We start from the raw sequence: 72,089 nt of genomic DNA on the forward strand, positions 1-72,089 counted from the left end.
ATTTCTCATCTCTGCCGACTGAAACCCTAGGTGAGAAATTGAAGATATAAGTTGATGTTAGAGCAGCAATTGGAGCGGGAGATGACTCAGGAAGAGAAATAGAAGGATGGGTCGACGAGATGGAGCGAGAATTTCATCAACAGTAGGTAATTGGCAAAACCTAATTTTACTGACTTTGGGGAAAATTGGGGGAAAAGCTAATTTTGTGTAATGGGTATAAATTGGTGTTGGGGGAAGCATTAGGAAGACACTATTTACCTCTCTGGACTAGCCAGTAGAGAATTTGCTAAAATTTTATGAACTTCAAATTTCAGTGTTTTTCTCAGTTAACAGTTGCAAGTTGCTTATGTGTTGAGTTATCTGATATGTTGCTAGTTATGTATGAATTATCTATGTTAGTGTATGTATGTTGCCACTTCATGGTTAGCATGAGCTAATCAGCCTCAGGCCAAGGCTCAGTGAAGCCTTGTGCACTGTCAAGTGTGAATGAGCTAGGATAGTTACTTCCTGTTGCTATGCTTTGATTGTGCAAATGAGAGATGTCAATGTTCATAGAGCCTGTGATTGGTTGTACTGTCAAAAGACAGCCAATGCTAGGGGTAGACTTGTGAGCAAGTTGGTGTTCTTCCATTTCTAGTTGTATGCTTAGGATTGAACATAACCTAGACCATGTCACTTGATTAGGACACAAGGTGGATCATAAGCCTTGGCTTACCACCACTTCTCTTTCAGTCAATCTTAATTTCAGTCACTTTTATTTTCAAGACCTGTGTGTTTGCAATTTCAGTTATATTTTCTTGCTTTTTATTTTCTTGCACCTTGTAGCTACTGTGCACTGAAGGCAGTGCACAATCCTCTCTCTTGCCCTTGGCTGCCAAGCCTTGGTTGTTTGTTGCTTTTCTTAACTGCTTCTTTATTGCTTTACCCTGCATTTTTGGTTCTTTGCTTATCTTTCCCTGCTGTGGTTCTTAGCCTGTTTCTCTATTGCTTTACCTTGTGTTCTTGTTTGTATGCCTGAAACCTTGTTTGCCTTTAGCTCACTGCCATAGTGCATTGCCACTCTTATTAGCCTAGGAAAACTTCTTATATGCTCCTCTCCCTGTGGACAAACCCCTACTCACCCTTTTATTACAAATCTTGACCTTGTATACTTGCAAGCTTTTGTGTGTCTTTGCATTTCACACCACTTTATCAAATGCAAGGAATAACTTCGACGGTACCAAAGACCAATATCCAAGGATCAATCAATATCAATCAACAACCAAAGATTGGATTTCCAATTGATGATCTTAGCGCACAACCTGTATTATTTCAATTATATAAAAAATATTATGCGGAAAAGAAATAACACATACACCAGAAGTTTTGTTAACGAGGAAACCGCAAATGCAGAAAAACCCCGGGACCTAGTCCAGATTGAATACACACTGTATTAAGCCGCTACAGACACTAGCCTACTACAAGCTAACTTCGGACTGGACTATATTTGAACCCCAATCAGTCTCCCACTAATTCAACGTACAGTTGTACTCCTACGCCTCTGATCCCAGCAGGATACTAAGCGCTTGATTCCCTTAGTTGATCTCACCCACAACCAAGAGTTGCTGCAACCCAAAATCGTAAACTTGATAATAAACAAATCTGTCTCACAAAGAAAAGTCTATCAAAGGATAAATCTGTTTCCCACAGAAAAACCCTAGGTTTTTGTTCCGTCTTAAGATATAAAATCAAGGTGAACGGGAACCAATTGATAATCCGGTCTTATATTCCCGAAGAACATCCTAGATTAATTAATCACCTCTCAACAATTCTTATTGACTACACAAGCGGTTTGTCGAGGAATCACAAGCAGTGAGACGAAGATGTTTGTGACTTATTTATCATGCCTATCAGAGAACTCTCACGATCTCAAGCCAATCAATAGATTGTACTCGTACGATAGAAGATGCAAAATCAGATCACACAACTACGATAAAAGTAGTATCGTCCTGGCTTCACAATCCCAATGAAGTCTTTAAGTCGTTAACCTGGTTTTAGAGAAGAAAACCAAAGGTTAAAGGAGAATCAACTCTAGCGAGCGCACTGGTATCACACAGACGTGTGGGGATTAGTTTTGCACAATGCTAGATGTCTCCTTTATATAGCCTTCAAATCAGGGTTTTGCCTTAGTTACAAAGCAATCCATATTCACCGTTAGATGAAAACCTGATTTAGATTCAAGCTAATATTTCTTAACCGTTAGATCGAAAACTTAGCTTGTCACACACACTTGGGTAGACATTTACTGGGTTTGTGAAAACCGTGCCCAAACGTGTACGTGTATGTTGGTTCAACATAGTAACCCAAAAGGTTAACCATATGAGCAATTCATATTAACATAGTTCTTCTTCACCATAACTAGTTCAATTGACTCATATGAACTAGTTACAGAGTTTCTCAATTGCTATGAGATCTTATATAACTACACAAGACACAATTGAAACAAAGATGATTCGATTCGATTAAATCAGCTCATGAAATTTATAGCCACGGTTTGCATAAAGCATTCCTTAGTAATTTAAGTTTCATGTTCAGAGCACATCTTTAGATCATAACCACTTAAGCTCACAAATAAGTTCGCGGACTTAAGGCAACCGACAGAGTTTTCCAAACTCAGCAGAATATCTCAGCAAAGAGACTTCCGCCAGTTCGCTGACTAGGTTCGCGGACTTGAACTTCACGAACGAATTTGGAATCCCAGCAGAAATTTGCGGTATAAGAACTTATGAAAATTCGCGGACTGAGTTCGCAAACTGGGTTCGCGGACTTGGCAAAGACAATTCCTCCGGTTTCACTCAATCAACAAAGTTCGAAAACTTCGGATTAAGGAATACATGGTTATGTAATCTAAACTCTCATTCCAATCATTGAGACATTCTCAGAGGACGTTATATAGCCGTTATTCACATACTGTTTCACGTCAGAGTAATTCTCAAAGTAATTGAAACTTTTCATGACTTTCGTCACTAGGTGAAGATAAACTTGATCAAAGCGAAACGCTTTACCAACACACGATTTCGAGAAAACGATAAGTAGTGAATACTCAGCTCGAAATGTCAAATGTATATGATCCAGTCTATATAGCATACGACTTTTTGTCTCATAAGAAGTAGGAGATAAAATAGATAGACTTTTGAGTGATAGATAAGTTCAAGTCTCCACATACCTTTTTGTTGATGAAGTTCCACGGTTCCTTGAGTAGATCTTCGTCTTTGTATGATGAATCGCAATGAAGTCCTTGAGCTCAACTACACTTTTTTATCCTAGTCCGAGACTTAGATATAATAGACTAGAAATCAAGACTCATAGTTTTGATCACTAACATTGACAAACATGCTTGATATAGCAACGCATGCGAGGACGACCGAGCTATGCTCTAACAAAAGGGACTAAGGTGCTTAGTTGATTTTTGGTTTGCTAAACTAAAATGGAAAAATTGTTTCGGACAATTGTTTCCTTGGTAACATATCAAAATAAAACTACTTGTAGTTTCGGTTTTGATATTGGTTATCAGAACATGGTGTGTGGAACCCTCGTGCCTAACTCTACAGGTTGCAAGTCTATTTTGATATTTGTAAGATTCTTTTCGTGTTGTCCTTTATTTTTTTCGTTTCTTTGTCATTTTATGACAAAAAGAGGGAGAAATATATGGAGTAAACAAGTGATACTGGCATTGATTTTATATTGATTGGTATCGCTAAGGAAAATAACATTGGTGCTTAAACATTTTATCTAAACGAAAGAGTGAAAGCACAGACTAAGGGGGAGTAACATATAATATGAATTGGTATAACAAAGACGTGCAGTTTAAAAAATCTAATACTATTTCTCTTTGTTATAATAATGTCAGCAACGACGTTTTCAAGGATGGAATGTAAGCAGTTTACTGTGCTGTTGAATTCGGGAATCAAGCGTATGTGTAATGAATTCTTGTAATTTGTTTATCCATATGATGTAAGAGTTTTATCACTAAAATTGACAAAGGGGGAGATTGTTAGAGCATGGCTCAGTTGAACCCACCAAGCGTTGGTATGTCAAGTTTGGTTGTCATATTCTGGCAAATCAAAACTCAAGTTAAGAGTCGCTTGATTATGTACTAGAGTCAACTTCGTATATGTTAGCTTGAAAGTATTAGGATAATGATACTTTACAAGTATTGCGAAGACTTGAAGATGTGAAGAAGCAATGAGCTACAACGACAACAATCATCCTTCTACTTGAGGTTAGTGATATTTGACTTGAACTGTTTCATTCCCTAACATGTCTTTCAAGACATGCATATTGAAAACAAAACTGCGAAGCATATTTGAACTCTAGATAGACATAGTATTAAGGAATACAATATGGGGTTTATTTCTTAACCTTTAAACTTTGTAGATAAGACATCGCCATAATCATTTGAATGTTATTGTGATTATGTATGGGTATGAGGTGAGGATTTCATCCTAGGGAACAATGTTTTACATGTGTTCTAAGGAAGTAAGTTCATAAACTTGTTTGTGAATCCAAAAGGAAATCGCCAGGCGTTATTAGGATTGTTATTCATTGTATATCTTGTGAACATCCAATATGTGTGATTTAGTATAACCGTTCATAACTTGTTGTGTTTTTGGTAAAACTATTCACAAAGGCCTGACTTATGTATTGGTATGACTTTTATTAGTGAAACCGATCTTAAGTAATCACCTGAGATGGTATGATCGGGTTTGTGATTTTTTGTCTGACCAAATATGGGAAAGGTGAACCGATCCTAGTAAGAGGTGCAGTACATCACAAAGGGGAACCGATCCTTGTATGAGGTGCAACAAGGTTTATAGCAGAAAGGGGAACCGATCCTATGGACATGTGCAACATGTTTTTAGGCAAAGGGGAACCGATCCTATGGACATGTGCAACACATATAAGTTAGATACCATATATATGTGGGGAACCGATCCTAGTACCTAGTCAACCGAATTTTGGAAAGCTAGTGTGACTATGCACGATACTCACATGGATGGTAGAATTGAAACTTGTTTTGGTAGAACCGTTAAACCCATGGTTTGTGATTGAATGTTATTTGATCAATCGCATAGTCTTGAAAGTCACATGAACCAATTCTAAACTTGTTTGGAAATGTGGCAAATCGGTTTCAAGGTTGTAAGTGTGAAAGAGAACTTACAAAGTTAAGATGTCGACATACTTTGAACACGTGCTATGAATGTTTATTATTTAATTGTTCAAAGTTATTCCTTAATAGCTAAGGGAAGAGAATCCCAGGATCGAAACATAAATAAGTTAAGAATCTTTTAATTAGGGTTATAACTTTCAATTTTAGGAAAATAAGAATTAGTAATCTGCATTTACTAATTAGAGATTTTCTGAGAGATTTCGATCATTATTTTTGGACAGAGCATTTCCAGGAATTATGGAAACCGAATTTGTGATTTTATGAATATCTTGATAATATTTTTGGTTTTAGAAATTCCTTGGTGTCCAAACTTCCTTGTCTATAAATACTTGAAGTCTTCCTTTCTAGCAAACTAATCCTTCGTAACTGAAAAAACGGGGGTACAACAACCCCACCCAATATTTCGATTAGCAATCTGTATGGACTAACTCTAATATACTTTTAAGAGAATCAACTAGACAGTCAGACTCAATCTTAATAAAAAGTATATCAAGGAGTTAATATCTCTATCTCTCGATTTGATCTTTACTCAAGCAAATGGAAATTTGCGAGTCTTTATCAAATACAAGAGATATAAACTTGGATGGTATCAAAGACCAATATTCAAGGATCAATCAATTTCCAATCAACAACCAAAGGTTGGATTTCACAATTGATCGATACAACGCACAACCTGTGATATTTAATTTATATAACAAAATATAATGCGGAATAGAATTAACACAGACCCCAGAAGTTTTGTTAACGAGGAAACCGCAAATGCAGAAAAACCCCGGGACCTAGTCCAAATTGAACACCACACTGTATTAAGCCGCTACAGACACTAGCCTACTACAAACTAACTTCGATCTGGACTGTAGTTGAACTGTAATCAATCTCACACTGATTCAAGGTACAGTTGCGCTCCTTACGTCTCTGATCCCAGCAGGATACTACGCACTTGATTCCCTTAGATGATCTCACCCACAACTAAGAGTTGCTACGACCCAAAGTCGAAGACTTCAATAAACAAATTTGTATCACACAGAAAAGTCTACGGTGATAGATAAATCTGTCTCCCACAGATAAACCTATGAGTTTTTGTTCCGTCTTTTGATAAATCAAGGTGAATAGGAACTAATTGATAACCCAGACTTATATTCCCGAAGAACAGCCTTGTATTATCAATCACCTCACAATAATCTAAATCGTATGGTAGCGAAACTAGATATTGCGGAATCACAAACGATGAGACGAAGATGTTTGTGATTTATTTTTATCTTGCCCTATCGGAGATATAATCTCAAGTCAATTTTTAAATTGAACTCGTACGATAGAAAATGGCAAGATCAGATCACTCAACTACAAGATAAATAGTTTTGTCTGGCTTGACAATCCCAATGAAGTCTTTCAGTCGTTAACCTACAGGGTCTCGAGAAGAAACCTAAGGTTAAAGAAGAATCGACTCTAGCAAAACTAACTAGTATCACACAGGAGGTGTGGGGATTAGTTTTTCCAGTTGCTAGAGTTCCCCTTATTATCTTTCAACAGTTAAATCGAAACTTAGCTTGTCACACACAAATGAAATGTATTCATTTAGGTTTGAGTAACCGTACCTAAACGTGTACACTTAGTTGGTTCACAAATAGTTAACCAATGGTTAGCCATATGAGCACTTTCATATTAACCGTATTCATTTTTCTCAAAACTAGTTCAAATGACTCATAAGAACTAGTTGAAGAGTTGTTCAATTGCTTAGGTCTTTATTCATAGACACAATTGAAACAAAATCGGTTTGATCCACTTGAATCAATTCATGAACAATATAGCCACAGTTTGCAAAGATTGTATTCCCTGTAAATTATTGTTTTAAGCTCATGAACTACCAATTTGAGAAATAACCAGCTTGGGTACGTATGGGTATGCGTACCTTAGCTACCGGATTTGAGTTTACAAACTCAGCAGAAATTTTCGGTTCGAAAACTTCCATGGGTACGCGTACGGGTATGCGTACCTAAGGTGACTGACTGGTTTACTAGTTTGCAAACTACAAACTCAGCAGAAATTTTTGGTATGAAAACTTTTGTGGGTACGCGTACTCAACCTATCTCCTTCACCAATACCGCATGCACACATATGCACGAACTTGGTTTCTGGCACATGGATTTATACACTAATGTGCGAACACACTATATATGCTTACATCTATAGTTGGTAATCTCAACTCTACATTTCAATCATTGAAACATTCTTCTATAATGTTATAACAATCGTTATTCATGACTATCGTCATCAAAGCTATTTTCAAGATTGAAACGTCATCATGACTTTCGTCACGGGTAAAAATGAAAATGATTAAAGCGAAAGCTCACCAACAGATATTTCGAGAAAAAGATAGGCGAGTAAACTCGACTCAAAATAGCAAATGTGTATGTATTAAAACTATCATACTTATACGATTATTGTCTCAAGAGTAGGAGATAGAGTAGACTTTTGAGTGATAGATAAGTTCAAGTCTCCACATACCTTTTTGTCGGATGAAACTTTGTAGCTTCTCGTCCACATGCTTGATCTCCTTGGTGCTTCAACGTTACTCGAAAACTTCATCTTTTCCAAGTACTCATATGATTCTATAGATGTTCAGTTCAGCATCATAGTTGTTTAAGTTCCTTAGCCATAACAATGAGAAAACAAAAGCTCTCGATCATTGTTATACAGTGTCATAGTATTATTACACAGCATCAAAGTTCTCATATCACAACTTCGACAACAATACTATGGTGATATGTATCACTCCCCCTTAGTCAATACTTCGTCTCAACACGAAAACCACTCCCCCTTACGTAATGATCCGAAAAACATGTGTATTTGTAGTGTGAACTACATATTAGTTCTCCCCCTTTTTGTCAATAAAATTGGCAAAGGTACGAAAACGGGATCCTAATGAAATTTTCATGGAGACACTTCAAGACCAAAGAAAAGTACATATCAACACTGTTTAGATGCAATCATAAAGCCGAAGCTAAATGCATTCATCACGGAGTTTATAAACATACAAGATAACTCCTCAAATGTTCCACAACCGCACTCTCCACAGAGATATGGAAATTAAGCGCAAGTTCAAAAGAACTCTCCCCCATTTGATGTCATTCCCGAAAGAACAACAAGATCGACCTTACTTTTATGAGAAAAGAAGGATTTTTTTGGACACCAAAAACCACAAAATGTATCCAAAATTCTCAATTAAACTAACCACAAGAAACCCCATGATTAATTTAATCGGAATACACAACCAAAATAATCATAAACGAATCTATGATTAGTCTAGTTGGAAATGCTCACACAAGAAGACTTATGGAGCCGCACAGTATATACATAAGATATGGATCAGGGAAGATCAATATTGCGGAATATACAAGGATTCATTCTATTTTCCATCACTATTTGCACAATGACATTTAATAGACATAACCCTCATAAACAAATTTTTTTAACCTATCTTCCATCAATAAGTGGCATAATAGACTTAACTTTTGCTTGTCAAAAGTTCATCGATCTTGTATCAATACATGCATATCGACATATAAACGAGATAACTTTTGACATCGTATGGGACAATAATAGTTCACGGACGCAAACACACATATCCCATAACATATTTCAATATATAAAACCATAAAGATTAATACTGCAAAAATCATCTTCCAAACCAACTTTTTTTGAATTTAAATAAATAAATCTAAAAACATGAAGATGAAAAACGTTGGACATAGCTATGTGTACTCACAATAATGGCTATTCCAAACCCTAGTTATCCTTCTTAAACAAAAACAAGAATAAAAATTCTCTTAAGAAGTTTTGTAGACAATAAGAATAAAACATCTATCCAAGTCGTGCTATAACATTTCGAACACAAACAAGTTCCCCATTGGCTTCCTTCAGCTTGATCCTTACGAACTCGAGATTATTTTAGCGATCACGAACTGTTCTTTTAGGACCTTAAAATCTTGAAAAAGATTTCCAACCAGTTGTTGTGACAATTGAAATGGTTGCTTGTCTACATGATCAATTACATGATAACAATTTATAAGAATAGGGTTCTCATAAAACTCAGCAAACTTGTTTCTTTCATTCTCAACTTCCTTCTTGCACCCTTCCATAGTTTGCACCATTATTTCTTAGGAGGCTATTTTTGTTACCGAACTAGTACATACCAAGAAAAGCTTCATGATATATATACATATATGTATGTATGAGATACATATAGGAAAACCCTAAGGGTTCATAAATAAAAGTCGGTAATAGGCCAGGTATGCAAACGTTCACAATTAAGAACCAGGTTCAAAAACCGTCTAAGTAAAGGGGTCTTATAAAAGACTTTGCCAAGGATCTTTATATCAAAAGAAGGAGCACTGAAAAGTCAGTGTTTCAACAAGTCATGGTTTTCTCAAGAGTTCTTATGGATCAACTATGCTTCATTATGAAGAGAAGGTTAGAGTAGAATTCTACTTGGAAAGAATTAATTTAAAGAACCAAACAAAAATACAACAACCATTTTTTTCAAGACGAGTTGCATCTTGACTTCTATGTGCATCCTCACAAGATTGGAGTGAGAATCCACAGTAAAAACTGGTCAAGTTGTAAACAGAGCATGTAGCTCATCATCGTTTTCCTTCTCTGAATCACAAAGAGAATTAGTAGAATTAATCTCAAAAGAATTATTACAAGGAGATAAGACATATCTGAAGATGATTTCTTCCTTCATTTTTTGATTTTCCGCTTGAGATTATTCACACTGGTTCTTAAATCTGAGGCATGATTGTTGATGTGAATGTGATCGATATCTGATACTTTGGTCACAACATAATCCTTGCCAACAGAAGATATTCCTTCCTTAATTGAACCATTCTTTTTCCTTTGGCGTCTTTTTCTTTTTATTGGAACATCAAATGTCTTAGTAGTCCATATGACATTCTTTCCCCTATGATCATAGAAGGAGTTGGTATCATACATATTAAAATAAGACTTATCACAGTACTCTTCTGGATTTGAGACTATGACGTTCTCAGTACGGAGAGAAACATGCTTGATTACTTCCTTTGACATCCATATGAGAATGTTATGAAGTTTTTCATTCCATTTCCGAAAACGACATTTCTGTTCAACATGACCTTTGTTTCCACAATAGTAGCAGTTGAAGGTAGTGTTTTTAATGGTTCTCCTTCGCCTTGTCTTCGAAGAATGACTATCTTTGTTTACAGGGACATCAGCTGTAATAGGTGATTTCTCATATAGCAAGTTGTTATTAGCACTGACAAAATTGATCTTCCCAGTATTTGGAGCGTCTATTCCTTTATAGCCCAGACCTCGTGTATCACGATGTTCTTTACATGCCCCTAACATGGAAGATAATTTTGTAGATCTAGTGTTGAATCTTTTCAGATTCTCTTCTAGTGATTTTACCTTGCTGACAGTTGTAGATAAATCATTTTTCAATTGTTTTTCTTTGGCAAGAAAAAGGCATTCTCTGTCGTTAAAGTATTTTTATTGAAAGTCATACATTGCCTCGGATTCAGCAAGTCTTTCTTTCATCTCACAGAAACTCAGCAATCTTTGAATGGACTTCTTCATCTCTATCTTTAAGGATTGATTGCAAGAGTTTGTAACCAATATCATATCCTTTAAAGAGTTTTTTTAGTTTCCTATTTTCACGACAGGGAGGAAACAAATATTCTGCCAGGGAGGCAATTGATCCTTTCTTTTCTATGATATCATCAAAGAGTATGATATATTGTGAGACTTCTTCATCAATACCTGGTCCCTCGTCTGAGTCACTTTCATCCGAAAGTTCATCCAGTTGTAGGTCTAGGCGATTTTCCCAGTTGACATTGGTTTCTGACAGAGGGGAAGATATGACAGAATTCTTGGAAGTCTCAGAACTCTGAGCAGTATCAAAAGGATTATGATCTGGTTTTTCGAAGTCAGAGATATTACTACTGTCCATAGACTCAGATCGCTACAAACACAGACTTGTAAGGTCTTTAAGCGTGTTTTCCTGCTCTGATACCAATTGAAAAAGCGGGGGTACAACAACCCCACCCAATATTTCTATTAACAATCTGTATGGACTAACTCTAATATACTTTTAAAAGAATAAACTAGACAGTCAGACTCAATCTTAATAAAAAGTATATCAAGGAGTTATTATCTCTATCTCTCGATTTGATCTTTACTCAAGCAAATGGAAATCTGCGAGTCTTTATCAAATACAAGAGATATAAACTTGGATGGTACCAAAGACCAATATCCAAGGATCAATCAATTTCCAATCAACAACCAAAGGTTGGATTTCACAATTGATCGACATAACGCACAACCTGTGATATTTCAATTATATAACAAAATATAATGCGGAATAGAAATAACACAGACCCCAGAAGTTTTGTTAACGAGGAAACCGAAAATGCAGAAAACCCCCAGGACCTAGTCCAGATTGAACACCACATTGTATTAAGCCGCTACAGACACTAGCCTACTACAAACTAACTTCGGTCTGGACTGTAGTTGAACCCTAATCAATCTCACACTGATTCAAGGTACAGTTGTGCTCCGTACGTCTCTGATCCCAGAAGGATACTACGCACTTGATTCCCTTAGCTGATCTCACCCACAACTAAGAGTTGCTACGACCCAAAGTCGAAGACTTCAATACACAAATCTGTATCACACAGAAAAGTTTACGGTGATAGATAAATTTGTCTCCCACAGATAAACCTATGAGTTTTTGTTCCGTCTTTTGATAAATCAAGGTGAACAGGAACTAATTGATAACCCGGACTTATATTCCCGAAGAACATCCTAGTATTATCAATCACCTCACAATAATCTAAATCGTATGGTAGCGAAACTAGATATTGCGGAATCACAAACGATGAGACGAAGATGTTTGTGATTTATTTTTATCTTGCCCTATCGGAGATATAATCTCAAGTCAATTAGTCAATTGAACTCGTACGATAGAAAATGGCAAGATCAGATCGCTCAACTACAAGAGAAGTAGTTTCGTCTGGCTTCACAATCCCAATGAAGTCTTTCAGTCGTTAACCTACAGGGTCTCGAGAAGAAACCTAAGGTTAAAGGAGAATCGACTCTAGAAAAACCAACTAGTATCACACAGGAGGTGTGGGGATTAGTTTTTCCAGTTGCTAGAGTTCCCCTTATATAGTTCTCAAATCAGGGTTTGCAATCTAAGTTACCTTGGTAATAAAGCATTCAATATTCACCGTTAGATGAAAAACCTGATTCAACCAAGGTATTATCTTTCAACCGTTAGATCGAAACTTAGCTTGCCACACACAATTTAAATGTATTCATTTAGGTTTGAGTAACCGTACCTAAACGTGTACACTTAGTTGGTTCACAAATAGTTAACCAATGGTTAGACATATGAGCACTTTCATATTAACCGTATTCATTTTTCCCAAAACTAGTTCAAATGACTCATAAGAACTAGTTGAATAGTTGTTCAATTGCTTAGGTCTTTATTCATAGACACAATTGAAACAAAATCGGTTTGATCCACTTGAATCAATTTATGAACAATATAGCCACGGTTTGCAAAGATTGCATTCCATATAAATTATTGTTTTAAGCTCATGAACTACCGATTTGAGAAATAACCAGCTTGGGTACGCGTACGGGTATGTGTACCTTAGCTACCGGATTTGAGTTTACAAACTCAGCAAAAAATTTCGGTTCAAAAACTTCCCTGGGTACGCGTACGGGTATGCGTACCTAAGGTGACTGGTTTACTAGTTTGCAAACTACAAACTCAACATAAATTTTCGGTATGAAAACTTCTGTGGGTACGCGTACTTAACCTATCTCCTTCACCAATGCCGCATGCACACATATGCACGTAATTGGTTTCCGGCACATAGATTTATACACTAATGTGCAAACACACTATATATGCTTATATCCGTAGTTGGTAATCTCAACTCTACATTTCAATCATTGAAACATTCTTCTATAATGTTATAACAATCGGTATTCACGACTATCGTCATCAAAGCTATTTTCAAGATTGAAACGTCATCATGACTTTCGTCACGGGTAAAGATGAAAATGGTTAAAGCGAAAGCTCACCAACACATATTTCGAGAAAAAGATAGGCGAGTAAACTCGGCTCGAAATAGCAAATGTGTATGTATGAAAACTATCATACTTATGCGATTATTGTCTCAAGAGTAGGAGATAAAGTAGACTTTTGAGTGATAGATAAGTTCAAGTCTCCACATACCTTTTTGTCGGATGAAGTTCCACTTGTTCCTCGAGTAGTTCTTTAAGATGATCGCCATGGAGTCTGGAGCTCAACTACACTTAACTATCCTAGACTGAGACTTAGTCATAAGTAAACTAGAAATCAAGACATATAGTTTTGATCACTAATATTGACAAACATTCTTGACATAGGAACGCATGCGAGTTTGACCGAGCAGTGCTCTAACAATAACAACAAACTACCTCTTGTTGTGTTGTTACTGGTGAAGCCGCCTATTCGGAGAGGAGAGTAACCTAATTAGGCGAAATATCTTAGGCCGCGCAGTTTAAAGTCTTCTTTGGGATTGAGAAGCTCTATTAGTACCGTTGGTGGGAAACTAGATAATTGCGGTTTATCTTTTGTTTTCATTGATTTGATTGACTAACGGTGGTTGAACTTTGATTGCACCTAGTTTGTTTATGCTTGAGAATCTTCTCTTCTGATATAAGATTCATTCAAACTAGTTTAGAGTTTTTACAGGGATTTTAGATTGTTGTTAGTTCTAAAGACGATCTTGTGATAATCCATTGTTAACAGACTCTGTTCTGTGCGTGATTGATCACAAGAGATTCAAGTGATTGTGTGTAGGTTTTTATTGAAGATCTAAGAAGATTTGAAGACAAAGAAGATATTGAAGATTACTGATTTGTGGGTTCATAATCTTTGGTGTGCACAATACTTGTTTCGGTAAAAAGAGGATCCAATTAATAATCGGTTTATCCTTGTGATAGATTGGATTGATTAATAAAGTAGATCGGCATCAACACAATTCTTTGGATTAAGAGTGTTGTTGGCTTAATCTTAAACGATTACTTCGGTAATTGAACATAAGATAGATCTAAGGACCTGACGAAGGAGTTTATGTTAAGATAAACAGAAGAGGCTTTGTCCGACTCATATCACTTAGTCGAATAGAGTTGATACCAAACAGATTTTTTGTTCCTTTACTGTTTGGAATACGAACCAAAGGAATTGTTCCAAGTACGTGACTTATTCATAGGTCGGAGGTGTGGGAATACAGACGAAACTAGGTGAACAATAGGTTTAGTTGTTTGGTCTCAACTATACGAAGTTAGGTGTAATTTTGTGTAGCAGCTTAATCCTGAGAGTATTCAATTCTGGACAAGGTCGGTTTTTCTGCATTTTCGGTTTCCTCGTTAACAAAATCTTGATGTGTCATTTACCTTATATTTCCACACTATACTTGTTTTATTATAATTAAAGTAAATCACACAAACGTTAATTCCTATTTACTTGATAAGTGAATCCTATTGTGTTTGGTTAAGTCCGAACCTTTTTATCAAGTAACATACTTCGTTGTTGTATTGTCTCGATATCGTATCCATAGATGATCACACGAAGTGTAAACCGATTAGTTGTATTGTCTCGACTCAGTCCATAGACAATCACTTTCGGAGAAAGGACTTATAGGTAGGAAATGTTTTAGCTTGAAGTATATTTGGGTACCCTCGCCTTTTCAGTTGGTGCAAAGCAAAAAGCTCACAGTTTTCAAGCTTGTGTCCAATAACACTACAGAACCCACATAAATTGTTTGGGAAGTGATGGAACTGGAAAGTTAACTGGTTTGTGAAACCCAGTTCATTTTCTGCCATGATGCTGAATCTGATTGCTTGTCTGAATCTTATATTGTCTCTTATGGTGATTGAGTAACTGATATTGGCTTTTCTAACAGGGAATGAGAAAGAGCTTATATCCCCCATGCAAGCAATGTATCTTCTCAGATTTTCACTACTCACTTGAGCATGAGTTAGGTTGTAAATTGTGATGAAAAACTTCTCTTCAGTAGGATTCCAAGCATCAAATCTTTCAGTCTTATCCCATTTCTTGATGCAAAACAGATCTCCATAGACTACTCTGGTAGCCACAACCAATACTCTATGCATTTCTTCTTCTCTTTCAAATCTAACAAGGAACACCCATTCACTTATCATATTAACTGACAAATCACCTTGAATCTTCCATTGAAACAATAGAGCATTTCTTACATTCCAGCTGTTTCTAGCAAATGGTTCTGCAAACTTGCCTAACAGACAGCTAGTCCACAAATTTTCATTGTTGAGAAACCTAGGAGGTATAACTTCATTAATATGGAACTGCCTACCACCACTCAAATTCAAAGAAACTTGCAATTGACTGGTTAACTGTGAGACATCACCATGCCACAAAGCATACATGGTGATACAAGGACTCAGCTGGGGAGCTGCAGAAAGGGGTATTGATTGTTAAAGGTAAGATTGGGTGAAAGAAAAAAACAATTTAGGGAGAAGAAGGCATAACAAGTGAGAGTACGTCATCTTCTTATGGTGAATTTATAGTAAGAAATTAGTGTTTAGACTGATTTTTAGTTTTCTAATCAAATTAAAAATTGGAATACTAACCAGAAATTAATAATCACAAATTTCAAATCCTATAACTATTGGTCGAAGAATAGGTTTGATTGAAAATCTAACAAGTGTAAGAAAAGATTATGGAGGTTTAAATAGATGTCAAAAGAAGTTAGAAAATTAGGGATTAGGGAAACCAAATCCTGCAAACCTAATCGGCGTGAAGAAAGATTCAAAGCCGTGTAGCAAAAACCCATAATCATTACCTGACATATAAGTTGATTCAGAGACTCAAGCGTGTACTGAAGATTTCTGCAGATTTTCTCGACTGCCGCCACCACTCAGTTTATTCGATTAAAAAAGAACCCCAACCCATTAAATCCATGACCCCATCTAGCAGAAATACTAAATTAATGTGTGCTTACGAACCATCGGAGCCTATGAACGGCCATTAGCCGCTCATGGCAGGGTGAAAAAACCAGGCGAAAGGGAAGAAGAAAGGAGAAGAAAGAAGAAAAGCTCGAAAAGTAACTGGTCTAACCGTGGGAAAGCGTTATCGGGTATCAATCTTTTTTCCTTTTGAATAAGACTGGTTTTTGCACACATGTGCATAGAGGTGCAAATAATATTGCTCGCTGAAGAATGGTCAAACAATATTCCGGTTTGGATAACACAATGTATCTATAGGGAAAATAATGTGGAATTTTTTCAATTCAATATATATCTTTTTCGTATTAAAAAAAACACCACTTTTAGGAACCGCCACGACTCTTATGTGGCTGGGACACATACTACAAGTATGTGGCTCCTCTTATTTTACTAGATTTTGTGTCCGTGCTACGCATCGTGCGGGCTCGAAAACAATTCACCATCATTTTTTTTTTTATCTTTTGATCATATTTTTAGTTTGGTGTGACGTGGCTTCGCCTTGTCTCGTCATGAATTTTTTATTTGGTGTCGTGGGACTTCGTCCCGTCATGAGATATTTTTGATTTGGTGTGACTCGGCTTCGCCTCGCCCCCGTCCAAATGCTTTTTTGATTTGGTGTGGCTCTGCTTCGCCTCACCCATGGCTCGGATTCTTGAGAACATTTGCATGGAATATAACGTTTCCTTTCTCCCATGTCTAATATGTAGGTCCTAATACTGGTTGTACTGATTTTCTAGACAAATTAGGGGTCTTGTAAATCCTTAATTTTTGTTCCTGCCATAACCGCATGATAGAAATAACCACACGTGACAAATCAAAGGGTTCTCCTTCACCAGATGAGAAGCCGTCCAATAAGAAATGAATAGGTAAATAAATACAATGAGATTCTCGCAATTCGAATTGTAGAGTTAGGAAATTGAGGCTTTTGTGCACGGAACCCATATTGTTAACGTAATCATACAATGAAGAAAACAAATAAATCAAAAGGGCAGAGAGAAAGGGTGAAATATTTTGGGTGGTCAAGAAGAATAATAAATAGAACCCTAATTTCCATCAGGAACACCACATCAAAAGGTAGCATCAGCAGTACGTGGAGCAGCAGCAGCAACAACAATGCCTTGCTTGCTCGGCAACAGGTACATAAGCTTGTTCGCACCAACAACAGTTTCGCAGCAGGAGCACCTTGTTCGAAGAAAAACTGGTAGTTACACGGCAGGCAAGTACTGGGGCAGTAGCACCTTGTTCGCAGCACATCAGGTGCACATGCAGGTTTATGCGTCCAGCAGCAACAACAGCACGTACGGAGCAGCTACATCAGCAGGTGCGCAGGTACAAAGCAGTGGGAGCAGTACGTATCAACAACATCATGTATGCAGAAGCAACGGGCACATCACATCAGTAGGTTGCATCAGCTCCATTCACGCAACAGCAACAACGGGTATGCTAGAACAACATTAATATTCATAGATTGATTTGCACGTCGCAGCAGCTCCACAACTTCATGTATGTAGCAACAGATATTCCTTGTGTTGGTTGGCTTCGCAATGCACAATTTTTCCTTCGGTAGATAACCAATCTAGAAAATCAAATTCACAAATTCAATGCAAAAAGGTGAGATGGACCTAAGGAAGTTACCTGCCATCTACAGGCTCAATCAGTTGTACCTGAAACAACCAAAACATGTTAGCACAAATTAAATTAAATCACTCACGGAACGATAATCTAAAATTCGATCTAATGATGACCTATGATCTAACTTTCTCTAATGGCTTGCGCGAGATTTCCAGTTTCCTCCATAAAGGCCAAGATTTCAACATCGAAACTCAACTTCAGCTCCTTCTTTCCATGTTTGTAGGCATATACAGTTAACAACGTGGCTAAAATAAGGCAAATAAAATATTGTCTAGGAAATTATCGGGAGACAATAATGAATTATTATTTCTCTGTTTATTATTTTCCAATATTCTCTTCAAAGCAGCATTATTTTAAACCCTGAAGACATTGAAAACAAATTAAACAAAATTCTTAATTCAAAGTGGAAAGAGTTTGTGTGTTGACCTATAATTAAGTCTCTTAATGTACTCCATGAGCAAGAAGAGAAAGGCCAGTACCATGTTGTATTCCAGGGAGATGGAAAGGTAAAATTTGTAGAATTAGAAAAACATGGAGAAGGAGGAATCAAAAACACACAAAACGTCTTGGTCTACCATTAATCAACTTAAAATCCAACAAAGACTTTAGAAGTTCATATCATCATACACACAAAAATGAAAAAAAATCAAAAGCAAGCAGAATAGAGAGAAATAGAATTCATACCTGATTAGGAGAAGAAAGGAGTTGGTAGTGGACATCGCTGGAGAAAATTAGGTTCGCAAAAGATGAGGGTTTATCGTCACCTAAAATAAAATAATTTAATCATTACCTTATTCCATTATAATTTCATAACATAAAACGAAAACTAACTAAGAAATCATTACCTTCTGTTGTTGAAAACAAATCCCACAGAGAATCAATCCAAATCGAATCTCACAAAACCCTAAAAAAAATAAACAGAAACTGATATTCTCTCCCAAAGAAATCTTAAATTAATCGTTTCAAAAATCAAATCAGTTCTAATCTGAAAACCCTAAAGAGATTCATAGGGAAAGAGATGGAGATTTAACCTTTTTTATGTGAAATCTCGAGACCCATTTTTCAAATTGACGGCAACAACTCAACTGACTCATGAGGAAAAACTATGGTTTGTCGGAGAAGAAAAGTATGGTATGAGTTTGTTGCAGAAGAAGAAGAAATGTATGGCAGGAGGAAACCCTAATTTCTATTTCTTCTAAATTAGCTTCCAGATTCATCACTCTCTTCTTAGATTTATCTAAATCTCAATATTTACATGAATCACTCACCAAAAAAAAGCTCGATTCATCTAGACCTTTGGAATTAAACTCTCTTCATATCGGTATCTCCGTTAGCCTTAGGTCTAGTTTGATGTAGGTACTGTCCACACCAACGACGTCAATTGACGTCCAGTTAAGATTCGGTGTAAACAAAGTGTAATGAATTATTTAGGCCCAAAGCCTGACAGAAGTATTGTGTACCCACGTTTTTTGCTGACGGCGTTATTAACGGCCAGTTAAATATAGGGCGTAAACAGAGTGTAATCTAGTTTTTAATGTATCAACCAATAGAGTTCCGCCACGTATCCTCTCCAGAATTGCCCCGTGTGAAAGCTTTTATCTAATTTAATATGAGAGGGATGTTATACTCACCGTGCGACGTGGGAGCTCATATGACTTAGTGTTTTAAAGGAGGGGAGATGACACCTATTATAACTAAAAACTGCCCCTCCAAATCTCTAAAAAAGATCCACTTTTTGATAATTATCTTGTGATATAGAATAAGAGGTGAAGAAGACACAAAATAAAGGGAGAAAAGAAGAGAGATTTCTTATTCATGTGTATAATAGACAGACATTAGAGCCTCTATTTACAGGGCTAGATACAAGGGCATCCCGGTAATAAACGGAATTTGCCCTAGATATTCTTAACATAATTACACGTTTATAACACCCCCCCTGATGACATTGTGTCTAAGCTAATTACCTCGTTAAAACCTTGTCAGGAAATTCAAAAAGGACAAAACCTGATCGGAGGGAAAAGAGTACAATTGAGAAAACTTATAAAAGATTTGGACACGCAAATGTTGCCTCATTAAAACCTTGACAAGAAATAACCCAATGGGAAAAACCTTGATGAAGGAAAAAGAGTACAACGTGATAGTCCAGTAAAATACCTTCTAATTTGATACTCCCCCTGATAAGTACTTTAGTTACATCTTGGCTTGCAAATCTTCGAGTCGATCCAATTTCGGTAAACGAATTTCTTGAATGTTGGATATAGCATTGCTTTCGTGAGAAATTTCCAAGTTGATGAAGTCTTCTTTTGTGTTAGTCTTCTAATGGTAGTGTTCTCGAGTCTTCACGCTTCTTTAAGTACATTGAGGACTTGCTTCTTGGATTCCTAGCTTCTCGGAAATGATTTGCAAAAGTAGTTGATGTAGTTTCTTCAACAAAGTGCCAATATGCAGTTATAGTACCATAGGTGAGTAAAGTTTGTGATCATACCATATATGGATCAGAATGATATCCAAATTCCTAAGGGTTCTTATGTTGATGTGGTCTAACAAAACAGAATGACCTAGTTAATGGTGGGAATCCACCAAATAACCAAAATTATACAACTCCCCCTTGGATGACCACCATGTTGAATAAACTGGCTCACTAAAACCTTGCCAATAAAACCCAGTGGGAAAAAATTTGGACGAAGGAAAAAGAGCACAAATATCAACATTTTTGAAAGAAAATCAAACGTCAACGAGATGTTGCCTCGTTAAAACCTTGTCATGAAAACCACATGTGTACAATAGACAGACATTAGAGCCTCTATTTATAGGACTAGACACAAGGGCATCCCGGTAATAAACGGGATTTGCCCTGGATATTCTTAACATAATTACACGTTTATAACAAATTAAACATTTTTGGACTTTATTTTTTTTCTACTATATAATAGGTGTCCCACAATTAAAAATGGCCACTTCGTAGCCTCTTGGGATGTAAATTTTGGTAGGGTTGGAGAGAAAACCGAACCGAACCAAACCAAACCTTTGTCGTGGTATTGCCACAGTGGAGAACAACATTTGTCCATCTAGTGGCGGCTTAATTTGGGATTTTGTCAAGTCTCATTGGACCTGCTTCAATCGTAACGTCCTGGTCCCCCACATGATCGGTTTGGACTCCGTTTCACCTGGTTAACTCACAACCCCGGGTCGAGGAGCCAACCGCGACTTGTATCTAATCTTAGAAAAATTCATGTTCATTAATGTCAAGTTAAATTCGAACTTTACTTTTTCCAGGAAGTATGCATAGATTTTCCCCCTTTTATGAATAAATCCCATTAAATTCTCAATTTCCATGAAGAAGAAGAATATCACAAAGAATGGAGAGCATACATGGGTGGCAAGTGATTTCTGTATTTGGAATTCTGTTTTGGATTTTGATTTCTTCATTCTTAAAATTGACTCAGAAGATTAGATCAATAACCCAACCATGGGTTACTCAATAAGTCATCAATGAAACTCCATTCATTCTTCAGATCCAGGTAAACCTAAACGCTTAACAGATTCTTCTCATTTTACTTCGGTTTTCCCTTCTTTTATTTTTTTTTAAATTTTGTTCGGTGATAATCCATCCTCTTAAAAATTATCTGCAGGGTGCCCAACATGGTTTCTTGGATGCTTTGTTCTCTACTCTGTCTTGTGTTATTTCTACTAGTATCACACAGGAGGTGTGGGGATTAGTTTTTCCAGTTGCTAGAGTTCCCTTATATAGTTTTCAAATCAGGGTTTGCAATCTAAGTTACCTTGGTAACAAAGCATTCAATATTCACCGTTAGATGAAAAATATGATTCAACCAAGGTATTATCTTTCAACAGTTAAATCGAAACTTAGCTTGTCACACACAAATGAAATGTATTCATTTAGGTTTGAGTAACCGTACCTAAACGTGTACACTTAGTTGGTTCACAAATAGTTAACCAATGGTTAGCCATATGAGTACTTTCATATTAACCGTATTCATTTTTCTCAAAACTAGTTCAAATGACTTATAAGAACTAGTTGAAGAGTTGTTCAATTGCTTAGGTCTTTATTCATAGACACAATTGATACAAAATCGGTTTGATCCACTTGAATCAATTCATAAACAATATAGCCACGGTTTGCAAAGATTGCATTCCATATAAATTATTGTTTTAAGCTCATGAACTACCGATTTGAGAAATAACCAGCTTGGGTACGCGTACCTTAGCTACCGGATTTGAGTTTACAAACTCTGCAGAAATTTTCGGTTCGAATACTTTTGTGGGTACGCGTACGGGTATGCGTACCTAAGGTGACTGGTGTACTAGTTTGCAAACTACAAACTCAGCAGAAATTTTAGGTATGAAAACTTCCGTGGGTACGCGTACTCAACCTGTCTCCTTCACCAATGTTGCATGCACACATATGCACGTAATTGGTTTCTGACATATAGATTTATACACTAATGTGCGAACAAACTATATATGCTTATATCCGTAGTTGGTAATCTCAACTCTACATTTAATCATTGAAACATTCTTCTATAATGTTATAACAATCGTTATTCATGACTATCGTCATCAAAGCTATTTTCAAGATTGAAACGTCATCATGACTTTCGTCACGGGTAAAAATGAAAATGATTAAAGCGAAAGCTCACCAACAGATATTTCGAGAAAAAGATAGGCGAGTAAACTCGACTCAAAAATAGCAAATGTGTATGTATGAAAACTATCATACTCATACGATTATTGTCTCAAGAGTAGGAGATAGAGTAGACTTTTGAGTGATAGATAAGTTCAAGTCTCCACATACCTTTTTGTCGGATGAAGTTCTACTTGTTCCTCGAGTAGTTCTTTAAGATGATCGCCATGGAGTCTGGAGCTCAACTACACATAACTATCCTAGACCGAGACTTAGTCATAAGTATATTAGAAATCAAGACATATAGTTTTGATCACTAATATTGACAAACATGCTTGAGATAGCAACGCATGCGAGTTCGACCGAGAAGTGCTCTAAAAATAACAACAAACTACCTCTTGTTGTGTTGTTACTGGTGAAGCCGCCTATTCAGAGAGGAGAGTAACCTAATTAGGCGAAATCTCTTACGACCGCTCAGTTTAAAGTCTTCTTTGGGATTGAGAATCTCTATTAGTACCGTTGGTGGGAAACTAGATAATTACGGTTTATCTTTTGTTTTCATTGATTTGATTGACTAACGGTGGTTGAACTTTGATTGCACCTAGTTTTTTTATGCTTGATAATCTTCTCTTCTGATATAAGATTCATTCAAACTAGTTCAGAGTTTCGACAGGGATCTTTAGACTGTTGTTAGTTCTAAAGACGATCTTGTGATAATCCATTGTTAACAGACTCCGTTCTGTGCGTGATTGAACAAAAGAGACTCAAGTGATTGTGTGTAGGTGTTTATTGAAGATCTAAAAAGATTTGAATACAAAGAAGATATTGAAGATTACTGATTTGTGGGTTCATAATCTTTGGTATACACAATACTTGTTTCGTTAAAAAGAGGATCCAATTAATAATCGGTTTATCCTTGTGATAGATTGGATTGATTAATAAAGTAGATCGGCATCAACACAATTCTTTGGATTAAGAGTGTTGTTGGCTTAATCTTAAACGATTACTTCGGTAATTGAACATAAGATAGATCTAAGGACCTGACGAAGAAGTTTATGTTAAGATAAACAGAAGAGCCTTTGTCCGACTCATATCACTTAGTCGAATAGAGTTGATACCAAAAAGATGTCAAAAAAAGATAGAAAATTAGGGATTAGGGAAACCAAATCCTACAAACCTAATCGGCGTGAAGAAAGATTCAAAGCCGTGTAGCAAAAACCCATAATCATTACCTGACATATAAGTTGACTCAGAGACTCAAGCGTGTACTGAAGATTTCTGCAGATTTTCTCGACTGCCGCCACCACTCAGTTTCTTCGATTAAAAAAGAACCCCAACCCATTAAATCCATGACCCCATCTAGCAGAAATACTAAATTAATGTGTGCTTACGAACCATCGGAGCCTATGAACGGCCATTAGCCGCTCATGGGAGGGTGAAAAAACCAGGCGAAAGGGAAGAAGAAAGGATAAGAAAGAAGAAAGGCTCGAAAAGTAACTGGTTTAACCGTGGGAAATCGTTATCGGGTTTCAATCTTTTTTCCTTTTGAATAAGACTGGTTTTTGCACACATGTGCATAGAGATGCAAATAATATTGCTCGCTGAAGAATGGTCAAACAATATTCCGGTTTAGATAACACAAATGTATCTATAGGGAAAATAATGTGGAATTTTTTCAATTCAATATATATCTTTTTCGTATTAAAAAAACACCACTTTTAGGAACCGCCACGACTCTTATCTGGCTGGGCCACATATTACAAGTATGTGGCTCCTCTTATTTTACTAGATTTTGTGCCCGTGCTACGCATCGGGCGAGCCCGAAAACAGTTCACCATCATTCTTTCTTTCTTTTTTTTTTTTTTTTATCTTTTGATCATATTTTTAGTTTGGTGTGATGTGGCTTCGCCTTGTCTCGTCATGAATTTTTTATTTGGTGTCGTGGGACTTCGTCCCGTCTCGAGATATTTTTGATTTGGTGTGGCTTGGCTTCGCCTCGCCCCCGTCCAAATGCTTTTTTGATTTGGTGTGGCTCTGCTTCGCCTCACCCATGGCTCGGATTCTTGAGAACATTTGCATGGAATATAACGTTTCCTTTCTCCCATGTCTAATATGTAGGTTCCTAATACTGGTTGTACTAATTTTCTAGACAAATTAGGGGTCTTGTAAATCCTTAATTTTTGTTCCTGCCATAACCGCATGATAGAAATAACCACACGTGACAAATCAAAGGGTTCTCCTTCACCAGATGAGAAGCCGTCCAATAAGAAATGAATAGGTAATTCAATACAATGAGATTCTCGCAATTCGAATTGTAGAGTTAAGAAATTGAGGCTTTTGTGCACGGAACCCATATTGTTAACGTAATCATATAATGAAGAAAACAAATAAATCAAAAGGGCGGAGAGAAAGGGTGAAATATTTTGGGTGGTCAAGAAGAATAATAAATAGAACCCTAATTTCCATCAGGAACACCACATCAAAAGGTAGCATCAGCAGTACGTGGAGCAGCAACAACAACAACAATGCATTGCTTGCTCGGCAACAGGTACATAAGCTTGTTCGCACCAACAACAGTTTCGCAGCAGGAGCACCTTGTTCGAAGAAAAACTGGTAGTTACACGGCAGGCAAGTACTGGGGCAGTAGCACCTTGTTCGCAGCACATCAGGTGCACATGCAGGTTTATGCGTCCAGCAACAACAACAGCACGTACGGAGCAGCTACAACAGCAGGTGCGCAGGTACAAAGCAGTGGGAGCAGTACGTAGCAACAACATCATGAATACAGAAGCAACGGGCACATCACATCAGTAGGTTGCATCAGCTCCATTCACGCAACAGCAACAACTGGTATGCTAGAACAACATTAATATTCATAGATTGATTTGCACGTCGCAGCAGCTCCACAACTTCATGTATGTAGCAACAGATATTCCTTGTGTTGGTTGGCTTCGCAATGCACAATTTTTCCTTCGGTAGATAACCAATCTAGAAAATCAAATTCACAAATTCAATACAAAAAGGTGAGATGGACCTAAGGAAGTTACCTGCCATCTACAGGCTCAATCAGTTGTACCTGAAACAACCAAAACATGTTAGCACAAATTAAATTAAAGCACTCACGGAACGATAATCTAAAATTCGATCTAATGATGACCTATGATCTAACCTTCTCTAATGGCTTACGCGAGATTTCCAGTTTCCTCCATAAAGGCCAAGATTTCAACATCGAAACTCAACTTCAGCTCCTTCTTTCCATGTTTGTAGACATATACAGTTAACAACGTGGCTAAAATAAGGCAAATAAAATAATGAATTATAATTTCTCTGTCTAGGCAATTATCGGGAGACAATAATGAATTATAATTTCTCTGTTTATTATTTTCCAATATTCTCTTCAAAGCAGCACTATTTTAAACCCTGAAGACATTGAAATCAAATTAAACAAAATTCTTAATTCAAAGTGGAAAGAGTTTGTGTGTTGACCTATAATTAAGTCTCTTAATGTACTCCATGAGCAAGAAGAGAAAGGCCAGTACCATGTTGTATTCCAGGGAGATGGAAAGGTAAAAATTTGTAGAATTAGAAAACCATGGAGAGGAAGCATCAAAAACACACAAAACGTCTTGGTCTAGCATTAATCAACTTAAAATCCAACAAAGACTTTAGAAGTTCATATCATCATACACACAAAAATAGAAAAAATCAAAAGCAAGCAGAATAAAGAGAAATAATATTCATACCTGATTAGGAGAAGATAGGAGTTGGTAGTGGAGATCGCTGGAGAAAATTAGGTTCGCAAAAGATGAGGGTTTATCGTCACCTAAAATAAAATAATTTAATCATTACCTTATTCCATTATAATTTCATAACATAAAACGAAAACTAACTAAGAAATCATTACCTTATGTTGTTGAAAACAAATCCCACAGAGAATCAGTCCAAATCGAATCTCACAAAACCCTAAAAATTAAACAGAAACTGATATCTCTCCCAAAGAAATCTTAAATTAATCGTTTCAAACATCAAATCAGTTCTAATCTGAAAACCCTAAAGAGATTCGTAGGGAAAGAGATGGAGATTTTACCTTTTTTAGGTGAAATCTCGAGACCCATTTTTCAAATTGACGGCAACAACTTAACTGACTCATGAGGAAAAACCATGGTTTGTCGGAGAAGAAAAGTATGGTATGAGTTTGTTGCAGAAGAAGAAGAAATGTATGGCAGGAGAAAACCCTAATTTCTATTTCTTCTAAATTAGCTTCCAGATTCATCACCCTCTTCTTAGATTTATCTAGATCTCAATATTTACATGAATCACTCACACAAAAAAAGCTCGATTCATCTAGACCTTTGGAATTGAATTCGACAGGGGGAAAGAGATGAAGGACAGAAGAAAGAGAAGAAGAAGAAGAAGAAACTCTCTTCATATCGGTATCTCCGTTAGCCTTAGGTCTAGTTTGATGTAGGTACTGTCCACACCAACGACGTCAATTAACGTCCAGTTAAGATTCAGTGTAAACAAAGTGTAATGAATTATTTAGGCACAAAAGCTGACAGAAGTATTGTGTACCCACGTTTTTTTGCTAACGGCGTTATTAACGGCCAATTAAATATAGGGTGTAAACAGAGTGTAATCCAGTTTTTGATGTATCAACCAATAGAGTTCCACCACTTGACCTCTCCAGAATTGCTCTGTGTGAAAGCTTTTATCTAATTTAATTTGAGAGGGATGTTATACTCACCGTGCGACGTGGAATCTCATATGACTTAGTGTTTTAAAGGAGGGGAGATGACACCTATTATAACTAAAAACTGCCCCTCCAAATCTCTAAAAAAGATTCACTTTTTGATAATTATCTTGTGATATAGATTAAGAGGTGAAGAAGACACAAAGTAAAGGGAGAAAAGAAGAGAGATTTCTTATTCATGTGTACAATAGACAGACATTAGAGCCTCTATTTATAGAGCTAGACACAAGGGCATCCCGGTAATAAACGGAATTCTCCCTAGATATTTTTAACATAATTACACTTTTATAACACTCCCCCTGATGACATTGTGTCTAAGCTAATTACCTCGTTAAAACCTTGTCAGGAAATTCCAAAAGGACAAAACCTGATCGGAGGGAAAATAGTACAATTGAGAAAACTTATAAAAGATTTGGACACGCAAATGTTGCCTCATTAAGACCTTGAAAAGGAAAAACCCAATGGGAAAAACCTTGATGAAGGAAAAAGAGTACAACGTGATAGTCCAGTAAAATACCTTCTAATTTGATACTCCCCCTGATAAGTACATTAGTTAAATCTTGGCTTGCAAATCTTCGAGTCGAGCCAATTTCGGTAAACGAATTTCCTGAATGCTTATTAGGTGTCTAAAACACCTTGATATTTATCTATTGTTTATGCTTTCTTTGCTAAGTGTTCTTGTAAATTATGTATCTTATGTTTGTTTTTGAGTATTTAGGTACTTTGGAGTCATTTGTAACAAAAGAAGAAGAAACAATGCAAAAGCCTTATATCATGTGCAACTGCTTTTGAAGGTGGATTATTTCTTATTATTTGCTTTTATTTCTTCATCTCTGTCTGAAAAGCGTGTCGGCTTTAGTGATGAAGAGACATGGAAGAGAAGAAGTGGATCTGAGAAGTAAGAGACGACTGTTGTTGGGCGAAAGCATTCATTTGGAGCAAGGAGGGTGAAAGTGTTCAACGGCGAGTGCTATGAGGAGTCAAGTCAACGATAAGGGGCTGCTAGTTCTGGTTCAAAGGAAAGCTAAAGGACTGCCAGATGGTGGTTTGTATTAATCTGCTGGGTGCCTATAACAATTCTTATCACTACACCTATCCCTAAAAGCGAGAAGGAATGTATTTTCTCTTCTCATTACCTACCATTTGCCTGAAATTCAGAGAGATACACAGAAAGTGAGATGTGAAATTTAGAGGAAATTCGGAGAGGAATCGAAGCAGAAGAAGGTGGTGAATCAAGGGTCAGAAAACGAAATATATTGCTGCTCGAATAAGGAAGTTAGGGTTCTTCTGGAATTGATTTGATTGGGAGAACTGAAGATGGAGATTAATTGAAGAAATTTCTTGCAGTTCGATTGATTGCCACATGAATATTTAAGGTCTGAAACTCTGTAACTGAAGGTGAAAGCTTCGATTCGATACATGGAGGAAACTCGGTGGAATCTGATGTATCTGGTGATGAAGTTAATGGCTGCCGGAGATCGACGGAGTTTGGCTGCTACTGTTGTTTTCACCTGAGAAAAACGAATGATGGCAGTGACGGGAGAACAGGGAAGTCTATAATGCTTTTGACTCGAATCTTGGTGCACTGATGATGCTGGTTCACTGTTAAAGTCAGGATGGAGTTTATACAGGGAAGAATGGCGTACTCCCGTTGCTGCCATTAATGATTATAAGATGGTGGTTTACGAATGGCAGAGAGCTTGGTAGTGATAATGGGTTTTCAGTAGAGCTGACTGAGGCTGCGGAGAAGGTGAACTGAATCTGGTTAGATGAATGTCTAGGTATAATATTATGGAGTTGATGATGTTGGTGCTTCAGGTGTTGGTCTGGGGTGTTGTTGAATTAAAGATATTAGAAGCTAATGTAAGAGATGGCCTGATCCTGGTGGGTGTTGCTTCTATGGAAGTGAGATGGAACTGAGACTGCAATGAATTGCAATTACAGGTACCGAAACGGGTTTGCTGAATGTTGGTGTTTGAACTCAGGTGATAGAATGAGTCTGTGAAGGGTTGGAAGTGGTTGGTTGGCTGTGCCTGTGACAGAATGGCTCAAGGTAGATGGAATCAATAGTGTTGAGAGATGGGTTTCACTTGGATTTGGTTTTTACAGCAAGAACTGGTGCACAAGAAGGAAATGGAACTGAGCCGAGGCAATGGAACGGTGTTGTTGCTGCTGAGAGAATGGAATAGTAGTTGCAATGCAACTGGTTCTGGTGGGTTGAGTTGTTTGAGCTGATGCTGCAATGGAATGTGTGTTTTAATGGCTTGAAGCAAAGCTGCAACTGGTGTTGGCTTGGGTCTGTGAAGCACAATGGGTGTGCTGATGGAGATGCAGTGAAGAAATTGAGCAGTGTGCTTGCTGCCAGGGATTTAGTAGAGCTACAATTTATGGTGGTACTGAATTCAGAGAATGGAGAGAGATAGCAGGGAGTGAAGCTGAAATAGATTATGTTAGGTTGCAGGGAAGCTGCGGAAATTGTGCGAAAACACAGCGAGAATGGTGAGCTGGTGAGCATAGGCCGAGATGTCAGATTTTGGAGCTTGAAGCATGGATCATAATGTTTCACTGAATCATGAAAGGGGTATGAGTCGGATGCAAGAATCGACTGCCGGATATATGAGCTACGAGTCACGCTTTTGACCACGTTTTCGCAAGAACAAAGAATTGGCTTAGATGGTATTTTGTGAATGTTTGAACTGCATAGAAGTAGAGTTGAGGTGCTGGAAGGATACAATTGCCTGGTGACAGTTTCAGATATCTCAGGTGGCATGAGTACTTTTTCCGATGACCGTAAACCGGCGACGGTGACCGGATTCCAGCGATGACGTCAGCAATCCGACGACCAGTTTTGGACCTAAAATTCCAGAGACATATTTCTCACACATGGGCTTGGTGGACCACTTGGAGATGGGTTTTGGAGAAGACCTAATATTGGAAAGAGTATCCTTTTGGATGGAAGAAGCATATAAATAGAAAAACTCTTTCTCTAAACCTAAGATATATCTCCATATTTTATCTTCTCTTCTATTTTTGTTAGGGTTTGAACATGATAGTTTTATTGCTTCTTCTTGTTTATGAACTCCATGGATATGATTAGATAACTCTCTTTTGGTTAAGGAATAAGTTGGAGTTCCAACCATGATATTTATGCAATGAATTAGTTTTGTCTCCATATTTTGTTGCTTATGATTCACTATTAATATTTTTATATGATTTGAATGCATGTTTAGTCGAGTCGCGAATCGGTTGAATTAGTTTTCATCTCTATTGCTAGATTACGGTTATTATACGCAAAAGTGATAAATTCCTGATTGCAAGTAGCATAATTGTGAGTATTGCTTGTAGTGATACATCCTAGTAGTCACAAGTGGATCATAACCTTTGTTAAAACGGATTAGTGCTTTTACACGGTCGTTTGCATTGATTAGTCTTATTTCATAGAACTTAGTGCTCTTAGGGAGTTAAACTTAATTGTGCTTTTACACTTTAGGTTGCTTTCTAGGTAGAATTCACATTCGCATCTTTTAATGTGTTTGTTGATGACAAGAGGAAATTAGCGGGATATTCTTGCGATCAAGGTATCATAGGACTTTTAATAAATTGAGATTAAATATAAATTCTAGTTATTGTTACAAATTCATGTTTGTGAATGAAAACTAATCCTTGACCAATATCTTCATCTTATTGATTTGCTTGTTTATTTCATTATTTGCTTTTAGTTTATTTTCCTTCACATAAAAATCAGAAATCCCCCTTGTTTATATAGGAAACCAAAACAATTTGACAACCTAGATCCTCTCTGTGGGAACGATCCTTTCTTACCCTTGCTATATTATTTATTTTGAGTTGTGAGAAAGTGTAATTTATTTTTGACGCATACGACAGCGATCAAATTTTGGCGCCGCTTCCTCACTTGTTTTTGGTTTCTTATTTTTGGTTTTGTTTTTAGTTTTGTTTTTGTTTTTATCTTCTGGTTGTTAACCTTGTTTTGAGGATCGTGTTTCAGGTACCAATTTCTATGGACGGAGCATATTGGAACAACGGATACGGTTTTCAACAACCTAAACAATATGGAAACTACCAACCATCCTAGGGTTATAGTCAACACCAATTCATTGGTTATGATCAATATCCTACGGAATACTGTGGTCCTTTTACATATCAACAACCTTATGGCGGGTATGTGTGTGAACAACCACAAGGATTGGAGGATTCTTATGCTCGTGAACAACAAGTCTCTAACTTGTTAGACAACTTTTCCAACTTTTTACGACAACTCAAAAATATAAAGAGGCTACAAACGAGCAATTCCAAGAATATGGCTATCTTACGAAGAAGCATTGATGAATACAAAGAAGAAAGGTATGAAGAAGAATTTTGTTTTCAAAGCAATAATTATTCTAATGTGCCTGTGGTGTGTGATGAATATTTGATTGATGCTAATGTTGAAAAGGGCCAACCTTTGGGGACTTTCGTTGATAATTGTGTAGCTAACTCAACTCTTTATCTTAATAATGATCATTCGCATATTCAAAAGGATGAGTTTGAGGTTAGCAACACTAAATTCAGCGACAACTAATCTTATGTTAACTATGAAAGTGATGATGATTATGAAGATACGTCGCTTGAACCAACCCATGGTGACATTTTCCAAAGGTGTACAACAGAATCTTTTTGGGATCAAAATGAAGACGAAGAGGAATATGTTGACACTTGTGTAAATTACTCAAGCATTGATCTTAATAATGATCAAGAGCCTATTCAAAGGGTGGAGCTTGAGGATGATGCATTTTTGAGTCTTCTAAAAAAGTTCCTTATAGCGAAATTTGCAGCCGCAAAAGAGTTTGAGCCTAATGATGACGAGTATGTTGAGAATGTGACCGTTATGACCAATATTTTGGAATACCCAATTGATCTTGCAAAGGATCATAATGATGATGTTAATGCCGAGACTTTAGTTAAGGTAGAAACGGATGAAGAATGGTTGCAAGGTTTGATAGAGCGCCATGATATAAAAGAGGTGAGTAATTCACTTGAATTTTTCAAGGATGACGAGGATTATGTGATACAAGAGATTGTGCAAGGTTTGTATAACCCTTTGCATATTTTTTCTTCTTCTTTACCTCTTATTGGTTTGAATGTATGTGCTTCGAGAATATTGTTGAATGACTTTGTTTCTCGATTTCCGCCATTAAAGATACTTGATTCTCAAAGTATGCAGATCTTGGAACAAGAAACCGTGGAAGTACCCGACTTCTACATTCTTTATACACTTCCAAGTGTGGACAAGAATAAGTGTTGGTGAAACTTTTATCGGTTAATAGATTTGTTTCTATTTTATTGTGCTAATATGTGTGTGAAGCTAGTGTTTGTAAAACAGGTGCTATGGGTGGATCCCCAACTTTTCCGATTATTGGTGTATGGGGAATTCGTCGTGCAAGTCGGGCTAAAGACGTTAAACTAAGCGCTAAATGGGAGGCAACCCACTGAGTTTGTATTTCTATCTTTCGTTTTTCATATCATATTTGCATCCCCATGTTTAACTTCCTTGAGTCGATAATCTATTTTAGAAGAAAATGATGACGAATACCTTTTCGTCAGAAAATTTCAGACTGCGCGTAGTTCAGTCCAGAGACCATAACTGTCAGACCGTTTATCGAAACACTGTACCTTTTGACACTGTGTAGAAAAGACGTAGGCGAACAACTTTCGTGAAATAGTGTTTTGCCAAATTACTTACCAATTTGTACATTTTTTGTGTTTTATCTTCTGGTACGTCAGAATTCAGAATTTTCGGTTTTTAACATTGAGGACAATGTGAAGTTTACGTGTGGGGGAGTCTTTTGCATATAGATTTTTTATCCTTGTTAAGAAAAACTAAAAAAAAAAACGAAAAAGAGAAAGTCTAGCAACTTGTGCCTTACACTAATGGAAACATCGTGGTTGTAGGAGTTGAGGAACCCATTAGTAGAGTCTATTCATATGAAAACGAACAAAATATAAAATAACATGTTAGTTGTCACCATATCTCGGAGTCGTCACCATATCACGTTCTATTTTTATTTTTCCATATTTATATATTGTTTCTCTAAGTGAATTGGTGGGGCAAAAACATCGAATTGTTATCACTGCTAGGATGAAATAGAGTGATTAAGTTACTAAAAAAAAGAAAAAGAAAAAAAAAAAGAAAAAGAGACCGACCAATTGACCAAAAGGAATAAATATGACACTTGGATAAAGCAATATGTGTGTGTTCTCCCTGTCTCCGTCGCCTAAGCAAGCGTGGAGTGCAGGATCCAAGGGAACTATCATGTAATCTGCTGACAAGAAACATGCGCTTGGATCCACAAGATCCAATCATGATGTCAAAAAAAAATTGGAAAAAAGAAAAGAAAAAAAAGATATATTATTATTGTGTTGAATAAAATCGATTACTGGTTCCCTTGTATATGCCGGTGAATTGATCTAGAATTAAGTTTGTCGACCGCTGGTTTCCTTGTATATGCCAGCTGTGTTGATATTAGAATGTTTCCTTGTATATGCCAGCTGTGTTGATATTAGAATCAGACCAGTAGCTCAATCCAATAGGGTTTTTAGGTTTGTTTTGGCAGTGACCTTCAGACAGATATGGGAAACATCGTTCACCTTAGTCAACGGTTCGCCACCATCTACTTTCTACATCCATCTTCTTAATCTTTTCATGTGATTGTGGTTGATTCGATTTCGAGTATTGTGGTTGTGTTCAACTTTCTGATAAAGCTGTATTAATAATTTATGAATTGGATTTGAAAGTGGGTACTTCCTCCTGTAATCATTGATTGTATGTCATCGAATAAAAAATATTTAGTGTCATTAAATTGTCACAAGTAGATGGATTTTGGAAGTAAAGGTTTTGTAGGTACACCTCTTGTAAACCTTCACGAGACTATAACTCGTCCACCAGGGACACCTAGGGGTTCAAAGGCCTGTTATTCATGCTAAGAGTAACCGTATCCTCGGCGAGACGGAGTTGTATGTATATGTTTTTTGAATTTATTTTTGTTTGATTTGCTCGAGGACTAGCAAAGTCTAAGTGTGGGGGACTTTGATAGGTGTCTAAAACACCTTGATATTTATCTATTGTTTATGCTTTCTTTGCTAAGTGTTCTTGTAAATTATGTATCTTATGTTTGTTTTTGAATATTTAGGTACTTTGGAGTCATTTGTAACAAAAGAAGAAGAAATAACGCAAAAAGCCTCATCTCATGTGCAACTGCTGTTGAAGGTCGATTATTTCTCATTATTTGCTTTTATTTCTTCATCTCTGTCTGAAAAGCGTGTCAGCTTTAGTGATGAAGAGAAATTGAAGAGAAGAAGTGGATCTGAGAAGTAGGAGACGGCTGTTGTTGGGCGAAAGCATTCATTTGGAGCAAGGAGGGTGAAAGTGTTCAACGACGAGTGCTATGCGGAGTCAAGTCAACGATAAGGGGCCGCTAGTTCTGGTTCAAAGGAAAGCTAAAGGACTGCCAGATGGTGGTTTGTATTAATCTGCTGGGTTCCTATAACAATTCTTATCACTACACCTATCCCTAAAAGCGAGAAGGAATGTATTTTCTCTTCTCATTACCTACCATTTGCCTGAAATTCAGAGAGATACACAGAAAGTGAGATGTGAAATTCAGAGGAAATTCGTAGAGGAATCGAAGCAGAAGAAGGTGGTGAATCAAGGGTCAGAAAATGAAAGATATTGCTGCTCGAATAAGGAAGTTAGGGTTCTTCTGGAATTGATTTGATTGGGAGAACTGAAGATGGAGATTAATTGAAGAAATTTCTTGCAGTTCGATTGATTGCCACATGAATATTTAGGGTCTGAAACTCTGTAACTGAAGGTGAAAGCTTCAATTCGAGACAGGGAGAAAACTCGGTGGAATATGATGTATCTGGTGATGAAGTTAATGGCTACCGGAGATCGACGGAGTTTGGTTGCTACTGTTGTTTTCACCTGAGAAGAACGAATGATGGCAGTGACGGGAGAACAGGGAAGTCTATAATGCTTTTGACTCGAATCTTGGTGCACTGATGATGCTGGTTCACTGTTAAAGTCAGGATGGAGTTTATACAGGGAAGAATGGCGTACTCCCGTTGCTGCCATTAATGATTATAAGATGGTGATTTACGAATGGTAGAGAGCTTGGTAGTGATAATGGGTTGTCAATAGAGCTGACTGAGGCTGCGGAGAAGGTGAACTGAATCTGGGTAGATGAATGTCTAGGTATAAGATTATGGAGTTGATGATGCTGGTGCTTCAGGTGTTAGCTTGGGGTGTTGTTGAATTAAAGATGTTAGAAGCTAATGGAAGAGATGGCCTGAGCCTGGTGGGTGTTGCTTCTATGGCAGTGAGATGGAACTGAGACTGCAATGAATTACAATTGCAGGTACCGAAAAGGGTTTGCTGAATGTTGGTGTTTGAACTCAGGTGATAGAATGAGTCTGTGAATGGTTGCAAGTGGTTGGTTGGCTGTGCCTGTGACAGAATGGCTCAAGGTAGATGGAATCAATAGTGTTGAGAGATGGGTTTCACTTGGATTTGGTTTTTACATCAAGAACTGGTGCACAAGAAGGAAATGGAACTGAGCCGATGCAATGGAACGGTGTTGTTGCTGCTGAGAGAATGAAATAGCAGTTGCAATGCAACTGGTTCTGGTGGGTTGAGTTGTTTGAGCTGATGCTGCAACGGAATGTGTGGATTAATGGCTTGAAGCAAAGATGCAACTGGTGTTGGCTTGGGTCTGTGAAGCACAATGGGTGTGCTGATGGAGATGCAGTGAAGAAATTGAGCAGTGTGCTTGCTGCCAGGGATTTAGTAGAGCTACAGTTTATGGTGGTACTGAATTCAGAGAATGGAGAGAGAGAGAGAGAGAGAGAGCAGGCAGTGAAGTTGAAATAGATTATGTTAGGTTGCAGGGAAGCTGCGGAAATTGTGCGAAAACACAACGAGAATGGTGAGCTGGTGAGCATAGGCCGAGATGTCATATTTTGGAGCTTGAAGCATGGATCATAATGTTTCACTGAATCATGAAAGGGGTATGAGTCGGATGCAAGAATAGACTGCCGGATATATGAGCTACGAGTCACGCTTTTGACCACGTTTTCGCAAGAACAAAGAATTGGCTTAGATGGTATTTTGTGAATGTTTGAACTGCATAGAAGTAGAGTTGAGGTGCTGGAAGGATACAATTGTCTGGTGACAGTTTCAGATATCTCAGGTGGCATGAGTACTTTTTCCGATGACCAGAAACCGGCGACGGTGACCGGATTCCGACGATGACATCAGCAATCCGGCGACCAGTTTTGGACCCAAAATTCCAGAGACATATTTCTCACACATGGGCTTGGTGGACCACTTGGAGATGGGTTTTGGAGAAGACCTAATATTGGAAAGAGTATCCTTTTGGATGGAAGAAGCATATAAATAGAAAAACTCTTTCTCTAACCCTAAGATATATCTCCATATCTTATCTTCTCTTATATTTTTGCCTAGAGTTTGAACATGATAGTTTTATTGCTTCTTCTTGTTTATGAACTCCATGGATATGATTAGATAACTCTCTTTTGGTTAAGGAATAAGTTGGAGTTCCAACCATGATATTTATGCAATGAATTAGTTTTGTCTCCATATTTTGTTGCTTATGATTCACTATTAATATTGTTATATGATTTGAATGCATGTTTAGTCGAGTCGCGAATCGGTTGAATTAGTTTTCATCTCTATTGCTAGATTAGGGTTATTATACGCAAAAGTGATAATTCCTGATTGCAAGTAGCATAATTGTGAGTATTGCTTGTAGTGATACATCCTAGTAGTCACAAGTGGATCATAACCTTTGTTAAAATGGATTAGTGCTTTTACACGTTCGTTTGCATTGATTAGTCTTATTTCATAGAACTTAGTGCTCTTAGGGAGTTAAACTTAATTGTGCTTTTACACTTTAGGTTGCTTTCTAGGTATAATTCACATTCGCGTCTTTTAATGTGTTTGTTGATGACAAGAGGAAATTAGCGGGATATTCTTGCGATCAAGGTATCCTAGGACTTTTAATAAATTGAGATTAAATATAAATTCTAGTTATTGTTACAAATTCATGTTTGTGAATGAAAACTAATCCTTGACCAATATCTTCATCTTATTGATTTGCTTGTTTATTTCATTATTTGCTTTTAGTTTATTTTCCTTTACATAAAAATCAGAAATCCCCCCTTGTTTATATAGGAAACCAAAACAATTTGACAACCTAGATCCCCTCTTTGGGAACGATCCTTTCTTACACTTGCTATATTATTTATTTTGAGTCGTGAGAAAGTGTAATTTATTTTTGACGCATACGACATCGATCAATGCTGGAGATAGCAATGCTTTCGTGAGAAATTTCCAAGTTGATGAAGTCTTCTTTTGTGTTAGCCTTCTAATGGTAGTGTTCTCGAGTCTTCACGCTTCTTTAAGTACATTGAGGACTTGCTTCTTGGATTCCTAGCTTCTCGGAAATGATTTGAAAAAGTAGTTGATGTAGTTTCTTCAACAAAGTGCCAATATGCAGTTATAGTACCATAGGTGAGTAAAGTTTGTGATCATACCATATATGGATCAGAATGATATCCAAATTCCTAAGGGTTCTTATGTTGATTTGGTTTAACAAAACAGAATGACCTAGTTAATGGTGGGAATCCACCAAATAACCAAAATTATACAACTCCCCCTTGGATGACCACCATGTTGAATAAACTGGCTCACTAAAACCTTGCCAATAAAACCCAGTGGGAAAAAATTTGGACGAAGGAAAAAGAGCACAAATATCAACATTTTTGAAAGAAAATCAAACGTCAACGAGATGTTGCCTCGTTAAAATCTTGTCAGGAAAACCACATGTGTACAATAGACATACATTAGAGCCTCTATTTATAGGACTAGACACAAGGACATCCCGGTAATAAACGGAATTTGCCCTGGATATTCTTAACATAATTACACGTTTATAACAAATTAAACATTTTTGGACTTTATTATTTTTCTACTGTATAATAGGTGTCCCACAATTAAAAATGGCCACTTCGTAGCCTCTGGGGATGTAAATTTTGGTAGGGTTGGAGAGAAAACCGAACCAAACCAAACCTTTGTCGTGGTATTGCCCCAGTGGAGAACAACATTTGTCCATCTAGTGGCGGCTTAATTTGGGATTTTGTCAAGTCCTATGTAGTCGATTTCGGTCATTTCGGCCGAAATTTCGGCGAAATTCCGGATTTCGGTCCAAGAAGACACGATTTTGTTAATTTCGGTCGGACGAAATCTTTGCGAAAATTTCGGCCGGAAACGCGTTTTTTGGTCGGAATTGATTTGTCTTGGCCGGATTTTTTTTTCTTTTTAAATTGAGTGGACTAATCTCACGTAAAAAAATTAAAAAGATTAATTCAGTCACTAGTATTATTGCTTGTTGCTGTGTTTGAATTTCTTGAGCTAAAATTATTATTTGGTGTTGATGATGAGGAAGGTGAACAATCAGATTTACTAATACTATGTTTCTTTTAAGTGATTATCGATACGAGGATATAAAATATGAAACCGAGATTTTAAAACGGAATTTCCCCGAGACAAAGTTGTACCAGTATCTCGGTGTCGACCGAGACAATCCGAAATCCGAAATTGACTACCTTGGTCAAGTCTCATTGGACCTGCTTCAATCGTAACGTCCTGGTCCGCCACATGATCGGTTTGGACTCCGTTTCACCTGGTTAACTCACAACCCCGAGTCGAGGAGCCAACCGCGACTTGCTTAGAAAAATTCATGTTCATTAATGTCAAGTTAAATTCGAACTTTACTTTTTCCAGGAAGTATGCATAGATTTGCCCCCTTTTATGAATAAATCCCATTAAATTCTCAATTTCCCTGAAAAAGAAGAATATCACAAAGAATGGAGAGCATACATGGGTGGCAAGTGATTTCTGTATTTGGAATTCTGTTTTGGATTTTGATTTCTTCATTCTTAAAATTGACTCAGAAGATTAGATCAATAACCCAACCATGGGTTACTCAACAAGTCATCAATGAAACTCCATTCATTCTTCAGATCCAGGTAAACCTAAACGCTTAACAGATTCTTCTCATTTTACTTCGGTTTTCCTTTTTTTTTTTTTTTTTAAATTTTGTTCAGTGATAATCCATCCTCTTAAAAATTATCTGCAGGGTGCCCAACATGGTTTCTTGGATGCTTTGTTCTCTACTCTGTCTTGTGTTGTTTCTGTGCCGTTTTACACTGCTTTTCTTCCTCTTCTTTTCTGGGTATGTTATCTTCTTTCAACCGTTTTTCTTAATTTGGTTGATAATTTTGATTGATTTGCAGAAATTCTTGTGTGGTGTAGTTATGAATTTTGATATTGTATATGTTGTAGAGTGGACATGGTAAATTGGGCAGACAGATGACCTTATTGATGGCTATATGTGATTATATAGGTAACGTAATTAAGGTACATATCTCTTCAAGTTTGTAAAATATACTTACTTAAATTAAATCACTTAGTCCCTTAAGTTGTTTTTTCCCCTTCTACGTTAATAGGATTTGGTATCAGCTCCCAGACCAAGTTGTCCACCTATTAGGAGGGTAACGGCTACAGAAGATGAGAAAGAAAATGCGTTGGAATATGGATTTTCTTCTTCCCACACTCTTAACACAGTGTGTTTATCAGGGTATTCCTTCCACGAGATTACGTCTCCGTTTTTATTTCTGCACACATTTGTGTTATATCGCAATTATAGTAGAGGGTAATGTTTAAGGAATCCTACTAAGCGTGCTTTGTTTTGTTTGGGTGATTTGAGGATGTCGCAGATACTTGGTTCACTATGTTTTGGACTACATCAATTACACAGATGGTTTCTTAATATTGATTGGAGTTGCAATTGCTTGCTTATTTGTGGGGCTTATTGGCTTCGGTTAGTTTTTCTACTCAAACTTTAATCTCTTATATGATCAGAAAAAGAAATCTGACTAAAACTAGTTATAATATTCCGTCTACTAAAACTAGTTTTTCAGTTAGTTTTCCCTATTATATTTTAATTTTGTTCTCTTGGTAGGAAGGATTTACCTCGGTATGCACAGCCCCGTTGATGTCATCGGTGGACTCATTATCGGTCTAGTGATCCTAAGAATTTGGCTGATGGTTCATCATCATGTTGATCAATTTATTGTCTCGGGACAGAATGGTATGTGTACGGGGAATGTCTCAAGGATTTTCTGGTTGTCATTTTCTGCTTATTCACTAGTTCATTCAATTCTTGCTTCTTTACTGCAGTTACTTCCTACTGGGCCACCCTTAGTCTCTTACTGTTATTCGCGTATCCAACTCCAGAGTTCCCAACTCCAAGCTTTGAATACCATACAGCCTTCAATGGTGTGGCATTGGGAATTGTGAGTAGCAGACTATCTATTACCTCCTAATATTTATAATTAATCTATCAATTACTGTTTTCTTTTGGATATTTGATAGTCCTCTGAAGATTTCTATATAGAGCATATGCTAACTGTTTCCTCATTATTGTCATTTGTTTGTTGTTATACAATTAGAAGAAAGTTTGTTGTTATACAATTAGAAGAAAACATTCTTTTCCGTTATCAGGCATGTCTTTGGGCACCCTTAGGTCGTACTAATAACTTCAGTATGTTACTTGTGCTTTGAGATTGCACGTCTCTTATCTTCTTTGTCTGAACTGTTTTCTTTGAGTTAGGGGAAGAGTGTTGGTTTAAGTTTATGGACATGTAATTAAAGATTGGAAGGAGTTAAGATATGAAAAGCAAGTTGAAGCAGGATTAAGGGAAAAGCAAAGACATTAGTATTAATTGGAAAAGGAAACATGTGTGAGAACTGAGTAGACAGAACGCATCCTAGTGCTTAAGCAAGTGTTAATGTTTCCAACTAATTATATTAATATATGTGTATCAACTCCGTTCACAAATTGCTATTGGGGCAATCTTTACATATTTAAAGCGTAGTATGAGTATATTGTTCATACAATCCACTCCAGTCCAAGCTACCAATACCAAATTCTGAGTTAGACACTGCAATTGTAAACCTAACCTGCATCTGAGAAGTAGTAGAACATCAATTAATGAGTTTATTTTTATGGTTTGAAACTTGAAATTTTTTGAATGAGTAGGTGCTTTATTCTCTACAGTTTAGACAATACAACCATTCTGAAAAAAAGACCCGACTAAGTTATTATTCCAAGTTTAAGTTCCAACTTTTATTCCATCTCAGCTGAGAGTGATCCCTGCTTTTGCTGACCAGGATAATGAACAATAATTAAAACTTAGTCCACTTCTTTTGTAGAACTGTACTGACATATTAAGGCACATTGAAATTAGACACTTGATAACATATGCGGTTGAAAAGTACCCCATGTTTGCAGTTTTATTCAGGATGTAAGCATTTAGTTATCACTGATAACATATTATCTTTGTATGTTCTGTAGGTAAGTGGAGTCCAGCAAACTTACCTTCAATTTCACCATGAAAATGTTCCACGCCTCTTCACCCCAGAATTAACCCTTGGGCTTTACATGAGAAGGATGGCCATCGGCATTCCTGCAATACTAGTTGTTAAATTATGTAGCAAGAATTTATCTAAATGGGTACTCCCGGTAGTATGCAACACTCTGGGAATCCCAATAAGATCATCTTCTTACATCCCAGCAATAACTGTGAAGACTGTAGATAAAAAAAATGACACAAAGAGACAGCCTGGTTATCTCAATAAGATCTTGCTATTTCCTCAAGACTCATATGATGTTGACACAGGTATACGGTTCCTTCAGTATGCAGGATTGGCGTGGTCAGTCGTCGATTTAGTTCCATCTTTATTTCCTCACCTTGGGTGTTAACAAGTGGTGACAAGTTTATAACATGACCAACCAACATTGAGTGGGTCTAAGAGGTCAGATCTAATTCATCGTGTATTTATTGTTAAATTCCTTTCCTCTCTCTGTAGGTAGTTAATATGTATATCATACTTGGTTCTCTTTTCTTCTTTTTACCAGGGGCTGCGTTTATGTACCCCTACAAGAACAAATTATAATATTTGTTCCGATTTTAATGGTTTTGATCTAGTTTTGTGCTGGTTCAATCCTCCTTGCATAGATGCACGATATGAGAATGAGTCACTCATCTAAATTTTTTAAGGTGTCACAGATGAATGAGAATTGTTTATTATTGTGTGCATTCTGATTTCTGAGCTCTCATTAGGAATGCGAGTATATTCATTATGCATCTCTGAGTTACACTTAGGTAAGTTTAGAGATATCAGGCTTTCTTGAACATGTTTGCAAAAAAACCACATGGGACTTTCAACTCCACGAATGACTAGCCAAATCTCCATTGTGAAATAAGTATGTGGAACAATGCTCACACCTTGAAGTGAAAGGGATCTGGCAAATCCCATGGTGTACGTTCAGGAATAGCAAATGAAGTAACAATCATAATTGGATGCGGAAGAGATTCCGTTGCTCTGGATGGCAGTCAATTATTCACCTCCATGTACCAACCCTTAATTTTTCAAAGGTTGGGTACCATTTCTAGGTGCTGGACATTTGCTTGGTACTAACGGTTAAATAGCCCAATGCTTATCTGTTGCAGCTGCTGAACTTCAATGGCTGTCATGCTTATTAGCTGAATTAAAAATTGATATCTGTGTGATAACACCAGTGCCATGTCTTTGGATTCTGATCCTATTTTTCATGTCTTACAAAGCAAAATAAGTACAAAATAGGTCCTAGCAATATAGACAATTGAGATCAAAGTGATTAAAGAGGTAAAAGAAACCTAACCTATCTGATACCATAGCAACAATGTATCAATGGATGAAACCGATAACACTCAGATTATAGTTTAGCTTAACCGACTAAACTAACTATGTATTACAAGCGCACCTACAACAGACAGAGTAATAAATTGGTAAAGAGGGAAACAAAAACTTAAAAAAAAATGCTTATCCTTCACTGCTTCTCACGCTTATCCTGCACCACTGTATCTGTATCTCGTTATGAAGTAGGAGAAGTTGTAGATAAGTTACTCGAAGAATGGAAACTGGAGGAATTTGAAGTTACAGCAGAATATTAATGGTTATTAAGATACTACTACACTTTTTCATGGAGAAACATCAACACTCAGATTCAGCCTAGCATAGGAGATGAAGATGTTCTGGACAACTACTGAAACCTTTTGAGATAAGGGTTTTTTGCAGAGTAAAAGTCATCCACGTGACTCTGTAATTCAAAACTTCAACTAACATGCTTTTTATATGTACTTCAACTAACATGATTTTTATATGTACTTCAACTAACAGTTTTAGCTTGACTTTCTCTTTGCTTGAAAAACTCATGTTTATTAATGTCAAGTTAAATTCAAACTCGGCTTTTCCTCAAGAAGTATGCATAGGAGGAAAACACATTAAATTCTCATTTTTTCCAAAGAAGAAGAATATCATAAAGAATGGAGAGCATACATGGGTGGCAAGTGATTTCTGTATTCGGAATTCTGTTTTGGATTTTGATGTCCTCATTCTTAAATTTAACTCAGAAGATTCGATCCATAACCCAACCATGGGTCACTCGACAAGTCATCAATGAAACTCCCTTCATTATTCGGATCCAGGTAATCCAAAACCCTTATAACCAACCCATAACAAATTCTTTACTTTGATTTTTTCAAATTTTTGTAGAGTGATAATCCATTCTTTGAAAAATTATGTGCAGGGTGCCCAACATGGTTTCTTGGATGCTCTATTCTCTACTCTATCTTGTGTTGTTTCTGTACCGTTTTACAGTGCTTGTCTTCCTCTTCTGTTCTGGGTATGTTAGTATTTTCTTTGATAGTTTTGATTGGTTGAATTTTGTATATGTATAGCTTGTTTAGAGATTCTTGTGTTGTAGAGTGGACATGGCAAATTGGGTAGACAGCTGACCTTATTGATGGCTCTATGTAATTATATAGGTAACGTAATTAAGGTACATATCTCTCAAGAACTTACTTGAATTAAATCTCTTAGTCCATTTTAAGTTTCATTTTCTTTTTCTATGTTGATAGGATTTGGTATCAGCTCCAAGACCAAGTTGTCCACCTATTAGGAAGGTAACGGCTACAAAAGATGAGAAAGAAAGTGCATTGGAATATGGATTTTCTTCTTCCCACACTCTTAGCACAGTGTGCTTATCAGGGTATTCCACGATATTAAGTCTCCGTTTTTCTTTCTATACATATATGAGAGTAATGTGTGAGAAATCCTAATAAGCATGCGTTGTTTTGTTGGGGTGATCTGAGGATGTTGCAGATGCTTGCTTCACTATATTTTGGAGTACATCAATTGCGGAGATGATTCCTTAATATTGATTGGAGTTGCAATTGCTTGCTTATTTGTGGGGATTATGGGCTTGGGTTGGTTTTTCTAGTCACACTTTAGTTTCTTGCATGTAAAAGAAATATTTCGTCTACTCTTCTCTTTTTTTCTTTCCCCTATTGAATTTTAATTTTGTTCCCTTGGTAGGAAGGATTTACCTTGGTATGCACAGCCCCATTGATGTCATTGGTGGACTCATTATCGGTCTAGTAATCCTAAGAATTTGGCTGATGGTTCATCGTCATGTTGATCAATTTATAGTCTCGGGACAGAATGGTACGTGTGTACCGGGAATGTTTCAGAGATTTTCTGGTCATCATTCTTCAGTTTATTCACTAGTTCATTCCATTCTTGCTTCTTTACTGCAGTTACTTCCTACTCGGCCACCCTTAGTCTGTTGCTGTTATTCGCGTATCCAACTCCAGAGTTTCCAACTCCAAGCTTTGAATATCATGCAGCCTTCACTGGTGCTGCATTAGGAATTGTGAGTAGCAGAATATATCTTATTACTTCTTGTTTAAATCTGTGAATCACTATGTTAACTGCACAGTTTTTCGTTATTGCCATTTGTTGTCATACAAATACAAGGCTTACTGAAATTATCATACGTTAATAACATTGCGTTGTTATTCAGGACGTAAGCATTTTGTTTTTCGAATGTTCTGTAGGTAATCGGAGTCCAGCAAACTTACCTTCAATTTCACCATGAAAATGTTCCACGCCTCTTCAACCCACAATTAAGCCTTGGGCTTTACATGAAAACAATGGCCGTCGGCGTTCCAATCATGCTAATTGTTAAACTATGCATCAAGAATCTATCTAAATGGGTACTCCCGGTAGTATGCGACACTCTGGGAATCCCAATAAGATCATCTTCTTACATCCCAGCGATAACTGTGAAGACTGCAGATGAAAAAAATGACACAAAGAGACAGCCTGGTTATCTCAATATGGTCTTGCTATTTCCTCAAGACTCTTTTGATGTCGACACAGGTATACGGTTCTGTCAATATGCAGGACTGTCTTGGTCAACCGTAAGCTTAGTTCCATCCTTGTTTCCTCACCTCTGGCGTTAAGTAGTGGCGCAAAATTATAAGAGCATCTCCAATGTAAGGGGTCAAGGTTATAGATAGTCATTATATATGAAAAATTTGTAACGACTATATTTTACATCTGTAGAGTTTGAATACCGATTATGAAGTCTGTCTATTTTACATCTGCAGAGTTTGAATATCCATTATGAAGTCTGATTTTTAAAAATCCAGCCGTTGATGTTAATTCAAACAACATTTACATTAAGTTCACTAATCTTAATTTGAAACAATACTCGAAATAAAGACAACATCTATATGAACTCGAAATAAAAACAACAATTTTAACTAAAAACTAAACTGGATTTAAAAATTAAATTAAATGAGAAAAAAATTAGAGTTGGAGGTCTTTAGTCAACAACAATATCCCTAGCGAGATGGCGCCTTCGGTATACTTCGATTGCGAATGAATTCTTTCAGTCCAAGTGGACGAATTGAATGAGTGATTGCGCAACAAAATAAAGAGGGAGAGCGAAGCTCGTCCCACACCAGCAGAAGTAAGAAAGGTGGATATATTCTGACGGACAAATGAATGATTCCACACCCTCGGTAGGCCGATTATGTTTATTCTTTCCAAAATATTCTTTTGCTTCTGACGATGATATTGTCTCTCGACTGGGGGTTAGTAAGATCCATGTCCATTATTGCATTATCTTATTTTAATTTTGTTCAGTAACTCTGGTGTTGGTTACGCAAAAAATCGAACGAAATTAGGCTTATTGTTGGCTTTTATTGCTTTCTTTCTTAACAGTGATTCCTTAAAATACTCTAAAATTTCTGCAACTTCGTTTGTCTGATTCTTCCATCTGGACTGAAGTACTCCCCTGATCACCTTTTTCTTCCCTGAAAATACCTTGCTCGTGATTCTTCTTCTTCAGCTTAGCTTTTTTTTAGCTTTTTTGGTCCCTACGAGTGTCACCTGGTACTTGTAGTCCCAACTAATCTCTCAATAGGTAGTACTTTTTTCTCATCTTGGACTAGTATAAAGTCTTTATGGTTGGAAAAATGGCAGTATTTTGTGCACCATGTAGTTACCAAAGCATAAGCCGACACGTGGCCATAGGAAGGCGCGGGAATCTGGTGAAAAGATCTTACTCCAAGCCCCGAGATTCGTCGTCAAGGACTTGTCAAATCAAGTCAGAATTATCCTTATCCACACGACAGTGAAGTAAAGTTTGGGACGAGGTAACTCTCCAAAGGGGACGAAGAGCGCGAAAGGAACCAGATGTCCATTACGAAATGACCACGAAATAATGTGACTTGGCTTGGAAGAAAAGCTATCCCCACGAAGTAGATAATTTTCGAGCAAGAAATGGGACAGGTGCCCCGACAAGACCACGTGAAGTTAGCGAAAGGTGGGGAAAAACTTTATGGAATATGCTCCGGGCGAAGCATAAAGTAACCTCGGCGAGATGAGATGAGTTGTATGCCACTAAGGTTGTTTAGGCCTATAAATAGAGACCTTTGGACAATGTAAAGGGAGAGATATTTTGAAAAGGGTAAGGTATAGCATAGGAGAGAGAGAGAGAGAGAGTTAGGGTTTCCTTGTAATTCATAGACTGGGAGAAGGGATTAGGGTTTCCTTGTAACCCACGAGTGTAACTTGTATTTCACTTGAGATTAATAAATAAGTTTAAGTTCTAGTGTTTATTATGTCTTAGATCTTGCATATTCTCCATTTGGGTGTGTTGCTGGATTTCCAGTAATCACATTTTGGCGCTAGAAACAGGGAGAGAAGATTGGGGATCTATCCTCGTCAAAAGTAGGGAGAGAAGCTGAGGTTGCACCAAAGAGGTGGGTACAGGGACGAATTTCAGAACGAGGTAAACGATGAAGAGAAAGGTGAGGCAAACGAAATCACAAACGGTGTTGAGAAGGAGTAAACGATTGGAGGCTCGGGATCAGGAGGTGAAGAACGATATATTGGTAAATGACGAAAGACGAATGACCATGATACAAGGGAAACGCAGATCGAAAGTGAAATCCGGGACTGTGGAGAAACGCTGATCGAAAGTGAAAGCCAGGACTGTGGAGAAACCTGGTCGTATTGTGAAAGCCTGGACTACCGCGGAAAAGAAAATGAACCAAGAAAAGGCGGAGGCAAACAATAACGAGGAGGATGAGGTATCGGAAGAACTGGGTGAAACCCCTAATCAGGAGGAAGATGACCAGATGATGCATGAGGAACGTGAAATAGAAATGACTGATGAGGCCATGTGGGAAGGAAACAATGAAGCGGAGGAAACCACGACGTTATCTCAAAGGCATATCCGGAACGAAAGAAGTCGGGAGATATATGAACAAGGGGTGACGGAGTTGCTAGAAGGGTATCATGGATAAAGAGACTTAAGGAGGCTATTAGAAGAGGCGAGACGGGAAAATCGCGAGCTAAGGTATGAGGAAGAGAGGAAACATGAGGAGGAAAGCAAACGCGTCAAAACAGAAGTAAACATTGATGAAATAAGAAGGAGAACCATAGATCACGAGATCTTATGCGAGATAAGAAGCTTAAAGATGCAGGTTGGAAGTTCACAAAAAGGCGACGAGGAAAGGGGAAGATCCAGACGAAAAGATCCACGAGGAGATGGAGGAGGGAGGCATAAGCTGAAAAACAAAGGGCAGATCGGAAAAGAATCGACGACATGGACGGAGTTAAAACTTCCAGAACTTAACACAACTTTGGAGAAAGTATGGGAGGAGGTGATATTAACCGAAAAGATATCAGCACCACCAAATCTGGGGAGAGAACCAGTCCCAGGAAGCAAGAGTCATGAATTTTGCAGGTATCATCGTTTCCACGGACACCATACCAACAACTGCAGGAGTGTAAGGAAGATCATACACCGACTTATCAAACAAGGGAAACTCACGCACTACATTGATCGAAAGGAGACATCAATAATTACTTGTCACAACAAGCAAGCAAAGGAAAGCCTAGAAAGGAGACGATTAGGCTGTAATTTCATAGCGCATTCTAGAGGAAGTTTACAAGATTTTGAAGATAATGTACTCTCAAGAGTGTACAAGGTGGATCGCAAAGGTAATGAAATAATGAACTCCCCGAAGGAAGAACCATTAGAAGGCTGGCAAAAGAGAGAAATATCATTTTAGGCGAAGGACGTGCCAGAAGGAGAAATCCAGCATATGAATTCACTAGTCGTTAGCCTAGATGTGGCCCGGATTGCATCCCAGGAAAGGGTTCAGCAAAATAAGGAGATGACTTGGGCGGTGGACAAAATATTGATAGACATTGGAAGCTCAGTAGACGTACTCTTTCACCATACCTTTAGAACTATGGGGTATGAGGATTCTGACTTGTTACCTTCTGCGTATACGCTGTACGGATTCAATGGAGTGGCGACAAGGCCAAAAGGCGAGATATGCTTGAAAATATTGGCGGGAGAGTTGGAAACAAAGGTTACTCTATGTGTAGTAGATGTGGAGTCGCCATATAACGCTCTTATAGGTAGACCATGGGTGCATGGAATAAAAGGAGTTGCACCCACTTATCACCAAATGATACGGTTCCCAATGCCAAGTGGAATCGGCGAAATACGAGGAAGCAGCGAAGAAGCCGAGAGCTGCAACAAGAAAGATGTTGATATTTACGAGATTAAAGTAAAAAGGAAGAAGGAACGGAAAAGGAAGGTACTGGAGCTGAAGAAGGATGAAGAATTACGGGTATACCTGGCAAAGGCTAAAGAAGGGTGGGCAATACCTAGCGAGGTATCAGAAAAGGAGGGAGAACCCGCGAAGCCCATAAAAGAACCAACCCCGTTGGGAGAGCCAACCTTGAATTTCTCCGCAGTCGAGCCGACGAAAGACGTAAATCTAGGAACGGAAGACGAACCAAAAATCATAAAAATAGGGACGAAAATGGAGGAGGAAGAAGAAAGAAGGTTGGTAGAACTATTAACAAAATATGGAGACATATTTGCGTGGAGCATGGAGTAAATTCCAGGCATCGATCCGTGTGTTGCGTGCCATCGATTGAAACTAGACCCAACAATCAAGCCAGTAAGACAACAGATAAGGAAGATAGCGGCGACCTATCATGAGAAAATTGACAAGGAACTTCAGAAGGTGATGAAGGAAGGCAGCATAAAGCCGGCGAAATATCCAGATTGGATTGCGAATATGGTAATTGTACCGAAGAAGAACAATGGCGTAAGAATATGTATTGATTTCAGTGATCTATATACCGCTTGTCCCAAGGATAGTTTACCTTTACCAAATATCCCTCAAATGGTGGAAGCAGCGTCCGGGTACAAAAGGTTATCATCCTTGGATGGGTATTTTGGATACAATCGAATACCTTTGGCCGAGGAACACCAGGAGCACACGACTTTCTTCTCCTAGGGGGTTGTACTGCTACACGAGAATGCCATTTTGGATTGAAAAATGCATGGGCTACATACCAGCGAATGATGGAGAAGGTATTCGCAAAATGGGTACACACAACGTTGGAAGTCTATGTAGACGCCATGTTGGTAAAAAAAAGACTCTGGAGATCATGTGGAAAACCTGAAAGAGATCTTCGATCAGATGGGGAGATACAAGATGAAAGTCAATCCGTTGAAGTGCATTTTCGGGGTAGAATCGGCAAAGTTCTTAGGCCATATAATTTCTCGAAAGGGCGTAGAGGTGGAATCTACAAAGGTGCAGGCGATACTAGAAATGCCATCACCAGCTACTGTAAAAGATGTGCAAAATTTAAATGGGCAGCTCGCGGCACTGGGAAGGTTCATCTCGCGGTCATCTGATAAATGTAAACACTTCTTTGACATTTTAAAGAAGGGAGCAAAATTTGCGTGGACACAAGAATGTGAAGAAGCTCTGAAGGGCATAAAAGAACACCTAATCAAGTTATCAATCTTGCAAAATCCGGAACCAGGGGAGGAGTTGTTACTCTGTCTCGCATCCACACCCAATGTTATTAGTGCCTTCCTACTCAGGAACGATGGAGGAGTAGAAAAACCCATATTCTACGTAAGTAAAACCTTGAATTTCGCAGAAAGAAATTACCCTAAGATCGAAAAACTGATATTGGCATTATTCTATGCATCACGAAAATTGCGGGCTTATTTCCAAACCCACAAAATCAAAGTCCTCACAAGGATACCCATAGAGTCAGTCTTGAAACATTCCCAAAGGGTTGGGAGAGTAGAGAGGTGGAACACTCACATCAACCATTTCGGGCTGAAGTACGAAGTACAGACTTCGACGAAGTCGCACATAATAGCAAAGTTTCTCGCTGAATTTCCTTCGGAAGAAGATGGGAGTGCGGAAGACATGATGGAGACGGACGAAAGCCGACCGGACCCAAGGTATCTGTTAAAGCAAAGTCATCCCAGGAGATGGGAAATCTTCGTTGATGGTGCGTCTAATAGCTGTGGAGGGGGTGTAGGAATAATATTCACCTCGCCTGCAGGCGAGCGAATAGTATTTTGTTTTCGTCTGGAATACAAAGCCACGAATAATGAAACCGAGTATGAGGCAGTAATACAGGCTCTGAGAATTGCAATAGAAATGGAATTGGACAAAGTACGAATTACTAGTGACTCACAACTAGTAGTTCGTCAGATTGAAGGAGTGTATAATACATTCGATCCAGTGATGAAGAAATATCAGCAGCTCGTGCAAGACTATTCGGCGAAAATACGAAGTATCATATGGTAAAACATAAATAGAGATAACAATCGACATGCAAATGCATTATCCTTCATAGATTCCATGATTGAGAATCCAAAAATCGGGCATATTGTGATTCAGCGGTTGATGCAGCCGTCAGTAAGCAGAGAAGAAAGAGAACTTAAGGTAATGGCGGTAGAAGGAGATAACTCAGTAATGAGCAAAGAGGATTGGAGAACACCCATCTACAGTTACTTGATGAAAGGAGACTTGCCACGAGATAGGCAAGAGGCAAACAAAGTGAAATCCACGAATTACGAGGTGCGAGAAGGGATCCTTTATAGGCGATCATTCTTGGGTCCACTGATGAGGTGCTTATCGCAGGAGGAAGGAATTGAAATTATGAAACCAATTCATTATGGGGACGCTGGAAACCACAGCGGAACCAGATCACTAGCTTACAAGACCCGAACACAGGGTTACTTTTGGCCCTACATGCATAAATATGCGAAAGACATTTCTACGAGGTGTGAGGCGTGTCAAAGGTTCGGCAAAAGGATACATGCACCAACCACAAGCTTGAACTCATTATTGAGCGTGTGGCCATTCGCCATGTGGATAATAGATATCGTGGGGCCCTTTGTTGCGGGGACGAAGCAACGAAGGTACTTGATTGTAGCAACAGACTACTTCACAAAGTGGGTAGAGGCAAAGGTTGTGCAACATACAAAAGATGGGTATATATACGATTTTATCCTTGAACACATCATTTGTAGATTTGGTATACCAGTCCTGATTGTTTCAGACAATGTTAAGCAGTTCGAAGGAGAGAATGTGAAGATGTTGTTCAACGCCTTTAAGATTCAATCCGGGAAATCTACTCCATTATATCCCCAGAGTAATGGGAAGGCAGAGGCTACAAATAAAACGGTGGCGTCCACGCTGAAAAAGAAGCTGGAAGGGCATCATAAAGGATGGTGTGAGCAGATCCCGAACGTACTATGGTCATATAGAACCACAAGGCGATAAGCAGTAAGAGTATCACCGTTCTGTTTAACGCACTGATCAGAGGCAGTGCTACCAGCAGAATCCATCCTGCCCACAACAAGGAGAGAGGCATGGGAAAAAGGGTTAAACACAGACTTAATTCTTGCAAAATTGGACGATCTCGAGGAAAATAGAGAAATTGCGTTACAACATATGACGAACTTCCACCGGAGGCTGTCGAGAGAATATAATAAAAAGGTAAAACCGAGAAGCTTCGTCCCGGGAGAGCTGGTGCTACGAGAAATACCACCTTATCAGCGAGGACCGGGAGGAAAGCTAGAACCCACTTGGGAGGGTCCATACATCGTAAAAAGGGTGGTTGGAAATGGGGCATATGAATTAGCAGACTGCGAAGGGAAGGATACTGACGAAGAAGGGAAGATAATTTACGGTGAAGTAGAACGACAAGATAAAAGGCTAGATCATCCTTGGAACCCTGTTTACATTAAGAAATATTATCCCTAAATGTAAGAAGCAAACAGAACTTATCGATAAAATATTTCTACAATTTTATACAAATGGATCCATTTACACGAGCAGATAAGACCTCAAGATTAAGAGGCAAATAATGAATATGAAATAAAAAGTTTCTAGGGAAACTTAAAACCTTCGCCTAGGAAGGCTGGGAACCCATGGCATGCACCCTAGTTCGCATGAAAATGCAAGAGGCAAAGACCTAACGTATGTCGTGGACAACTCTCAGACAGAAATCTAGGGGCAATGATAAGACCTATCCGCTGAGGGTCCCTTTTATGATGGCCTTCGGTAAGGGGTGCAGAAATATGACCAAGGCGCCGACGTATTCGGTTGAGCTGCGGGTGGCTGTAACGTCTGGAGCGTTACCGGCCACGTCCGTCTGGAAAGTCTTGGCTACGATGCACTCGATCCCAAAGAAACCCGACTTAGGGTGTGACTTCGTAACTTCGAGCCTTATCGACGAAGAAGATAAGAAGTCACGAAAACAACTGAATGTCGTAATAACCAGATGTGAGGAGACCAACATGCTTGTTAGGGTTAACCTCCTTGAAGGGGAACTCAGGGGGAATATAAAGGGATCGCACCCTCCAGATTAGGGAGCTGTGTGACCAAAAAAGACGGCAATGTCATGGGGCTACTATTCATGGGAATAGATAGGCCTGTCATATTGTTGCAGAAAGAGAACTTATCAAAAATGTAAGGCAAGGTTGATGGATTGCTATTCGCAAAAATAGAAAGCGCCTGAAACTTCGCCTAAGAAATACCCTTCATAATAGGGTGAGGCGCAATAAGACCTTAACTAGGAGGCGCATTAAGACCTCATAAATAAGAAAATAAAAGGTAAACAAAAAATAGACGTACACACCAAAACAGCGTACTTATGAAGAGCGTAACCAGAATACTCTCGTCTTGATCGGAAAAATCTTAATAAGAACAAGAGGCAAGTATAAACTTTTTATATTTTTTATTCTTTTTTAGCATTCTCCTCTCAAGACTACGAAGTGCTTAAGGCATAATTTAAAATCTAAGAGACAAGACATCAGAGAAAGGAGCACGAAGGAAAAGAGAGAAGTCGAAGGCATATTTTTACAACTAGAACACAAGTATATACTTGGGGTGAAAAGATTAAAGGCGGAAACAACAGTTCTAATTGACAAAATAGCAAGATCATAATATGCATGTAGGATTGAAGTTTATATACATAAGCGAAGAATACAAGGGTAAAAGATCGTATTCTCTAATCATCATCTCCATCAGCCTCGTCATCTTCATAAGACTCTGTGCCTTCGTCAGAAGAAAGGATTGGTTCGTGGATGGTAGGCTCCGGTTCGGGTTCGTCTTCTGAAAAAACCTCAACCTCCAGGGGAACGCGAGGAATATTCTCTGAGTCGCATAATTCATTAAAGATCCTGACCTTTTCATCTTGGGGATTTCGGCGAAGCTTCTTTGCAAGTAAAACTGTGTCCTTCACCATCTTGTCAAGATCCTCGTTTAAGCCACGGACATCTTCTTGAAGATAAGAGACTTGGTCCTTAAGCTTTTGCTCAGAACCTGAGATGAAGAAAGATAAGTAAGTAGGCTATCTGGAAATCTAAGGAAAAATCAAATGTCTAAGAAAGGAAAACTTAGGACGAAGAGCAGACAAGATATTTTTCTCCTCAGCAAGTTGCGATCCTAACTGAGCGATACGAGCACTCTGGCGACCAATAAGGTCCCGACTTTCGTAAAGTTCCACGAGATGGGACATGTTGTGATTATGTCCCTAAGGAGGCGAATAAGAAAGAAATGAGTAAGGTAATGATATTAAGGCAAATGAGAAAGGAATTGGCTGTCACACTTACCAAACACAGCAGGGCGGCATGTTGTTGAATGGAGAGATTCAAAGAAGCATTCTGGATAAATCCTTGATCGGCATCTAGAAAGGAATCAGAGCTCAAGGAGGTCAAGGATTCAGCAGCCGCGGATCTCAAGGAGGAGTTCGAACGAGTTGTCACGAAGATATCCCGAAGGAATTTCATATCAGGAAGATATGTTAGGTCTTTAGAATCATCAACATGAGGGCGAGAGGATCTAGGAGGAGGATGGTCTAGTCTCGAAGGACGAACTTGAGATAGCCTGTCTACGTCCAATGTACGAGAACGATGTTGAGAAGGCTCCCGAGCATGAGGAGAGGTTGAAGAGTCATCCTAAAAACCACAAAGTTAGTAGATGAATCAAAGGGGAAAAGGCAAGCCGCGAAATAGGGACGAACCTGAGCGGAGGAGGAGGAAACCTTTGAGCGAGAACGCTTTCTTGTGTTTGCAGCAGGGCCCTCTACAACTCGAGATTCCTCCCTTTGCGAAGTGAAAGATTAGGAGTTGGATTAAGAAATTGAGAAGATATGACTCGCGAGATACAAATCTGAGCTGGAGGTGGCTTCTTGGAGCGGTCCTTTATCATGCCAGGAGGTGGGAAGGAATACTAAGGAAAAAAGCAAGGGCGTTAGAGGGGTGTAAAATAAATAAAGGGAAAATTGAATGAAAAGTCAAACTTACACCAAGGGGCATCTTGGGCCAATTAAACCAACCCGGCTCGTATTCGGCGAGGTGGGCATGCTTCGGAAGAGGACCGGAACGAGGCACACCATGCTCGTCTAAGCCCCACACGAAGGGACCTTCGATCACCAGAGGATACATCATCCAATTTTCGTCGTTGGATAAGCGAATATACCTGTTCCTCTTTTCACCAGTAGGATCGACATCCAAAAGTAGTTCCTTGGATGGATCAGCCAAGATCTTACGGGTAAACTTCACACCCCACTCTTGGTACGATCTTGTGGGCAAGTACTGGACGAGGTAATTTTCCAGAAAAGATTCGATGTTTTAATCAGCCGAAGGAAAGTCCGACCCTAATTCGGGAATCTGAGAAGGAAGGCCATTTGATCTTCGAACAAATTCGTTAGCCAAGCGAATAACGTTCCCACTTAGATGATAAACACCAGGGCGAAGGCGATCTAAAATCTCAAGGAATAGAGGATTTTTGGGATCATATAGGGGAAAGGAAAGCCCTTCTATTAACTTTCCAATGGTGACAATCATCCTCGATGAATTCCAGGTTTCATCCTGTATCCACCGGTAGTTTAATTCCATCAAATCAGTAGCAGTGATGGGAGGAGTAACAGAGGAATCGATTGCGGGAGATAGGGTGATTCCTACCGTATTAAGGTCGGTCTTAAACTCTTCATAGGTCCAGGATGTGGTTGGAGGAGGAATCTTTCTGGGAGCCATTAAAAACAGAAGAACAGAGCTTACCGGAGATAAGAGGGAAAGGAGGAGAAGACTAAAGTCTCAGATAGATGAGAAGAAGAAGTATTTATACCAGATGACTGGTCAAAACGACCCACGACTGAAGAATATGAACCGGTAATCGACGGTTACGAGGAAAAGAGTACCACGTGGAAGACGAAGAAAGGGAGGAAAGGCGGTTATCAAACTTCAGACGGTTCTTATTCTCCTCTCTTTATGATCGAGCAAAATAAGAAAAGGCAAAATGTAGTTACCAAAGCATAAGCCGACACGTGGCCATAGGAAGGCGCGTGAATCTGGTGAAAAGATCTTACTCCAAGCCCCGAGATTCGTCGTCAGGGACTTGTCAAATCAAGTCAGAATTATCCTTATCCACACGGCAGCGAAGTAAAGTTTGGGACGAGGTAACTCGCCAAAGGGGACGAAGAGCGCGAAAGGAACCAGATGTTCATTACGAAATGACCACGAAATAATGTGACTTGTCTTGGAAGAAAATCTATCCCCACGAAATAGATAAATTGTCGAGCAAGAAATGGGACAGGTGTCCCGACAAGACCACGTGAAGTCAGCGAAAGGTGGGGAAAAACTTTATGGAATATGCTCCGGGGGAAGCATAAAGTAACCTCGGGGAGATGATATGAGCTGTATGCCACTAAGGTTGTTTAGGCCTATAAATAGAGACCTTTGGACAATGTAAAGGGAGAGATCTTTTGGAAAGGGTAAGGTCTAGCATAGGAGAGAGAGAGAGTTAGGGTTTCCTTGTAATTCATAGACTGAGAGAAGGGATTAGGGTTTCCTTGTAACCCACGAGTGTAACTTGTATTTCGCTTGAGATTAATAAATAAGTTTAAGTTCTAGTGTTTATTATGTCTTAGATCTTGCATATTGTCCATTTGGGTGTGTTGCTGGATTTCCAGTAATCACACACCAGTGAGTTGATAATCAAACCCAAGAACTTTCTCTCTCACAATTTCATAGCAAGCTTCATACTTGAATGATTTCCATGTTTGATTTTAAAATTACTCCCGACCCTCTCGAGTCTAAAACACTGCAGTAGAACTAATAAGTTAATTACTATTATCACCAAGCGGAAACAATTTAATTCAATCGCAGAACTTACCAAATCTTTGTGTGAAGCACCGCTTCTAATTTATCGATATATATATATATATAAAATATTAAGAATCGACACGAACTCTCTCACGTCTTTTCTAATTTCTTTCGTCTTAGCGAACATCATAATCATTTTCGTCCCGAGACACAAAGACTTCATGAATACGTCTCAAAAACAGAGATGATGCTTGTTGCGTGCCAATAATTCCATCATTATCCACATAAACGTGCGAACGTATCTGTAAGATCAATTTTTTCTTGTTGAAAAAAATTCCTACAAACCATATTGAATTGAATCAAGAGAAAAAAATTTGAGTAGTAGAGGATAAGATAAGTCAAAGAATCTGATAGCTTATGGCTATTGATTTATAACAAGTAAAAAAACTCTCTCTCTTGAGCTATGCTCCGTCATTGTGACGTAAGTAAGTTGTGAGTGTTCTTCAAACGCATTTTGGTGTTCATCTTTGCAATTCCTGTAACATTACCTCTAGTGTCATTGATCTTCTAATCCTATTTATCACGTTCATCATTAACCTGAGAAGTTATTTTACAAGTCACATTATTAAGTATTCCCATCAACAAGAAAATAAAAACAGTTGCATTCAAAATAACATTGGAAGTTCCAGGCAAAATACTTATCAGTCCATCCTTTTTACCAACCAAAAATTGAGACCAATTACCAACATCATCATTACAGTTTCAAGACCACAAACGTCTCTGAATTTTCCACACATCGACATTCCATCACCTATTTCACAAGTACTACTAATACCACTTGCTATCAACTAAAAGAAACCCAACATTTCCAACAAAAAACATCACTTCCTATCAACAAACAACTGCTAAAAAAACCAATGACAAAGCCGACCGCCAGGAGAAGAAGAAGCAAAAGAAGTCCACTATTTCCATCATATGCAACAAAAGAAAAGAAGGAGAAAATCAAGTACTGAGAAAGCCATCTTATTAAAAACTTGTTAATCATCTTCAAACTTGGTCCAAAATCTGAAGACCTGGGTGCTTCCAATACTGCAGAAGGGACTTCTAAAAGTCCTATTCATCGTAGCTCCAATTCTCCTCCTCTGGATACTGTTTGTAGGATCAGAATCTCGCAGCAATGATGTCTCATCAAAATTATTAACAACACAACACGACAGTGTCGCAAAACAACTTCAGAAACGACATAATAAACGACATCAGCCAAATCATGAGAAAAGTGTGACGGTCCTGCGAAAATAAGGAAGTTTGTGAGATTGATATTTATAAGGTTGCGATAATTTCGCAAGTCATTTCCGAAAATAAATGATGGATTAGCTGTCATCCACTATGAAAAACTCTATATAAAGAGCCGATCAACTGTGAGGAAGAGAGAGATCTTTTTTGGGTGGGAAGTAAGTAAACAAGAGAGAGAAAATCTAGAGCAGTGGTTATTCTTGATTCCTTTATCTTTTCTTGTAAGAGTTTTAAGAGAATTAATCAATAAAATTGTGATGGTTAGCCTTAAAATGTGTTGATTATTAATGGATTCTTATGAGGGGTGTGTTGTAGGATTTCCTGCAACTACATAATGGCGCTAGAAATAGGGAGGGGTTGAAGATTGAAGATTGTTCTAGAAAAAGTTGAAGATTAATATTGTGATTTATTAGAATTGAAAGTGATTGGTAAAAAAAAATAAAAAAATAAAAAATTACATAATCTCTTACAATTTGTTAGTATTGAAAGAATGGCTAGAAGGAGAAATGTATCGGAACAACCGACAACTGCTAGAAGAAGAAGTAAAAGACTTGCTGGAAGGGAGAGAAGTAAAATGGAAGAATCTACTAGAAGAAGAAATAATGGAGAAAATCAAGTTCAACCGCCAGTTCAGCAAACACCGGTACAAAATGGAACAACATATTACGATAGAGTGAATGTACACACTTGGCGATCAAATTCAGCAGAAGAAGTAGAAGAAGAGCAGCAAACCAGGAACCATAGACAGGTAGAGAGAAATCAAGAAGCAGATGAGGGAATAATTCAAGGAGATGAGGAAATTGGAGCGTTAGAAGCGTTGAGACGAAGAATACATGAAGAAAGAGGAGTTGAGACAGAAGAACGTGCAAATCTAACAAGGCAAAATCACGAATTGAGGATAGAAAATATGAGACTACAGAGTAGAAGATCGAGAAGTACTACAAGATCATATTCAAGATCGACTAGAAGAGAGATGAGGCGAAACTCACCCACAGTTAATGCTGGAAATAATATTTGAGAAGAAATATCAAATCCTAATGAAGAACATCGCGAAGATAAAGAAAGGACTGATGATCGTTACGTTCCACAAAATGAAACTTTTGATGATACGCAAAATGATATAAATCAAGAGAATGGACAACGTCAGGGACGAAATAATCAAGATGGCGAAGGGAATCGAGAGGAAGGAAAGAGAATTTTACATGAGAGAGAAGCTCAAAGAAATCAACAAACGATTGAAGAAGAAATTGAAAGACACTATGCTGAACAAGCACGTTTAACTCGCGAACATGAAAGATTGAGAGAGTAAATGGAAGAACAAGAGCTGCAGGAGGCGATTCGCCAGAATAATCAAGACAATCGAGAAAGAAGGCGTACACAAAATCGGAATAACGGTAATCTCAATGAAGAGTATGATAGAGTACATAGGAGGGCTGAAAAACAACGAATGGAATTGATAAGAAATGAACAAAATCATGGAGGGGAAAATGAGAGACATCATTATATGCGAATTCAAGATAGAGATGAGGAAGAGAATCGCAGGAGAAGACGAGATGAGGATGATGAAGAAGAAATGCAAAATTTTGCGAGAGAAGAAAGACATGAACGCAGAAGAAGGGAGGCGAAATTAAAAAGACCAATGAATCAAAATTCAGGCGTAAATGAACAAATCTTAAAAAAATTGGAAGAAATGAGAGGAATGCTAAATAATAGAGGAGAAGTAGGCATAAGACAATCAGATGAAGCTGTATAAGAAGCTGCGAAAACTCCATTTACAAGAGAAGTACAACTAGGAGGAATACCTCCGAAATGAAATTTGCCCGCATTAACCAGCATTTTTGATGGAAAAACTTGTGCAATTCAACACATTAAAGCCTACGTGAGGTGCATGTTGCAATGAGAAAATCATGATGCCGTATTGTGCAAGTATTTTGCGTCTAGTCTAACAGGAGAGGCGTTAAAATGGTTCGAAGGTCTACCAAAAAATACAATAACATCTTTCAATCACTTGCAGACCACATTCTTGGGGGCATTATATAAGTAACAATTCTTCGCGACCTGGTATTGAAGATGTGTTTGGGTTAAAGCAAAGGATTGGCGAAAGTTTGAAGCACCTAACTAAAAGATGGAGAACTATGTGTAGTGAAATGGTTGTCCGCGTGTATGAGAGATATCTTATCTTATCATTTATCAATGCTATGTTCGCAACCAATCTATTGTATATCCAAATTTTCAGAGTCAAGAATACAATCACAATAACTGAACTGCGAGAACTTCAGGAAGAGTATATTACTCTAGAGGAAAGGCAAAATGAAATGGAATCATACCCAGTTGCAAACACCAATTCACAAGCAGCTAATGCAAGATTATTACCTAAATTAATAAACACAGTGGCGAGCACTTCGCAAGTACAACAAGAAAAGGTGACGGGCAACAATCAACAAAAACTGGTGGCTATGGGAAGCCGAGATCAAGAGGGGTATGAAAGAGAAAGAAATTTATACAATCATGGTGGAAATAATAAGATTCAAATACTGGATCAGCCGCAAGAAACCTATGGAGGTCAAAGACAAAATTATAATAGAGGACAAGGAGGTCACAAGGTAGTATGGGAAGAAATCAAGATGCCACCTCTGAATGCAAGTGTGGAGAAAATATGGGAACCTATAATTTTGATGGAGAATATACAAACACCATGGAACATGGGAACGGAACCACCTCCAAGCCACATAAGTCATGAGTTCTGTTCTTATCATCATTTTCATGGACATACTACAAATGATTGCAGAAATATAAAGAGAATTATTCGGAGAATCATAGATCAAGGAAAACTAAACCACTTTCTGGTAGGGAACCCACAATCTCAACCATTACTACCACCACCACCAGAGCATCACAGAGTAAACACGGTGAAAGAGAAGGAAACGTTCTTCGTAGAAGTTGGTGCAATAGCAAAGAATCTATTTTGTCACTCTATCGTACATTCATACAAGACAATTGAAGATTTTCATGACAACGTTTTGAGTAGAGTGTTCGCAAGATACAGTGATGGAAGATAAATTATGAATATTGCGAAAAGCTCGCCACTAGAGGAGTGGCAGAAGCAGACTATTTCTTTTACCGCAGAAGAAGTCCCCGAAGGTGGAGAGATACATGACAATCCATTGGTGATAAAATTAGAAATTAATCCAAAACCGAAAGAAGATGAAGACTCATGGGAAATTAATAGGATTCTAATCGATACCGGAAGCTCTATGGACATCTTATTCTATCATACTTATAAAACCATGGGAGGGAGAGATGATGATCTTATACCATCAACATATAAGATATATGGTTTTAATGGTACTGCCAACAAGCCTAAAGGGGAGGTTACTATGCGAATTCCATTGAAGGGAATATCTTCTGAAATCCTGTTCTGTGTTGTTGACGTAGAGTCACCCTACAATGCATTAATTGGTCGACCTTGGCTACATGGGATTCTAGGTGTAGCTTCAACTTTCCACCAATGCATCAAATTCCCTCACCCCAGCGGTGTAGGAATCATAAAAGGAGATTGGGTTGAAGGAAAGAAATGTTACGAAACTGAGGTAGAATCCTGCGAAGGAAGAGCAAACAAGAAGGAAAGTTGGCGACGCAAAATCAAAGAAACACAAAGAAGTGAGATATTGATGGTGGATGCAATCGAACGAAAAGAAGAAGAAATGTTGCGGAACTAATGCTAGCTTAGAATAAGAAATGGTGAACATACCACTACCAAGGAAGCAGTAGCAGAAAATAAGATGTGTATGAATGGTTGATTTGTTGCGAAAATTTTCAAAAAATACATTTTACTGAATGATAAAAAAGAGATTGAGAAGTGCAAATACGATGTGATGATGTGCGAGAATCTCGCAGAGATAATGAATTATACAAAAGACAATCAGAGAACAATGACAAAAGAGAAAGGGGCGAACCTTTATGGCGTACACCCTAGTTCGCGAATACAATTTCGCAAGAGGAAAATGTAAGACCTAAAGTACGTCATATAAGGGGGTACCTGTTGCATGGATCAGGGAAAGGTTTCACCGCCCCCGGAATCTGAGTCATGGAGATTTGGGGTCAATAAAGCCCATCCGGGAGAGGCACCTTGGATTCTCAACTTAAGCATATGACTTAGGTTGGGCGACTAAGGTAATAAGGACTCTCCCAAGGAGTGCATAATCTGATCAAGGCGCCGAGGTACACGGTTGAGTCAAGAGTGCCAGGGGCGTCTGGAGCGTACCTTGCCATTCTTGACAAGTCTTGGCTTATACTGCACTCGGCCCGAAGAAAACCCCACTTAGGGTGCAGTCTCGTAACCATAAGCCCTATAGGTAAAAGGGATAAGAGGCTGCGAAAACAACTGGTTGTTGTTAAGACTGGATGGGAGGAGCCAGCCTTGTATGGTAGAGGTACGCCTCCTTGAAGGGGCAACCAGGGGGGAGATAAGGGCGACACCCTCCATTAGGGAGCTGATAAATGTCATAAGACACAAATGTCATGAGGCTTTATACTCGCAAGGGTATTAAGGATTGTCATATTTGTGCGACAATCTTGAAGAGGCAATAATACAAAAGATAAAGATAAGACGAGATCAATGGGTTTTCGCATGAAAGTGCGAAGACGTCCTGCGATTTCGTCGCAAGACGGCAATGTCATGGGGCTTTATTTTCGCAAGAAAATTTAGGCCTGTCATATTGTCGCAACTATCCTGGAGAGGCAATAATACAAAGAAAAAAGTTAAGGCAAGATCAATGGTTTTTTGCATGAAAATGCAAGGACGTCCTGCGATTTTGTCGCAATGACAAGAGGTGGCATAATAAGACCTTTAACTAGGAAGGAAAAATAAGACCACACAGGAATGAGATTTTGAAAAGAATCAAAATTCACTTCGCATATGATTGCGAAATTATACATAAACAACTGCGAAGTTGAGGCACAAAATAAGAAAAATCTGCAAAATCTCTCATTTGGATACAAATAACAGAGGCAAGTATGGGAATGAATGAAATTAGAAAATGTTATTTGTCTCCACATGATAGATTTACGCAAAAATTCAAAAATTAATGATTATGTTGATTAACCGTATTGCAAGGAAGAATTGTTTTAATGAATGCAGGTCAAAATGAAAGAAACTCATATATTAAGGAATATGGGGAACCAAAAGAATTCGCAAATATACAAAAGAAGGAATAAATGTACAAGTATTACAGAAGATCAAAGAAAGAAACAAAGACTACTTCTTAGTTGATCCTTCATCATCTTCATCAGACTTGTTCTTCTTCGTCTGCATCAGAACCTTTATCTCCATCAGAACCTTCATCACCATCAGATTCTTCATCATCAGCTTCGCTATCAGAGATGGTCAGACTAGGAATGTTCTTTGGGATCTCCTCCAAGAGACAAGGATAATCAGAGTGAGGAATACTATGGTCATCACAAACCATTTGAATAGTTTGATTGCGAAAATGCAGAGCGTCGTTCTTAAAGTTCGCAACAGTGATCTTGATTTGATTCTTTAATCTAGAATATTTGTCGTTGCGAGAAGAAAGATTCTTTGCGAGTTCCTTTTTCAGCTTCAAGTTCCTCAACTCTTTGGCGATATCTACTTTCAGATCCTGCGAAGCATATAGCAATTAATCAGTAACTTGATAAAAACTCGTGAAAAACCAAAGATTAATAAAGGAAAACAGTTAATGACCTTCTCTCTCAGAAATCATATCTCTAATCAAGGCTGTATGCTCAACTTGGAGACTAACATTTACACCTAAATCTTTTCTGGCGTTATCCAAGATTGTCGCGGCCCAAGCGAACTCATCATCACTATTTAAGGAGACGAGAACGAACTTGGTTTCTCTTCGCAAGACGGTATTCTTGCGGTTAGCTTCATCTCGTTCAAGTTGAACCTCAAGAAGGGTCTCTTGGAATTTCTCCAAAGCCTTAACACCTTGATCAGAGATACAATCTTTATCATCTATAAGTTCGCTAATCTTGTTTCTTAATTTGTTGATCTGCTCTTTAGAATTGAGGTAAAAACGTTTAAATTGGTTGGCTAAACCTAAACTAGATCTATGATCAATCTCTAAGAGGCGAAATTTGGATTTAAGTTCATTCAAAGACAGAGATGAAGTTTTATCATTAGAGAAACTATTCAAAGATTTATTAAGATGTTCAAGAAGAGTGTCATTATCTAGGGCATCGGGAAATGAACGAAGAAGAATGGCTTCATCAGAAAGACCATAAATGTCTGCAAAAAGGATTAATCAAATAAGATAATACAATAGGATGAATGAATGAAAGGAAAGGAAAAAAATTGCATACCATATAGCTGATCATTAGCTTTTTGAAGAGTAGAAATTTTGTTCCTTTGTGAAGAAGTGTCGGTTTCTAGTTGTTTGTTCTTCTCGCGAAGACCTTTAACTTCAGCTTCTAATTGTTCGTTCTTCTCACGAAGACCCTTAGCTTCAGTTTCCAGTTCTTCATTCTTCGTACGAAATTGAAGATTCTTCTTTTCAAGAATTTCGCGTCTCCTCTCCAAATCTGAGGCAACAACAAAAGAAGCTTTTCCAGCCTGCGAGAAAATGTAAAAAGTATTAAAATAAAAAGAGATTTTGAGTTACAATAATGAAGAAGTAAAAAGACGAAAGCATACCAGACTATTAAGAGAATGCAGGAAGTTGGGAGTCACCGATCTAGAAACTCCGCGAAGAGAACTATCACCATCCAATAAAGAAACGTCGCAAATAGTGGCGAGAGATTTGCAGGTATTAGCAAGTTGACTATCTCCCATTCCTTGCCAAGAATCAGAAAAGATGCCAGAGAGCTTAGGCATAGAAGATTCAGATGGAGAATCTTCATTTGCAGCAGGGTCATCATTATTCTCATCATCCTCATCACTCTCGGAGTTTTCATGAGAATGAGTATTTGAAGGAGAGGAAGAACGGATTTTTCTCTTCTTTGAAGAAAGAGCAGTTGGTTTTTTCCTGCGAAGAGCACCTTTGCCTTTATCACCAGTCTTCGCAACATTAGCAGGCTCTTCTATTTCAGCGATAACCTTCACATACAGATAGAAACAAGAAATAGAGGCAACAATATATTGTTTAAAATCATAAGAGAATATTTCTTACCTCATCTGTGTATGAGCGAAGAGCTAACAAGGTATTAGCCTTCCCAGTCCTGCGGTAGCTATCTTTCAGTTTCTGGATCTGTAGAATGTCGCAAGAATCAGCGAACAAAAGAATAAAGATAAATAAATAAATGTAAAGTGGACGAAACTGGAAGAAACATACCTATTTCTTCTTCTCGGGCTAAGAGAATACCCAAGGTTGATAAGTAGCGAGATTCTCAGGAAGAACATTTGACCGAACAATGTAAGGTCCTTTCAGCATCAAGGGAAAAACGCACCATTTATCATCTTTGGATTGGCGAGGGGTTGTGTTCTTACCAGAGTGTCAATCAATCTCTTGCATGAGTATTTTATCTTCATCAATATTATCTTTCCTTTTCAAGTGAATACCCCAGCGAGTATTCTCTTTCTTCATGGATATTAATTCATAATTTTCGAAGAAATTCGCTACTGTATACTTCTCAGCGACTATCTCTAGATCTACGAGTTTAGGATCCCTAATCTCTTTGGAATAAAGAGATCCTTTACCAGCATCACGGTTAGCGAACTCCAGCATCAGACGGATGCAATCCCCACTCAATTGGAAGATAGCTCACGAAAATCCCCAATGAGCGAGAATTTCATAGAACAGAGGAATATCTGGGTCATAAAGAGGAATGGGGAGACCTGCGAGAATTTGACCCAGCGAAACTATGATTGATTGTTCATCACAATGTTGATCAGAGAAAAGTTTGATAGAAACAATTGATCTGGCACTTTCACCAGGAATGATAGAAAGTGTGAAACCTTTCTCGGCAAGATCTTTTTGAATGTCCTTTAAGATTTTCTCATGTTTTTGACCACTTGGAGGCATATCTGAATATAGAGTATGGGAATGGACGAAGAATTAAGAAGATTTAAGAAGGAAGATAGAAGAAAAATTACAGCAGTGAAATTTACGGAGAAAATGATGAAGTTGCAGAGAAGATGAAAAAGAGAGTAAAAAAGAATAAAAGTGAGAGTAAGAAGAGTATATATAGAGAAGATTTTCGAGAAGATAAACATAATTAATGCGAAAAGACGTGAGCGGTTACAGAAGACGTGTCAAGAAACAGATGGGAGAAATGATACGTGTGATAAATGCAGAATATGAAATGATGGATAGATGCTGCATTTCTTACATCGTTCTCTACTTCGCAGAGAAGATATGAGAAGAGGCAAGATGTAGGATCAGAATCTCGCAGCAATGATGTCTCAGCGAAATTATTAACAACACAACACGACAGTGTCGCAGAACAACTTCAGAAACGACATAATAAATGACATCATCCAAATCATGAGAAAAGTGTGACGGTCCTGCGAAAATAAGGAAGTTTTCGAGATTGATATTTATAAGGTTGCGATAATGTCGCAAGTCATTTCCGAAAATAAAGGATGGATTAGTTGTCATCCACTATGAAAAACTCTATATAAAGAGCCGATCAGCTGTGAGGAAGAGAGAGATCTTTTTTGGATGGGAAGCAAGTAAATAGGAGAGAGAAAATTTAGAGCAGTGGTTATTCTTGATTCCTTTATCTTTTCTTGTAAGAGTTTTAAGAGATTTAATTAATAAAATTGTGATGGTTAGCCTTAAAATGTGTTGATTATTAATGGATTCTTATGAGGGGTGTGTTGTAGGATTTACTCCAACTACACTGTTCACTATAATCGTTGCCTGACGATGTAATGACCAGTCCCTCCACCGATACTGTCTCCACTTAGCCACTGCGGTTATCCGGCAGTGTGGGGTTTTCAACGGGCATCGCTGCGGTAATCCAGCAGAAACTTCTCGGGAGGTCACCCATCCCTGGATTGCTCCATCTCGAGCACGCTTAACTGCAGAGTTTTCTGCCAACTCTGGAGCCAATTGTGCTAAAAAGGCCTCAGTATATATAATGTAGGTGTTCCTTGTCTCATGTGAGAGCGGTATCTGGCATAATCCCCAGTGCATACTCCCCCTACCCTAGCACAAGCGAACGACCCATAGTTGTATCCCAACCAACACCGATATTGGTCCCACTTACCCACTGCGGTTAACCAGCAGTGTGGGATTTTAAACGACACTACTGCGGTTATCCAACAACAGCTTCCTGAGAGGTCACCCATCCCGTGACTACTCCCGGACGAGCATGCCTACTCCCGGCCGAGCACGCTTAACTGAGTAGTTTTTTTTCCCACAACTCAGTCAGTGAACCCATCAGGCCCCGGAGCCTTCCTCGACTCCTGAGTATATTCACTAGCTCAGATCTCCGACGTTCCTTGCCCCCTCATGATAAGCACCTGGACTAACCTCGTCCAGCGTATCTTCCCACCCTCAGCAGGTGACCCGTCGTCGGTTCTGATACCATTTGTAATGACCCGTCCCTCCACCGATATTGTCCCCACTTAGCCACTGCGTCTATCTGGCAGTGTGGGGTTTTCAACGGGCATCACTGCGATAATCCAGCAGAAACTTCCTGGGAGGTCACCCATCCCTGGATTGCTCCCGCCTGAGCACGCTTAACTGTAGAGTTTTCTACCAACTCTTGATCTAATTGTGCTGAAAAGGGCTCAGTATAATGTAGGTGTTCCTTGTCTCACGTGAGAGCAGTATCTGGCATAATCCCCCAGAGCATACTCCCCCACCCTAGCACAAGCAAACGACCCTAGTTGTATCCCAACCAACATCGATATTGTTCCCACTTACCCGTCCCTCCACCGATATTGTCCCCACTTAGCCACTGCGGTTATCTGGCAGTGTAGGGTTTTCAACGGGCATCGCTGCGGTAATCCAGCAGCTTCCCGAGAGTTCACCCATCCCGTGACTACTCCCGGCCGAGCACGCTTAACTGAGTAGTTTTTTTCCCACAACTCAGTCAGTGAAACCATCAGGCATCGGTGTTAAAAGGAAAAGTCATTGCTTATATTCCATTCGGCTAACCACTGCCGAATATCGGAGTATTATTGATGATGCAGGAGATACCTGAATATCATCTGATGAAGAACTCCCCTCACTGTCACTTTTTTCACTCTCATCACTCTCATCCCCTAATAGTTCTTCATCAGCATCACTTGGCTCTCCATCACGCATGGTTCTGGCAAAGTTTTTTGGACTCTTTCATCATCAAATCTTCTGCGAAGTTTCCTCTCATGATAAACCTCCATTCTCTTCCTTTCATCAGCAGCATCAGAATCCTCATCACTGGTGTTCACCTCTTCAACTGGGTACTCAAACCCATTCTCAGACTCATCTGAATCACTCTCGGTGCATGGCACTTCCATAACCTTTCGGCTTCTCTGCTTTTTCTGATCTCTCCTCCTCTTTCCGGTCAACCCTTTCAAAGTGCTTTACCTTACAGACCTTAAACAAAGCATCAATCTCTTCATTTTCACGTCTCTGGCAAACAGTTTATCTCCTCTAGCAGATCATTCTTTAACTTCTCTAGTACTGATATTGCAATGACAAAGAGAGAGCTTTGGATTGCTCGTATTCTGCAGATGATGGTGGAACGACGGGCATAGGATTTTATGAGTTGTCGGGAAGGTTTTGATTACCGATATCGGCTTATCTCCTAATTTTTGCATTTTCTGGGTATAAACTTTCCGATCATCTGATAGCCCCATTTTATAGCCTCTTAATTAATACCTTTCATAGCCATGTAAGGCGTTTTTTTAAGAGTCATGTATCTAGACCATGCACGCCAATTCAATGCCCCATACACGATACTCAGAACATCATGATGCTTTGAATATTTTCTCTCACAATCAATTTCCTCTAACCTTTCAGTCCTGTCTTAATTGCATCTCTTCGACATTACCGCCCCAATACACCAAACCTAATCCTCCACCCACTTCTAGCTTCTCTGATTCCACCATTATGAGTGAAATTGGTAAGCCACCAAACCTAGCATTTTTTTCTTGGGTATTAATCTTGGTCTATGATTTTATGCAGGTTCAGATATTGCAGTACCTGTTAGGAGGCACCATTGGCTCTTGGGGCACGTCGAGTAGCTACGTGAATCACAATATCATCAACTATGTCCTAATCAATTCTCAAGACCTTCTATCCCAAAATAATAAATATCCTAATAAATCTAATCTTGAGCCTACTAACATCTGTTTAATTCATCCATTGATATTTCATACCACCTCTCATTATACCCCATCTACCATTATTACATTTGGAGGCACTTAAATTCTGATACATAACTCAAAATTTAAATATGAATTAAAAATGTACCTTCAACCGCATGACGTAAAACCTCCTCCACATGTGTTTTATAAGTGTTTTACTCTTTGTGCCTCTACCATTATTATGGATGTCTTATTATCCTGCCAGTTGGATTTGATTACATCAACAAAACCCATCACGGATCCTGCAGATATCACTGATACATTTCCCAACACCACTGCTGTTGAGCGTTACCAACACATACCCAACCTGAATCTTTCACAATTTCATTCTCACTTTACCAACAGAAACTATAATCATCCTATCAGACTTTCCATTTTTAAGGTTCAGTCTTCTATACATGCTAATATTTATTTATCCCTGGATATCTCCATGACCTGTATTTATTCTCCTCTGATCCCCATTGTATCTTGGCATTATCAACTCCAAATACAAATATATATTATCTCAACATCCAATCCTAAATCTACAGATACCCACTTGACCCTCAAGATCACCATCTTTTTTGTTGTTTATATGGAGGATTCAAATTTTTCAAGTGATAACCACTCAACTGCTTTTATTCAAAACCTCTCCTCTCAAATATCTGAGAAACTTACCTTACTCAAAAAATTTTCTGCTTCCCTGTCTGAACCTGTGTACATCGACAAAATAGTCGTTCTAGCTAAGAATGATACTAATTGGAAATAGTGTATGGTGGGTTACGTTTGCAATGACACTTTAGTGCCCGCCTCTTCTATCAGATACTACATCTGCTCTCAGTGGCCTCTAGCTAAAACTCCTATTGTTACCAACTTCAATGGATTAAGAAACTAAATTCTTATCAGATTTTTAGCTGAAAGTGATTTCAACAGGGTCAATGAACAACGCCCTTGGTTCGTCTGTGGATTCCTTCGAGTTCTCCGAGTGGTTCCACCGACTAGCTGGCCTGCAAACTTCCAGGTCTCCTTTGACGAAGAAATGATGTGGCTTATCTTATGTAACGTTCCAAAAGAATGTGTTAAATTTGAAGACTTGAAACAGCTTACACTTAATCTTGGAGAACTGCTTGATGCCAAAGATCCATATGGTAATCATCCTCTCAAGAAGAATGTTAAAATCTGTGTGAGAATCCCTATCAATCGAGCACTCCCAACTGGTATTCCCCTCCTTACTATAGGTAGAGAGGATCCCTTTCTCATTGAATGCAGGTACTTCAAAGTCCCAAGAAACTTTTGTCACTCTTGTCGTGTTATTAATCATAGAGATGTTGTCTGTCCCAATTGGATGGCAAAACAAAAGCTTATTATGGAAGCTAGATCGTCTGCATCAAAATATGTTTACCCACCAGTTTTTAGGCTCATGATGCCATATACTCAAGCACAGGATCTTCCTATAACTGCTCCAAATATCTCAACTGTTGATTCCTTATCGACTCAAGTTGAGGTAGCTCCAGATATGCAATGTCAAATGTTGGAATCTACTGGTTATGTGGGTAAAGGTAAGGCTGCAGCCATTTCCCAAATGCATGATCAACACGGTCTCGTTTGGTAGCAGATCTACTACTCTTCATATTCATGATGTAGAAACAAATCAAATCAAGCAGCTCATTTCTTTGGTCAATGGATTACCTCTTATTTTAAAGAAAGTTACCAGCCCAGCTGAGGTTTCGTCTGCTATTAATCCTGCCCCTGAATCCAACAACACATGGCCGATCCGTAACAATAACTCAACTAGAAGATTCAAGATGGCTGCTAATTCTTCTCAAAAATATGTTATATCAAAAGAACATGCTCTATCTTTATCAGCTGAACATGATGTTCTTTCTAACCTTAAGAGAAAGATTAACCCCCATGCGGATCTCAGAAAGAGGACTAGATCAAACTCTTCTCTCCTGGTTAACTATACTACAAACTTTTTCGAAATTGATAGCTCTGAACCAATTTTTTTTCTCTTTGCCCTCCCATCACCAAATTAGGTGACATTTCCACTTTCAATTTGTCTCAATGTACCTTCAATACCCATCCCTCTCCTGATGATTTTGGGAACTTCACTGTACCTACTTATGCTGCTTTCAAATGGTAATGGTGTCCGCAGCAATTCCTCTCATGAGGCTGCTGATCTGAACCTGGATGCTACCCAAGGAACTATCTCTGCTGGTGGAAATAAAAATTCT

General features: G+C 38.3%; 2 protein-coding genes and 1 long non-coding RNA gene across 4 annotated transcripts; 2 read left to right on the forward strand and 1 right to left on the reverse strand.

Annotated features, from left to right (window-relative positions):
- Positions 1-17,137: 17,137 nt before the first annotated feature.
- Positions 17,138-19,198, reverse strand: LOC113308433. 2 transcript variants are annotated; one of them, XR_003339790.1, is made up of 4 exons: positions 18,949-19,198; positions 18,763-18,821; positions 18,602-18,681; positions 17,138-17,949 (listed from the first exon to the last, which is right to left on the reverse strand). It is a non-coding gene; the product is annotated as an uncharacterized LOC113308433 (long non-coding RNA). The 2 variants fall into 2 exon arrangements; XR_003339789.1 differs by having other exon boundaries at positions 17,138-18,681.
- A 19,970-nt stretch (positions 19,199-39,168) lies between these two features.
- LOC113310904 (lipid phosphate phosphatase delta-like) lies at positions 39,169-42,470 on the forward strand. Its single transcript, XM_026559722.1, has 8 exons — positions 39,169-39,417; positions 39,528-39,623; positions 39,734-39,808; positions 39,898-40,028; positions 40,168-40,271; positions 40,413-40,541; positions 40,631-40,746; positions 41,808-42,470. The coding sequence occupies exons 1-8, from the start codon at positions 39,256-39,258 to the stop codon at positions 42,213-42,215; spliced, it is 1,221 nt and encodes a 406-aa protein (XP_026415507.1). The 5' UTR covers positions 39,169-39,255; the 3' UTR covers positions 42,216-42,470.
- A 1,240-nt stretch (positions 42,471-43,710) lies between these two features.
- Positions 43,711-45,930, forward strand: LOC113310906 (lipid phosphate phosphatase delta-like). Its single transcript, XM_026559723.1, has 8 exons — positions 43,711-43,983; positions 44,085-44,180; positions 44,262-44,336; positions 44,416-44,546; positions 44,660-44,763; positions 44,873-45,001; positions 45,094-45,209; positions 45,394-45,930. Exons 1-8 carry the CDS (start codon positions 43,822-43,824, stop codon positions 45,799-45,801), a joined length of 1,221 nt encoding a protein of 406 aa, XP_026415508.1. The 5' UTR covers positions 43,711-43,821; the 3' UTR covers positions 45,802-45,930.
- Positions 45,931-72,089: the final 26,159 nt, after the last annotated feature.

The sequence above is a fragment of the Papaver somniferum genome, chromosome 9 (genome assembly GCF_003573695.1).
Source record: "Papaver somniferum cultivar HN1 chromosome 9, ASM357369v1, whole genome shotgun sequence".
NCBI classification, from domain to species: Eukaryota; Viridiplantae; Streptophyta; class Magnoliopsida; order Ranunculales; family Papaveraceae; genus Papaver; species Papaver somniferum.

Coding starts and splice junctions, on each gene's coding strand:
- LOC113310906 (XM_026559723.1), top strand. CDS start 43,822: ATGGAGAGCATACATGGGTGGCAAGTGATTTCTGTATTCGGAATTCTG. Junction 43,984..44,084: donor CCTTCATTATTCGGATCCAG/GTAATCCAAAAC, acceptor AATTATGTGCAG/GGTGCCCAACATGGTTTCTT. Junction 44,547..44,659: donor AGCACAGTGTGCTTATCAGG/GTATTCCACGAT, acceptor AGGATGTTGCAG/ATGCTTGCTTCACTATATTT.
- LOC113310904 (XM_026559722.1), top strand. CDS start 39,256: ATGGAGAGCATACATGGGTGGCAAGTGATTTCTGTATTTGGAATTCTG. Junction 40,272..40,412: donor TGTGGGGCTTATTGGCTTCG/GTTAGTTTTTCT, acceptor TTCTCTTGGTAG/GAAGGATTTACCTCGGTATG. Junction 40,542..40,630: donor TATTGTCTCGGGACAGAATG/GTATGTGTACGG, acceptor TCTTTACTGCAG/TTACTTCCTACTGGGCCACC.